We start from the raw sequence: 68123 nt of genomic DNA, 5'->3' as shown, positions 1-68123 counted from the left end.
GCCATAGCCACCCTACCTGTTCCATAGCCACCCTAATCATGCCATAACCACCTTAACCATGCCATAGCCACCCTACCTGTGCCATAGCCACCACACCTGTGTCATAGCCACCCTACCTGTGCCATAGCTGCCATCCCCACCCCCTGGAGCAGCAGCACGTAGGCACAGGCGCATTCCCACGGCGAGGAGTTGATCCCCGCTGCTCCGTTTATGAGGTGCCGTAATCCCACGGAATCGTCTCCGTAATATCCCAAACTAAATCATTTATTCTTGCCAAAAATCCAATAAAGAGCTCAGGCCTCCTCCATAGGCAGATAAAGCCCAGATTAACGGGGCTGCAGAGATCAAAAAAAGAGAAAAAAAAGAAAGAAACAAGGAGGAAACTCAGAGAAAATGAGCGCGGGATGGAGAGGAGACTCCTGCCACCTTCTTCTTTCCCAAGGCTGCTGCAGCTCAGGGTTTTATTACAAAAAGCCACCTAAGTATTACAGACTAATCCCTAAATCCCAGCCTAGTAAAATATGGAATGGATTTTGTAAATTGTGCCCTTTACAAAGCTGATTGAACTTTTTTTTCTTCCCTTTTCTTCTCCTTCCCCCTCCTCCCTCAGGGGATCTTTTTTTCTTCTTGGGGACCATGATGGCTTTTGGTGTCCATGCCCTGGCTCAGCCTGAGCCACCTGGTCCCAATTTGGGGCTGCTGGATGGTAGGAGCACTGTGGCAGTGAGCCTGGATTGTGGTGGGGGTGATCCATTGGAATGGGATGGAGATGGAGATGGGGATGGGATGGGATGGGATGGAGATGAGGATGGGATGGGATGGGATAGGATGGGGAAAGAGGTGTGATAAGGGATGGGGAAGGGAAAAGGGAAGATGATGGAGAATGGGCTTGAGGGAGAGAATAGGGTTGGGGAAGGAAAATGGGATGGGGAGTGGAGATAAGGATGGGAAAAGGAAAATGGATGGGGATTGTGAGCATGCCAATGCCCCTGTGGCTGGATCTGTTATCTCCTGTGTTGTGACTTGCTCCCTTCCCCACTCCATCCCCTCTGATCCAGCTGCACCGATGCAGGGATGTGGTTGGGAACACCAAGCCCTGTGGAAAAGCCTCTCCTCCTCCCCTTGGTCTGATTTTAGGGCTTTCTGCCTTCCCTGGAGTTCCCCAAGGTGATGTGGGGCTGGTGGGGGACACAGAGGTCCCCGGGGGGGAGTTTGGTGTCCCCTGGGGCTATCGGGACAAGGGCACCACATCCCTGGGCTGGAGCCAGGAGCTGGGGAAGCTGCTGGGGTGACGCAGGGCCCGGGCTGTCCTTGTCTCCTCCTCGGGGAGCTGCTGGGGTGACACAGGGCCCGGGCTGTCCTTGGGGAGCTGCTGGGGTGACACAGGGCCCGGGCTGTCCTTGGCTCCTCCTTGGGGAGATGCTGGGGTGACACAGGGCCCGGGCTGTCCTTGGCTCCTCCCCGCAGCCTTGGCTGCCTCTGCAGGCAATAAATCCGTGTGTCAGCCGTGGGGGTCAGTCTGTCACCTCTGCGTGGCTGTGACTGCAGTGTCACCAGCCCACACAGCGCCTGGCCCAGCGCCCTCAGGCTCCTCAGGGTGCTGGGATGGTCTCTGGGGCTGTGGGGACCTGGATTCCCTCTGGGATGATCCCAGCATCACACACCCTCTTTGTGCACAGGACAGGGATACATTTGGGCACTGCTTTCCTTCCTCCAACATTATTTCCTGTTGGGTTTTTGTTTCTTTTTTTTTCTAATATTAAAGCAAGATGTTGCTGGAAAAACTCTCTCCCTTCCCCGTTTTTCCATCAAATTATTTTGCAGAGGAACATCTGGCAGCAGCTCACAAATGGGCTGCTCCCTCCTGCCGTGGTGGCAGTGCCGGTTCCCCGCGGCGGCCGGGGCAGCTGGCAAATGCCACCTGCCACCGCGGTGCCCGTCACCCCGTGCCACCCCCTGCCACCGGCTGGCACAGGGGGCAGCGGGCACCGGGAGCCGTCAGCACCGCGGCCCTCGCAGCAGACGGGGAGCTGGGGAGAGCAGAAGCATCTGCCACGTCTCTCCTTGGACTCCGTTCCACCCCGAGCCGCTGTTTGCTCTGGTGTGAGGGGAACGGAGAGCTGGGACCGGATCCCAGCTCTGAGCCGGGCTCAGCCCGCGGCAGCCGGAGCCAAGGCCGGATCCCTGCGTGGGCTGGGAGCCTGAGCAGGGTTTGGGAGCGTTTGGAGGGTGATTGTGCATTGAATCCCCCGCCCTCAGCCGAGCCTGGGCTGAGCTCTCAGTGCTCCTCAGTTTTCCCCCGAACCGAACGGCACAGCCGGGAGCCATCCATCCCCTCCTTCCCCTCCACAGCCCATCCCGGCGATGCAACACCGGAATTGCTGCTCGGAGCCCGTGCTGGAGGATGTTAGGTGGTAACCATGGCAACGGCCAGGTTTCTCTTTCCTTGCCCTTGCCAATCACCTTGAGATGCCACCGCGTCCCGGCCACCAAGCGGGCCCCTCGTGTCCCCCCGTGCAGAGTCCCCGAGCTGTCCCGGTGCATGTGGCAGTGCTGGGGATCCCCACCGTGGCCCAAGGGCTGGATCGGGCATCCAGCAGCACCCAGGGGTGCCCTCGCTGTGGGGCTGGAAGGAGGAGGGTCCCCAGCCCGTCCTGTGGCCGTGTCCCCACGCTGGCAGCGTCCCCTCCCGCAGCCCCGGCGAGGCGCTCCAAGCAACATCTGCAAGTGCTTATCCCCGCAGCCGGCCTGGCCCTTCCCGAAATAGCTCTCTGGGATGGCTGCCCATGCCAGCACTGATGTAATTTGCTTTTATTTCCCTCCCGTCTGCTCCTTCCCCGCCGAGGCTCGGTTCCTGTCAGGCACGCTCCGCGCCGGGGGCTCTGCTGCCCTTGCCAGCCCCGGGCACTCCCGGCGATGCTCCCGGAGCCACGGAGGGGCTGCGGGGGTCCCGGTGTTCCGGTGGATGTGATGCCATGGGAGGCTCCTCATTTCCCTCCCTAGAGCCGGGACGGGCCTTATTTCTCCAGTGTGGGGTGAAATTAGGGAATTCTGGTGTCAGTGGGGATTGGTGCAAATGGGGTGGGACTGGGGGACAGCAGACCCCAAGGAGAATCCTGATGTTCCCACTGCTCCAGGAGCCCTGCAGAGGGGCGATTCCCTGGTTCTTCACTCTGGGACTGCAGGGTTTGCCCTCAGGGTGTCGCTGGGATGGGCACCCTGGCCGTGGGCAGCACCCCAGGGCTGGAGCTGCCTTTGCTCTGCAGCTCCCGGCCCCTCTCCATGCGCGGGGGGTTTAACTTGGCCACTTCCAAGCAGGCAGAGACAGCCGGGCGCTGCTCCAGAGTGAAGCCGGCCAGCTGGCGGCCTCTCCTCGCCTGGCTCCGGCACTCCCTGGCTCCGGCTCCGGCACAGACCTCGGGAGCAGCGTGTCCGTGCAGCTCCATCCCATCCCATCCCATCCCATCCCATCCCATCCCATCCCATCCCATCCCATCCCGTCCCGTCCCGTCCCGTCCCGTCCCGTCCCGTCCCGTCCCGTCCCGTCCCATCCCATCCCATCCCATCCCATCCCATCCCATCCCACCCCAGCTCATCCCATCCCATCCCATCCCATCCCATCCCATCCCATCCCATCCCATCCCATCCCATCCCAGCTCATCCCATCCCATCCCACCCCAGCTCATCCCATCCCATCCCATCCCATCCCATCCCATCCCATCCCATCCATCCCTCCCCGCCACCACCGCGGGGTCTCAGCCTGGGTCCGGCCTCTGCCTTTCACTGGAGTCACGGAGGAACGGAAATCCCGGGCAAACACCCGGAGAAAATGGAGAAAATTCCATGTCCCCATCGTGTCCCCACCGTGTCCCCACCGTGTCCCCACCGCGTCCCCACCGTGCCCTCGGGGGACGGGCGGTGTCCTTGTCCCCTCGGCTCGAACGGCCAGTGCCCGCTGAGACCGTGTCCCCCGTCCTCCCCCCTGCAGGAACACATGGAACCACGTCCTCAAATAATTGCTTCATTACGGGCTAATTACTGCAATTAGCTGAGCAGAGCTCGTGCAAGGCGAGGCACGTCCCTGGCACGGATGGACCTGCGGGTGCTCCCACCTGGACCAGGGGGTGCCAGCGTGGCACCCTCAGGGTGTTCAGTCCCTGGGGAATTTTGGCAGGAGCCCAAGGCTGGGGGTGTGGGTCTGTGCCCATCCAGAGCTGCTCAGCCATGCCCAACACGGGCAGTTTGCTGTGGGTCTGTGCCCATCCAGAGCTGCCCTGGCTGTGCCCAGCACGGGCAGTTTGCTGTGGGTCTGTGCCCATCCAGAGCTGCCCTGGCCATGCCCAGCACGGGCAGTTTGCCACAGGATGGGCACATCCTGATGTCCTGTGCCAATCCACGGTGCTGGTCCCTGGCTGCAGGTGAGGTTGGTGGCATCCAGCACCAAGGATTGCTGTTCCCTCATGGCCTGTGGTGGCTTTTCCATCTGCCTGGCTGCTGGTGCTGGTGCAGGAGCCCATGATGGCTCTGCTGAGCAGGAGCAAGGCCAGACTCACCTTTAATCCCTTCCCAGCAGAGGCAGCTCCAGCTCTGGGCACTCCTGAGGTCCTGGGGTGGTTCTTGCACCACTCAACACTGCCACCACCCAGAGCCACTGCAGGAGATGGGGTGCAGAGGGAACAGAGCTGACTGTCCCCATCTGTCCCCCAAAACAGAGAGGCTGTGACAGGCAGGATGCACAGAGCCCCCATCCTCATTGTGACCCTGGTGTTGTCACTGCTCTGGTGCCACTGTGAGACCTGGCCGTGCCAGGACAGCCGTGCCCCGTGCCAGCAGTTGTGCTCAGCTCTGCTGTCATTGTCACGGCTGCGCTTATGAATAAATGAAGTGCGAGCAAAGCGTCTGCCTAATGGCATGGTGACAAATGTGTACCAAAACCGGAGGGAAAAGGGAACAATTTGAGGAATTCAATTATTTAACAGAAGCTTGTTACTGCCATTGCACTGGGGACCCTCCTGCAGCACGGCCCTGGCTCTGGCAGGAGGTGGCTGGGGGTGTCCTGGGGTGCTGTGGGGGCCACAGCTCCCTGGGGTTGGGGACACACAGGGGCCTGGTGGCACTGAGGGATTCGTTGGCACCTTGGGAGATGCAGATGGACTCGAACTTTCCTGTGCTCAGCCTGATTCCTGAGGCTGGACATGGCCCAGGGTCTCATCCTGCTGGGTCAGGACCCCGTGGGTCCAGCCCTGGTGATGCCACACTCTAATGTCACATGAGATGGGGACTCACGGAGAGGGACTGGCACTTAAAATGGATTTAAATGAGTCCCACTGTCCCCAGTGCCCAGGGATGTGTGTCCCCACAGCCTGTCCACGTGAGTGTGGCACGGGGGACAAGAGGCACCAGCTGCCTGTCCCTGCTGCCTCCAGCTGGGGGCTCGAAGGGTCCGTTCCTCCCTTTTGAGGTCACGAAGACCTCGAGCTCCATCTCCATCCTGCACGGCAGCCAGCGCTCCCTCCCCGCGGCTGTGGGGCTGTGCCAGGAGCCGAGGCCAGCACGGATCAGTGCCCACGTCCCTCCCCAGGCAGCCGGCGGTGACGGATCCTGGCAGGGGACGGCAGCGTGTGGATGTGGGCAGGCTCTGGCAGGGGCCGCGGGCTCAGGGGCAGCTCCCCGTGCCCGCCCCGCCGCTGCCTGGGGACAGCTCGCTCCGAGCTCCATATGCTGGAGGAGATGAGCTTTATCCACCTCCAGCCTCCTCTGGCTGCAGCCCAGGCTCCGGCTGGAGCAGGGATCAGCAGGGATCCTGGGCTCTGGCACAGCTTCCCCCCATCTCTCCTTTCCCTCCCTGCAGCTCCGTGGGGCTGGAGCAGACCTGGTTGAGCCCCGTGGGACACCGGTGTCCCCTGCCTGATCACTCAGCCACAAAATCCCACCGGAGCGTGGCCCGTGCCGAGCACCACCCACCACCAAACCCCGCGGTGACAGCCACCGCCCTTCCCGGCCCCAGGGGACACCCAGGGGAGCGTTTGGGGCCCTTCTGCCAAAGGAGCTCCCCAGTGCTACCAGCAGCCGGGATGCTCTCTGGAATTCTCAGCCGGGATGCTCTCTGGAATTCCCAGCCAGGATCCTCTCTGGAATTCTCAGCTGGGATCCTCTCTGGAACTCTCGGCCCTGCCAGCAGCTGGGATGCTCTCTGAAGCTGTCAGCCCTGGTGGCAGCCAGGATCCTCTCTGGAACTCTCGGCCAGGATCCTCTCTGGAGCTCCCAGCCGGGATCCTCTCTGGAGCTCTTAGCCGGGATGTTCCCCGGAATTCTCAGCCAGGATCCTCTCTGGAGCTCTCAGCCCTGCCAGAAGCTGGGATGCTCTCTGGAATTCTCAGCGAGGATCCTCTCTGGAGCTCCCAGCCCTGCCGGCAGCTGGGATCTCTCTGGAATTCTCAGCCAGGATCCTCTCTGGATCTCCCAGCCCTGCCGGCAGCTGGGATCTCTCTGGAATTCTCAGCCAGGATCCTCTCTGGAGCTCGCAGCCCTGCCGGCAGCCAGAAGGACGCCGCTGTTTGCCAGGCAGGCAGAGCTGGCAGGGCCGCGGGGCTGCAGCCGCTGCCAAGCCGGGGAGCTGTGCCGGGTACAAGCCCCGGCTGGTCCGCGGCTCTGGGTGCCCTCCCTGCCGGGCAGGAACGCGGGGAGCAGCGTTGGTGCGGGGCTGTGCGTGCCCGGGCACCCCCTTTTCCAGCACCCAGTGCCCCATGGATTGGGGGCCAGCTCGGAGCCCTCTGTCCCAGCCCCCAGCCGCAGCCGGCGGGAGCCTCTTTGGAGAGGAGAAAAATCGCGGCATCAATCCCAGAGAGAGCAGGGACGGTGATTTAGGGGAGCGGACACCGCCGGAGCTGATGATGAGCTGCGAATGGAGGGGAGAGAAATCAGGCTGTGACACAAAGTGGCATCTGCTGCACAGAGCCACCCGCCCCGGGGAGGGGATAAATCCTGTCCGGCACGTTCCTGCTCTCCGGAGAGATGGATTTGGAAGGGAGGCAGAGGCAGGTGTGAGTTATTGGCTGAGGAGCACTAGTGCCAGCTGGCAGGGGACCCCAAGGATGGTGGCACTCCAGTCTGGGACATCAGGGATGGTGGCACTCCACTCTGGGACGTCAGGGATGGTGGCACTCCAGTCTGGGATGTCAGGGATGGTGGCACTCCAGTGTGGGACATCAGGGATGGTGGCACTCCAGTCTGGGACATCAGGGATGACAGGACTCTGGTGTGGGACCCTAGGGATGACAGGATTCCATCACAGGACCCAGGGGTGCTGCTCTCCAGTGTGGAACCCCAGAGGTTCCAGGTGTCCTGTGTGAGATCTTTGCACTACACCGTCCCTCCTCTTCCTCCCAGTCCTTCTTCAACGCTCATTTCCAAAGAGGCCAAGATGAGGCAGGAGGAGGAGGAAAAGCAGACTCTGGAGCCCGGGGTTTTGTTGCTGCACACCCCTTCCCTGCGTGCCAGATGGGCAGAAGGAAAGGATCCTTAATTCTTTATCTGGAAGTGCTACAGTGGGGCAGAGTCACCTTCTCCTGGTGATTCCAGCTCCAGGGTGGGGGGCTGGGGAAGGGGGGTACCCCCACTCTCAGGCTCCCCATGTCCACTGCTCTGCCTCAGAAATGGGATCCAAACCAGGGGGCCTCCTCCCTCCCCTCTCTCCCCGTCTCACCTCCCCGAGCCCAACAAACCATTCACAGGGAGATGATGTACGACTTGCTTGCTCATCTAAGTTTTCCTTTAAATGAGGTTTTTTTTTGGAGCAGCCTCACAGATCGATCCCCTGTCACCCATGCTCTGCTCCTGCCGTGGCTAACAGCAGGGAAATGGATCCCTGGGTCCTCAGGAGGGGTGGGGGCTCCTCCCTGTGTGTGTCCAGAGCCTCTCTGTGCACGTGTGCCGGGGCTTGTGGCACACGTGGCTGCACATCAGCATTTCCTGGTGTGCACCCCGGCTCGGGCTGTATATCTGGGTGTGCAGAGCTTTATGACAACTGAAATGGAAAAGACAATTGGATGTCAAAACCTATCCCAGGAACCCATTTATACCCACTGACTTTTATGGGATTCCCACTGATTGATTCAAGCACCATAAAACTTCCCCCAGCAGCTCCCAGCCCTCGTGGCCTCGGTTCTGTAGGGATGGGATCGACTCCTCTGCCTGTACCCGGCATTCCTGGGGGTGCAGCTTCTCCCCAGATCCTTGTGGGAGAAATTCCAGATCAGGGATGCAGCCAGCTTGCCATCCATCCCTCTGCTGGAGCATCAGGCAGCGTGGGGATGGAGGCCTTGGCTGAATCCTGCACGTTTTCCTTGGGAAAATCCCTCCCAAGCCTCAGTTTTCCATTCTCAGTCACTTCTCCTCCTCACAGAGGTGAACTTCACACTCTGCTGACAAGTGACAGCCCTCAGTGCCACCAAGGCAGGAGCTGGGATGCTCCACAGTGTCCCCAGAGGGACAATCCAGCACCCTGCACCCTGCACCATGGGCAGCTGGTGGCTCCAGGAAGCCAAAATTCCACGTGTGGACACAATTCATCACCCCCAAAGCCCAGCAAGGCTCTGGAGTCCTCCAGAGAATGGGACAGCGGGTTCTGCTCACCCAAATCCTAATCAGAATCTCCCAACCCCCCATTTTTTCCCCTTTATTTCCCCAAATCCAAAGCAGACTGCAGAAATGGAGCTCTTCTGGATAGAAAGGAACAGAATATTTCCAGTTGGAAGGGACCTACATGGATCACCTCCCCCAAACTGGCCTGAGCAGAGGATGTCCAGGGAACCTGTGCCAAGCAAGGCCTTCCCTGAGCTCCCAAAAATAAAATATTTCCATGCCAGAAAGCTTTAAAAAAAGGAAATGGGAACCATAACGGAAAAGATGAGGAGTAAGGAGAAGAAATTGGAAATGTTAAATAGAGGAGAAGCAGTGGAAGGAAGGTTCTGGTGGGGGAAGCAGCGGGGAGGATGAGGGGGTGTCCCCAGGAGGGCATGGCAGGGCTGGAGCAGGTCCCCAGTGCCACCAGGAGCCATCGGCGGGCACAGAGCCCGGCAGAGCCCGGGGCGCTGCGGAGGGAGGCGGCAGAGAGCCCTTCCCAGCGCCCTCGGAGCCCTTGGCACGGCTGGGAGCGGCTCCGCCGCCCTCCGGCGCTCGTGGTTGAGCGATCTGACCTTTGCCGGCCTGCCCGGCTCTCCCGCCGGCTGCTGGGGGCGCTGGGCCCGGGGGAGGCGGCAGCGCCGGCCCCGTCCCCCTCCCAGCACCTCCCGGCATGGAAACCGCGGGTGTGCGAGGAGAGCTGGGACACAATCAGGACACGGCCATGGCAGCGCGGGGACAGGCCCTGAGCGGCTGGCAGTGTCCCCTGCAGTGATGTGGCAGGAGAGGGTGACAGGCAGGGCCAGCCCTCTCAGTCCCTGGAGGGGAGGGGGCACGGCCAGCACTGCCGAGATTTGGGCTGGGAAGGTTTGGGGCAGGTTCCTGTCACAATTCCAGGAGGGTCAGGCAGTGCTGGGCGTGGAGAGCAGCTCTTGCATTGCCATGGCACTGCCATTGTCACACTGCTGTGTTTTGTGGCACTCTTGTGTCACCATTGCAGTGCCATTGTGTCACCATTGTGTCACCATTGTGTCACCACTGTAGTGCCATTATGTCACTGTTTTGTCACCATTGCAGTGCCATTGTGTCACCATTGTGTCACCACTGTAGTGCCATTGTGTCACTGTTTTGTCACCATTGCAGTGCCATTGTGTCACCGTCACTGTTGTGTTGCCATTGTTGTGTCACTGTTGTGTCACCACTGCATTCCCATTGTGTCACCACTGTGTCACCATGGCATTGCCACGACATTGTGGTTCTGTTGCCATTGTGTCATCATTGTGTCACTGTTGTATCACCGTTGCGCTGCTGTGTTGCCATTGTTGTGTCACTGTTGTGTCACCGTGTCACTGCCATTGTGTCACCACAGCACTGCCATTGTGATACGTTGTCACAATGGTGACACAATGGCAATCACACAGTGACACGATTGCGTCACCACTGCATTCCCATTGTGTCACCATTCTGTCACCATTGCATTGCCATGACATTGTGGTTGTGTTGCCATTGTGTCACCATGGTGCGACCGTTGCAGTGCCATTGTGTCACCATCCTGTCACTGTTGTGTCACCATTGCAGTCCCATTTTGTGACTGCTGCACTGCTGTGTCACCACTGTTGTGTCACTGCTGTGTCGCCACTGTTGTGTCACTGTTGTGTCACTGCTGGACTGCCATTGTGTCATCACAGCATTACTATGACACTGTTGCTGTGTCACCACTGCACTGCCATTGTGTCACTGTTGTGTCACCTTTGCAGTCCCATTTTGTCACTGTTGCACTGTTGTGTTGCCATTGTGGTGTCACTGTTGCGTCACCGTTGCACTGCCATTGTGCCACCATTCTGTCACCGTGTCATTGCCATGACATTGAGGTTGTGTCACCACTTCATTGCCTCTGTGTCACCATTTCGTTGCCATTGTGTCACCGCTGTGTCACCACTGCACTGCTACACCATCCCTGGAGCACCATCCCCACAGGACCCTCCCTCTCCTGTCCCTCTCCTGTTCCACATCCCCAGAGCCCCCTGGTTTGTCCTGGTGTCCCCACCCCAAGGTCACCTCCTTGTGGCTTTCCCCGCTCCCTGCTGGGCTGCTCCAGCCCGGTACAGCGTGTCCCTGTGTCCCAGAGCAGGGCTGAGCTCTGGTACAGTGTGTCCCAGTGTCCCAGTGTCCCAGAGCTCCTGTACAGCGTGTCCCAGTGTCCCAGGAAGGGCTGAGCTCCTGTACAGCGTGTCCCAGTGTCCCAGTGTCCCAGAGCAGGGCTGAGCTCCTGTACAGCGTGTCCCTGTGTCCCAGTGTCCCAGAGCTCATGTACAGCGTGTCCCAGTGTCCCAGAGCAGGGCTGAGCTCCTGTCCAGCATGTCCCGGTGTCCTGGGAAGGGCTGAGCTCCTGTACAGCATGTCCCGGTGTCCCAGTGTCCCAGAGCTCCTGTACAGTGTGTCCCGGTGTCCCAGGAAGGGCTGAGCTCCTGTACAGCGTGTCCCAGTGTCCCAGAGCAGGGCTGAGCTCCTGTACAGTGTGTCCTGGTGTCCCGGTGTCCCAGAGCTCCTGTACAGCGTGTCCCTGTGTCCTGGGAAGGACAGGCACACACCAGCCCTGCTCCCGCCCCTTCCCACCCCTCGGATAAAAGCTCTGCTCCCGGAATAAAGGATTTCAGAACCCGCTGTGCCTGTGTGGATAGAAACTCATTTGTTTAATAGGCAGCAGTTTGGCTTTGTCATGTTCATTTAGTTTTTAATGACGCACAGTTGTGCCAATATTGATTTTAGCTTATAGGGACTCAAAAAATTTACTATCTGGAATTATCTGAAATGTAGCTGTTTCATCCAGAGGGCAGCGAGATGGATCTTTCCCAGCCTCCCTCCCAGCGAGGTGGTGGCACCAACCGGTTGGGAAGGGCTCTGTGTCATCCCTGTCCCCATCTCACCAATGGTATGGCCAGGCTGGGCCTCATCCAGGGAAACTGAGGCACCAGCGTGGTTCCCCCAAGTCCTGCCTGTGGGGTTGTGCTGGGGATTTGCTCCAGCTGTTGGGTCTTTCCCCCTGGATCCCACAGGGATGTTTTTTGAGGGAAGGAATGTGCTGGGAGAGCAGGGCCAGGGCTCAGAGCTGCCCCTTCACCCCAGCCCAAACCTCATCCTCCGCCAATGCTTAATGAGCCAACAGCTCTCAGGGGTGACCAGAGACAGCAAATCCCACCCAGGGCCCCTTGGAAGCAGAATTCCTCGGTGGGAGCCAGCCAGAATCCATTTCCTGAGTGTCTCCACACTCCCTGGGGTAACACAGGGTGATGTTGGGGGTGTGGGGACCCCAGGACCACCCAGAGCCCTGGGGAGAGCAGAGCAGGGCAGGGCAGAGCTGGGTGGGACAGCAAATCCAGCAGGATGGGTGGGCTGGGTGTGGGGAGGGGCTGGGCAGGGACCCTCCCTTCCTGCCCGGGTGCCCCCACAGCCCCATCCCAACCCAATTATGGGATAATTCACTTTGAGGTTTGGCTGCTGCTGATGGGATTGATTGAGGAGCTGGTAATTACATCTCCCTAAAAGGCCCCTGGGGCTTTGTGGGAACACAAGTGGGGCAGGGAAAGGCTGATTTTTATGGGGGGACAGGCTTGGGGAGCCTGCCAGAGCCACGTGTCCCCCTCACAGTGTCCTCATTGTGCCCACCCCCCTGCCAGGCAGGGCTCTCTCACTGCAGCCTGAGCTCGGTGTCATCCATTATGCAGGTCTGTAAATATATAATTTACTATTTCCCCGATTTTCACTCATTATTTATCACCCACAGGCAGGATCCTGTCAGGGACAGGGCTCCCCCCTTCCCTTGGCAGCAGAGGAGGGAGTTGGGAAGCTGCAGGCTGGGGGCCCCAGGTACCCCCTGGGCACACCTGGAGGAGCCTCGGGTGCAGCTGGGTTAAATCTCCTCCCTGAACACACCTGGGGAAATTTCAGCTTTTTTGGGTTAAATCTCCTCCCTGAGCACACCTGGGGAAATTTCAGTTTTCTGGGTTAAATCTCCTCCCTGAGCACACCTGGAGGATTTCAGCTGCTCTGGGTTAAATCTCCTGCCCCAGTGCAGAGCAGAGTGGGGCTGTGGGCTCAGTGCAGCTGCCCTGGGATGCCCACCCTGTGCCAGGCAAGGCAATGCTGGGCCTTTCCAGGAGGGATGAGCCACAGGTGATGCCCACTGGTGATTGGCAAGGTGGGGTTTGGGTTCTGTTGCTTTTGCAGGGTTCTGCTGGCAGGAACCCCAATTTATGGGCTGTGAAAAGAGCCCAGGGCTGCTGTGGGCACCCACAGGTGTGTGGGTGCTGCAGGTGGGGATGGCAAGGTCAGGGATGCTGGGAGAGTGAGAGCACACATGACATCTCCTAAAAACTGATCTGGCGTTCCCCCCAAGTCTTTTTGGGTCTGCATTTCCAAAAAACCCCCACTTCTCTGAGCTTTGGGTGTGGGAACCAGGGATGGGGTCACTGCAGACACTCTGGCTGAGGAGAGTGGGTTTGGGGGGGCTCTGGCACCCCCAGCCTGGCCCTGGCTGCTGAGGGGGTCAGCAGTGAGCGCCTCAGAACCCCCAGCTTCTGGAGCATGTGATGAAGTGAGAGCCTTGGATGCAGCCCCCAGCAAACCTGGCTGGTGCCCAGCTGCTGTTCCCGAGGAACGCTCCGAAGGTGGCCTTTAAATGTTAAGAAATCACGTTAAAATGAGCCAGAGCCTTCGTTTAAATTTTTAATCTCCTGATTTAAAAACTCAGCCCCGAGCTCTGGGCTGTTGCTGGGGGCTGGTGCTGCTCACTGGGTGCCTCTGTGCTGGTGGTCCTGGGCTCTGGGGTCAGCTCTGCAGTGGGGGCTGCACCTTTGCCCTCCTGCTGCTGAGTGGAGCCAGCTGTCCCCATCCTGCCTCATCCTGGGGCTTCTCCCGACCCTTTCCAGCCCATGGGAAAAGGAAAACTCGGCTTTGCAGGGCAGTGGAGGAGCAGTTTGTGTGTCTGGCTCCATGGTTCCAGTGTTAGAAATGTTCCTTCTCCCCAATACCTGCAGCCTCAAAGGAGGAAACACCGATGTGAGCGAGGCAGGGAGGGTCTGGAGCAGCAGGAATGGTGTCAGGCCCACCCTCAGCCCCTCTCATTCTCCACCCTGAGAGTGAGGGGCTGTCCTGGGGTGCTCAGAGAGGTTCAGGGCAGAAGGAACCTCAATGCTGTCCTGGGGTGCTCAATTGAAGGGGTTCAGAGCAGCAGAATGAGCCTCAGTGCTGTCCTGGGGTGCTCAGAGGGGTTCAGAGCAGGAGGAGGAACCTCAATGCTGTCCTGGGGTGCTCAGTTAGAGGGGTTCAGAGCAGCAGAATGAGCCTCAGTGCTGTCCTGGGGTGCTCAGAGGGGTTCAGAGCAGCAGAATGAGCCTCAGTGCTGTCCTGGGGTGCTCAGAGGGGTTCAGGGCAGCAGAATGAGCCTCAGTGCTATCCTGGGGTGCTCAGAGGGGTTCAGAGCAGGAGGAGGAACCTCAGTGCCAGCCCCAGGGTGGGTTTGGGAGCCCTGGTGGTGCCAAACCCTCATTTCTGAAGGGGAACCAGGGCTGGTTGGGCTCAATAAGGGTCCCATGATCCCCACATCCCTCCTGGGAGGATGGGACCCTTAACCCCCCCATTCCAGTGGTTTTTGGGTTACTTGGGCCCATCTGATGGGTGCAGAGGGGTGGCAGCCACAGCCAGGTCACCCTGACCCTTCGTGGCTCGTCCCCAAACCTCTCCAAGGACGGAGCCTGCTCCTGCTCAGCCGTGGGAGTCCTGCCCCCAGGGCTGGAGATGCTGCTCTGCTCTCTGCCAGCTCAGAGCCCCCTCAGCACTGAGCACGGCCTTGCAGGAAGGTCTTAATTGGGCTGAGATGCCCCAAGCAGCTGCTGCTGGGGGACAGCCCCGGGGCTGGGATGAGGAGCAGCCCTGGCAGGAAGGAGAGGGGAGCTCCTGGTGCTGCTCCCACCCTCGGTGCTTGTTTAACTCATGAAAGATTGAAGATGTTTCTGTTCTGAGCCGGTTTGGAGGCTCCTTGCACAGCACCCGAGGGCAGCGTGGAGCCCTGTTTGATGCCCTTCAAGGAGAGGCAGCTTCAGCCCTGCCAGAAATGGGGCGTTTGCCTGCGTGTGGCCTCCCAGGGCTGGGCAGGGTCCTGAGGGCCCAGGGAGTGATGAGGTGGCTGTGACTCACCCGAGCTGCAGCTCTGGGGAGAAGGGACCTGCTAAGCCCAGGTTTGAAGAGAGCATTGAATGATTGCAGAGGCTGCTCTGGCCTGCAGCGCTACCCTGGGTTGACTCTTCCAGCAGAGCTGATGCTTCTGGAGAAAAAAAGCCCCTTTCAATCTTAATTACAAAGGCAAGAAGGTGTCAGGGAGCCTTGCTGCAGCTGGAGTTATCCTCCCTGTTAGAAACCTGCACGTTCTTGCTGGTCTGGATGGTTCTGGCTTCTCCTCCTGCCTGTGGGAGCTCGTTACCCTGCTGCCCGTGAGGCTGCCCAGCCTCCCGGATCCAATTTCTCTTCCCTGCGCCGGTGCTGACAGCCTGTGCTTCCATCCATCTCCTGTGCCCTTTGATAGCCGAGAAGGACTGAGCTCCCGGAGTCTCTCACTCACAGGCAGCGCTCCCGACCTCTCCTTGCGCTTCCCCGCCCTTCCCCGGCTGCCGCTCCGCTCCAGGAGCGGGGATGCTGCTGGGAGTCAGCGCCTCCTCTGAGGAACGCGAGGGATGCTGAGGACAGCCGAAGCTCTTGGCTGTTGTCCTGCAGCCTCTGGATAGTGCTGACGGTCCCCAAAGCTCCTGACAACCCAGCAAAGACTTTTTACATTTCAAACAAAGCCTTGATCTTTTTTTGGAACTTGCCTTGGTTTCAGACAAGAGTTTTTTTAATTCAAGCCCAGCGCCGTATTTTGGGTTTGACTTTGATGCGCCCTCTTCAAGCAGGAGGCAAAATAACAGCGTTCACATCCGCAAATAGCCCCGGGCGGGCTCCTGCTGCCCGCGGCCGGCAGCTCCGGGAGCGGCCCCGCCTTGGCCGGGCTCCGAGCGCTGCTCGGGGATGCAGAACTGCCCGTGAGGGCTGCAGACCCCCGGACAGGGGTCAGCGATGAGAGAGGAGCTCAAAAACCCCTTCTAGAGAAGCCTTGGAGGGGCAGGAGTCGTGCGATGTGGCTCGCGGTGGTCTGTGGGGATGCCCTGTCACGATTCCGGCTGTAATTATGAGCGGTGCTGCCCCAAATTGTAGGTTAACTTGGGATTCTCAGAAATGCTGGTGGAGGAGGGGGCCAAAACTCATGGGAGATGGAGAAACGCCCTGTGTGGGGCAGGGTGGCCCAGCAGCATGGGGAGGACACCCAGAGATCACCTGGGATGCCCTCAGGGACACGGGTGGGGGGCAGAGTGGGGCCACGCTGCCCTCTCTGATCCCTGGGATGTGCCAGCAGCTCCAGGCTCTTCCACACGCTCCTGGAGACAGGTACAGGTGTGGTGCTGCCTGCTGGAACTTGCTCCTGCTTGGAGGGCTTGGGGCAGAGGAGAGCTGGCACAGAGCAGGCAGGACGGGGAGGGGAGGACGTGCTCTGGTGGGGGCACTGATGTGAGATCCAGCCTCAATCAGTCTGGGTGACCGTGAGGAGCCAGGTACCTGTGCAAGTGGGTAATAAACCACTCACAGCTCAGCAAGATTAATGGTAATAACCATAAATCAGCGCTGGCACCAGGGTCAGACCCGGATTTATGGCCCTGGAGACAGGAATTCCTGTTCTTCATGGAACAAAGCCCCGATCCTGCAGGGGCCTGGGAGCGTGCTGAGCGTTACTGCGGCTGCAGCGTGTGTGGAGGTGCCTGGGGAACGGGGCTGAACCCCCGATGGGGGCTGAGCTCACCCCTGGCAGGGCAGCCTCTCCCTCTGCTCACTCCAGCATCGGGAAACACCTCCCTGAGGGGTGAGCCAGGATTGCTGCCTCCCACAGCACATTGATCCCGTCATCTCAGCTGAGAATGCCAGCCACGGAGCTGATTAATGCCGGGGTGGGCAAGAGCTGGGTTATTGTTCAGTCTCTCTTCAAGAGGTCGATGGGAAATTTGGCAGTAGCTCTCCAAATACGCAACGTGCTCACAGGCGTTGTCCCCCCCAAGGGCTGAGCAGGATTTCCACGTGAGGGTTCCATTGCAGTGGAAATGCACACCGGGGACGGCACAGGCAGTTCTGTCAGTGCCTGTGGGAGAGTGCTCCCTCTGTCCCTGCCCTGGTGTGACCCGGCACTGCCGGGCTGGCTCCAGGCTAATCTGCTCATGCTTTCGTTTCACCCTGATCCTCGCAGGTCCCTTGGCTCAGAGGTGCCGTGTGTGTGCTCAGGAGGCTGATCCAGAATTCCGGATGGATATTTCCTCCTGTGCAGATGGTGCAGGTCCTTGGGTGTTAATGCTCGGTAGCAGCCGTGACTGAGCTGCTTTCCCCCACCTAATGCAAGGCACTGTGCTAGCAGAAAGCACAGACATCTTTGGAGGATGTGTGATCCTGTTGGGAGCTCTGGGCTTGAGGAATTGCGGGATCAGGCCTGATGAGGTGGTGTGTTGTCAGGGAGGTGCTGCTGGGTCATCTCTGGGGTCAAAGGTTTTGTTGTTTTTTTTTGGGGTTTGTTTTTGAGAACCTTGAAACGTTTGCTCCGGTAATCCTGTGTCATTGAGTTCTGCCTTAGAGCTCCCTGAGGGATGAGCTGTGTCCCCTTCGCAGGGGTCGGGTGCAGATGCTCTGCGTGCTGTCGGAGGGACTGGGGCAGCGAGGGGCGGGTTAGGGTGGGAGCTGCAGACAGCAGCCGCTGTTTCCACAGCGGGGGCACCGGGAGCGGAGGGGGGGGACCCGCCCGCTCCGCACGAACCGGGGGCGGCCGGTGGGGACGCGCCCGCTCCCTCCGCGGCCGCTGGGTAGCGCTCGGGGCCGCGCCGTCTCCCCGCCTCCCCGGCTCGGGCTGCCCCCGGCTCCGCCGAGCCCCGCCGCCGCCGCTCACTCCGCCGCCGCACAGCGCAGGAGGAGCAGCAGCGGCCGGAGCGCCGAGAGGGATCGGCGCGGCGCCGCCAGCCCGCCCGCCGCGCACCGCCGGCGGCTCCGAGCGGGACCCCGCGCCGCCGCCCGCCGCCGCCGCACTTTCCCCCGTTCCCCGCCAGGGACGAATCCTCTCTCTGTCGCCCGGAGCCGCCTAGGAGGGGATGTCCCTCGGCAAGAGCTGAGCGCTGGGGAGGGGCCGCCCCCCGCCCCCAAACTTTTCGCTCGGCCCCGGAGCGGCGGGGACCCGGCCCCCATGGAGCCCGGGCGGGCAGGAGGGGCCGGGGGCGCGGCGCCCTGCGCTTCCCGTCCCCTTCCCTGACGCGGGGCGCAGCGCTCGGGGAGGGGCTCGGCTGCCGGCTCCGCTCCGGATTTGGTGGTCCCGGCTCCGCACGTCCCTGGGGAAGCCGCCGATGGTGGGGAGCTGCCCGCGGACCGCCCCCAGCCCCACGAGGAGCCCTTCGCCCCGGCGCCTTCGCCTCCCCCCCTGAGCAGCGCTGCTGCGGGGATCCCTGCGCCGGAGCCGCCCGGATTATAAAGTCGGGGAAGTTCTCCCCCCGCAACCCCCCCAGCTTGTCTCGGCAGAGCCATGGCCCGGCTCCGGAGCTGGGGGCTGCTCTGCTTCGCCGTGCTCGCCCTGCCCGGCCCCCCAGGAGCCGGCGCCCAAGGTAAGGGGATGCGGAGGGCGGCGGGAGACTGGGGGACCCCGCGCTGCACCCCTCAACCGAGCCTATTGCCAGCCCGCGCTGGGAGATCGGTGCGCCAGCCGGGGGATGGGAGCGAGGCGGCTCCGGAGCTCCTACCGGGGGAAGAGCGGCATCCGTGATATTCGCGAAGCCTCCCCGGAGCCAGCACTCGGGGCCCGCCGGTGCCGGGTGCAGCGCGGTGACCGTGGTGGCTCAGGGGGACGAGCAGCATGGCTCTGCTCTGCCTCCCCCTTGCCCATAACTGCCCTCAGGATGGGGATGGGGCGAACGTGTTGCTCTGAGCATGAGGCAGAGTCTGTGCTGGATCACCTTCGGGAGAGTGGGCAACCCCGAGGGGTGAGCATCGCCCATACCCCCCACCCTGCCCCAAGGGTACCCCCGTTGTAGCACAAACCCCGGGCTGCGAGGCTGGGGGATTCCCAGGGAGCAGCTCATACCCTGTTGTTGGTCCTGTCGACTTCCAGCCGCTGGTACAAACTGGCAGGGGCTGGGGGGGGTCTGCACCCCCGAGACCCCCCTGTGGGTGCCTGGGGCTCCCACTGCACCCCAACAACCCCTGGGGGCTGCAGGGCAGGGTGAGCCCCTCTCTGCTGCTCTCCCTTTGGGCTCGGGCACAGCACAGGCTGCTTCCAGCTGCTCCGCTAGCCCACAGGGATATAAAAATAGTTCGTGGCCCTTCGGGGCGCAGCTGGGGTTCAGAGGGGCCGGGGGGACGCTGTGGTCCCCTCCCCTGCAGGCCCAGAGAGGAGGCTCCCGGCTGGCAGGGCTGCGGCGTGGCTGCCTCTGTCCCTGCGCTTGGGCTGAGCAGATCCAGACGGGAAATGGGGGGGCACAGCAGAGCGCAGCGCCGGGGGTCCTCACCCACGACATTTCTTGCCCTTGCTTGTGGCAGCGAGTGGAGCCTGGAGTCCCTGAGCGCTCCCGTGCTCCCGCTTCCCCTGAGCCTCCCCCAGCACTGCTATAATTTCTCAGTAATTAAGTTCAGAACATAACATCTAAAGCGGCAGTATATTATCCGGGCAGGCCCTGTGTGGGGAGCTCTGAAGGTCTCTTTGATTGATTCACTCCCTTGCCGAGTTTCTCTTCTCCTGCCTGGCGTCTCCGGCTGCCGGCTCCCCTGCGATCCGTTTGTTCCGTGCCCGCGGGACGGGCTCCTGGGGTCACCCACCCTCCTTCCATTGATCCGTGGGGCTGTGGGCTGGGAGATGTGGGGCTGCCCGTGCCCCAGCGCTCTGGAGGGGTGGGCGAGGGGCTTCTTTCTGCTCTCCTGGTGCAGGAGCTGAGCTTGGCGGCTCTGGCTCTCTGCGGCGCGTGTCACATCCTCGCGGACGCTGTGACATTGCTCGGTGCCCGGCGTGGCAGCGGCCACCAGCGAGCTGGGCGTGCTGGAGGGATCATTCCCAACGCCTGGCACGTGCCCGCCTCCCCTGCCGCGGGTGGCACTGGGGACACGCCAGCAGGGTCACCTCCCGCCCGCCGTGCCCGTGGGGTGCTGGCGCTCTCCGCTGGCACGAACAGGGAGCAGGGCGGTGGAGCTGGGAGCAGCCCGGCACAGGGCTCCTCCAGGCTCTGCTCTGTCCCACTGCGGTGGGGCAGGCAGGGCTGGCAGTGAGGGCCAGCAGAGCTTTGTGCCAGGGCTATTGATTCTGGCAGCCGAGGAAAACGGGATCAATCGGGGAGGGAAGGAGGAGGCGATGGAGCGAGACCTCCCCGGCCGGGGCGCAGGGGCTGCCCGGGCACGGGGTGAGGCACTTCCATACCTGTGCTTGCTTAAAAAAGGCCCCTTGCTGCCCGTGAGAGACAGGATGGAAGTTTAATTACAGCCCGTCTGTGCTGTGTAATTATTAATTACCCGTGGCAAAAAATAACTTATTGATTAGGGGCCTGGCGCTAATTACCCGGAGCCCAGTGCGGAGCTGGGGGAAGGCTCAGCCGGCAGCGCTGCCCGGGCTGGAGCTGTCGCAGTGCGACCTGTGCTGGGCCTGGGGGCTGTGCCAGGCCTGGGGGCACCCCACCATCACCCCTTGGGCTGATGGACAAGGCAATAAAGGGATCCCCAAGAGCTGGGGGGAGCCTGGGGGTCCCCAGCCCGCTCCTGCTCACTCTCTGTGAGATGCAGTTTCCCCACAGCCAGTGCTGGGGGCACAGCCCGGGACCCCCCGTGTGGGCACAGCACCTCTAATGGGATTGAGGAGGCTGTGGCCAGTCCCTGGAGGGATTTGGGCAGCTTAAGGTTCCAGACGGGATTTGGGGCAGGGGCCTGCCATGGGCAGCTTCCACCAAAGAGGCTTATTAGAGGTGGCAGCAGGGGAGTTCCAGCATCTTCTGTCCCCGTGTGTGGAGCCTGGGCACGTCTGCATGCACGGTGCCCTGTGGGGCTGGGCAGGAGGGGGGCAAGGACGAGCCCCTGCTCTTGCTGGGGATGTGATGCTGGTGTTCACACCAGGACTTTGGTGATGGGAGCTGCTGGTTCCTCTGTGCCAGTGGCATCAGGGCAGGAGGGGATGGCCCTGGCTCTCCTGTCCCTGCCAGCACTGCCACATTCGCTGGTGGCCTCGTGCAAGGCACCAGCTCTCGGGAAGGAGAGTGGCTTTTAGGGGAGAGGAAGGGAAGATTAAAATTTGATGCTGCTTGGGAAGCCATTAGTGCCTGGGCACAGCAATGATGAAATTTTGATGACCTGATCACCGCGAGGGAGGGGGATACGGTCCTGTCCCAGGCAGGCGGTGTCACTGTGCCTGTCACTGCGCTGCTCCCCAAAGCTTTGGGGAGCCAGCTGAGGAGGAGAACAGGCAGGATGAGAGCTGGGATGGAAATGGGAGCTCGTTCCCACCTCCAGCTGCGGCACTGGTGGGCAGGGAGAGCCGGCAGTGGCTGAGCAGCTCCTGCCCCGGTGCCATCCGGGGACCAGGGTGAGTGACAGCGTCAAGTGCTGCTCGTCCCTCGGTGACGGGGACAGGGCTGAGGTGGCATTTCCGCTCAGCAGGAGCACAGGCAGGAGCTCGAGGAGAGCAGCAAGGAGGGAGCAGGCGGATCCTTGGCTGCTTGAGTACCTGGGAAAGCGCCGATAATTAAACCGCGAGGAGGGAGGCTGCAACGAGGGGTCACCCTGCCTCTGCCACTCCACGAGCCGTGTCCTTGTCCCCAGCCTCTGCCTGTGGCTGGTTCCTGCCTGGGGATGAGCCCCAGCCATGCTCACATCACTGTAGGCCCTACACCAACTGGTCTGGGGTGTGTTGGTTGCAGCAGCAGCACAGGCAGTGCCCGGGGTGAAATGGCCCCGTGGGGCAGCACCATGTGGGAGCAGAACCCGCTGGGTGGGTGGGTGGTGGAGGGTGCCCTCCCCTCTGAGCCCTCGTTACTGCCCCGAGCTCGTTAACGAGTGGCTGGCGTGTGGCGGGGTGAGAAACGGCCGGGGAGAAATCTGCTGCTGTCAGTGGTGATGTGATTGTGCTAACGAAGGGAGAGCTGAGCCCCCGCCGTGCCAGGGCTGGTGGCTCCACTGGTGCCTCCTGGCACTGGGCCTTGGACTTCCAAAGCAGCCGAGGGGATCCAGGAGCCCCGAGGGGCTGGGATGGCTCAGGGTGGGGGGCACTGGGGTGTCCTGGGAGCTTCTCTGCCAGTGCAGTGGAGGATGGCACGGAGCTGCTGGGAAGGCCGTGGTGCCAGCATCACTCAGGTGTGGTGGTGATGCCAGGGACCACCCTCACCCCCACGGCTGCTGCTTTGAGTTGGGGTTCCCCCATCCATGGGGGTGCATCCAGCCTCAGGATGTGTTCCTATCACTCTGCCCAGCCAGCAGGCAGGAATGTGCTGGCAGCAGCTCCCTGCTGTGCTGGCCATGCTTGGCATCCCTCCCACCCTCCCTGGCATCCCTGACACCCCCCTTGGCATCCCTCACACTCCCTTGGCATCCCTCCCACCCTCCTTGGCATCCCTCACACCCTGGGCATGCTGGTGATGCCACAGGCGTGGGCACTGCCCTCAGCACCCTCCGTGGGTTTGGGGACCAGCTCTTGGGGGTTCATTTCCCAGTTTTGGGCGTTCATTTCCCAGTTTTGGGCATTCATTTCCCAGCTTTGGGGGTGTGCCCTGCACCCCTCTCCCAGGGCTGCCTCGCCTCTCCCCAGCCCGAGTCCCAGCACCTGCCTGTGCCCCGGGCAGGCAGTGCCCCCTTGGCGGCCCCTGCCCCACCCTCCCCTCGCCCCCAGCCCCCCCAGCCCCGGGGGTGCAGGAATGCCTGCCTGGAAAGCCATGCCGGGCTCGGGTTGCCTGGGAACTGGGAAACCTGATCCCTGGGAACGGGGGCCGAGGGCAGGGGACATTCCCGGGCTGCAGCTGGTCCTCCCCGGCCCCCTTTGTCTCTCGGCTCTGATGGGGCCCCCAGGAATGGAGACTTGGGGTTGGGGGCTCTTGGCTCGAGCAGGGCCACGCCTGGGGACACTGGGGACGATCTGAGGTGTCACCTCCCCATGTGGATCAGTGTCACCACCACGGGCTGGGCAAGGGGACCAGGGCCAGGTTGGACGGGGCTTGGAGGAACCTCAAGGTGTCCCTGCCCATGGCAGGGGTGGGACAAGAAGAGCTTTAAGCCCCTTCCAAGCCATTCCATGACTCTCTGAAGGCCCCAGGAGCAGCTGCTGCCCGTGCCAGCAGCTGGGCATCCCGGCTGGCCACAGGGAGGGCACGGTGGCCATTCCAGGAATGCTGGGCTCCCCTGTGCTGCAGCCACTCTCCCTCCCTGCCAGCCCTCATTGTCCCCACCGCCCGCCCTGACATTCCAGGAGCTTCCCTCCAGCCTGGGCGGTGCAGGGAAACTGAGGCACAGGGCAGGGGTGGTGGTGGGGACAATGGGGCTGGCTGGTGTCCTGCAGCCTGGTGGCACTGGCTGCAGCAGGAAGGGGACTTGGGCACACGTGAGCTGCTCCTTTGGCTCCCATCCCTCCCTCCCTGTCCATGAGGAAGCCCCGGGTGCAGGGAAGCCTTGATGACTTTGACCATTAGCAGAAGAAGCCACTGAGCTAATTTTAGCCCTGGTAGCTAATTGCTTTCTGCACTGCTGGGTGAGCCCACAACCTGCCAGTCCTCAGCTGTAACCTTGAGCCCTCCCAGCTCCGTGGCCCTGCCAGGGCTGGGAGAGGGATGGGGATTCTTCTGTGGGCCCTGCAGGGGTTTCTCTGGGACATTGGGGTCTCCAAAGCTGGGAGGGGATGGGGATTCTTCTGTGGGCCCCGGAGGGGTTTCTCTGGGACATTGGGGTCTCCAAAGCTGGGAGGGGTTGGGGGTCTGGCAGGTCCTGCTGCCTGTAGCTTGGAGCAGTGTCCCTTGTGCCTTGTGTGGAACAGGGACATGGATGTGACAGGACTCTGGCTGTCAGGGGTGGCTGTGAGGTGTGGAGCCCCAGGGGTGGGACTCCTTCAGCTTGTTGAAGGGAAATGCTGGGTTTGGACCCCCTTAAGTGGGAATTGCTGGATCCAGAGGGCATTTCCCCAGGGACACACGTGCTCCCTGTTCCTGGCCTGGGGCACCTGTCCCTCTGTCCCCATCCTGCAGGGCCACCTCCAGCTCTTTGACTGCAACCTGGGGCACGGGCTGGGCTGGGCTGGGGGTTTGTGGGGACATTTGTGCTCCTTCCAGGAGCCCGTGTCCCCTGCAGGGAGAAACCGAGCACTGGGTGATCCCAGGGGTCTCTGCAGGGTGGGACGCTCGGTGCTTCCCCTCCTCCTCCTCTTCCTCCCTGCCTGGGCTTATCAGGGGTCAGGCTCAGAGCTCGGAGGGAGGTGATGGGTCCTGCATGGATCTGGCAGAGCGTGAAGGACTGGCTGGGCATGGAGCAGGACCTGGGCACGATGCCAGCTGGGCCCAGCGTGGGGCTGGGACGGATGGATGGATGGATGGATGGATGGATGGATGGATGGATGGATGGATGGAGGGATGGATGGATGGACGGACGGATGGAGGGATGGAGGGATGGATGGACGGACGGATGGAGGGATGGATGGAGGGGGCTGGGACCGGCGGGCACAATAGCTCTGGTTTCAGCACCCCGCCCCCTGCATGCCTGACAAACAGCTGATGGCCGTGCCGGGGATGAAATGGGATTAGCTGCTGCTTGCACAGGGAGCGAGCGCGTCCTGCCGAGCCGGACAATGCTCCCGCTGTGCCCCACCACAGCCCTGCCCCGGGCTCGGCGCTCTCCGTGCCCTGACTGTCCCGGGGGGGCCCTTCCGACCCTCCCGAGCTCCAGCACAGGTCCCGAGGGTGCTGGAGCCGCTTCCAGCAGCTCCCAGGGGAGCTGTTGGGGTGGCCGGAGCTCAGAGCTGTCCCGCTCCAGCGGGCACCCGGAGCCCCGCAGTGCGAGGGGGAAGCGAACCGCATGGCACGAAGGGCACGAAGGGCTTTGGCAGGGTGGGCACCCCTGCCCCGGCCCCCCCGGTCGGGGCCGGGACCCGCGGGCTGTCCCGGGGTGCGGCCGCAGCTGCGGCGCTGCCGTGCTCGCTGGAGTGAGCTGATGTTTATTCTGATAATGAGTTCTCAATGCATTCGCAAACTAATAAAATCAACTCATTAGGGTGGGAGGTTTCACTCCGAGCTCTGCCGCCGTCGGGAGAGCCCTCCCCGCCGGCTGCGCACCTGGAAGCGCTCGGCACCCGGCCCCGGCGGGGAGGGAGAGGATGGGTGCCTTCATCGCCTCCTTGTCTCGGTTTTCCTGGCGGTGGAAGCGAGCGGCGTGCGGGGAGCAGGGCACGGAGCTGCCGGAGCCCTTCCCCGGGGGACTCTCGCTCGCTTGGCTTCTCCCCATAAGCTTCACGTCAGGCTGGAATCGCTGGCTCCGGCTGGAAAAGCCCCTCTGGCTGGGAGAGCCACAAGTGTGTGAATAAATGCCATGAACCAGGGTTTGCTGCGCTGCCCTGGAAATTCAGGGCTGTCCGTGGGGGGATGCCAGGCTGTCTGTGCTTCCCCCACCCCGCCAACAGGGCTGGCTGGGAAGGAAAAGCTTTGGAATAAAAAAAAAAAAAAGCAGCTTTTCCAAGGAAAACTCATGTCCGCCGTCATGCTACAGCTATTTCTGTTTCAAGTGAGCAGCGCAACGACTAATTAATACTTAGGCAAAAGGATGTCTGGGCAACTCCCCAGTAAATGGGCGAGTGCCCGGGGCCCGCTGGCTCGGGGCCGTGCTGCAGGGAGGAGGACTCCGGCCTCCAGAGCCTTCATCCTGCCTGGCACGGGCAGGGGGGGCTGGCAGAGCCTCTTCCATCCCGCGGGGCTGGAAAAGGGATGGAGAGAAGCGACTCCATTGCGTCAGTGCCCTGGGAAGGGCTGAGCGGGGCTTTTCTTGTGGTTTCTCTCCTCTGTTTTTCTTCCCCTGCCGTTTTTTGGGTTGGGCCTCGTTGGGATTCTCGGGGCCAGGCTGGGAAGCAGCTGCTGTGTGTCTGTCTGTCTGTGTGTCTGTCTGCTGAGCATCCTGCGGGGCTGGGCTGGGGTGGGACATGGCTGTCCCTGGCAGGAGGGACATCTCAGGTGCTGCTGTGGCTCTGGCAGGGCAGGCCTGTGGTGGCTCTGCTTTCCCAGCCCTTCATGGCCGCAGGGCTGTGGTGTCTGCCCTTCCAGGAATTCCTCGAGGATGCGCTCAGCGTGTTCCATGGGGCCAAACCCAGCCCCGGGCTTGTGTGTCACTCCTTGGGGTGGGTGGCACTGGGGACAGTGTCCGGCTTCTTGGGACCTCTGCCTCATTTGGCAGCTGCGTGTGGAGCTGTTCCTGCCAAATCCATGTGGGGAAACTCCGGCTCGGCTGGGAATGGCTGGAAGGGCTGGGAATGGCTGGGAATGGCTGGGAAGGGCTGGGAAGGGCTGAAGTGCAGGACAGGGGATGCACTTTGATCCCTCTCGTGCCCCGGGCCCGTCCGGCCGCTGCCTGCTGGGGGGGTCTGGCGGTGATGTCCGTCCATCCTTCCCTTCCTCTGCGCTTTGGAGCCTCTCCCGGGAGGATCAGCCGCAGGATCCGGCCCCTCTAATAGCGTTGAGTCACTCTCCGGGTGTCCGTGACTCACAGCAGTGACCCAGATACGGCGGAGCTGCGGAATCGCGGGCTCCGGAGCGTTTCTGCCGTCCCAAGGAGTTGGCTGGGGAAGGAGTTTAGTCCGGAGCCTCGTTCAACATCCCCAGCTGGGGATCGGGCTCAGCAGAACAATGTCTGTCCGTGCCACCAGCAGCAGGGCAGCCCTGGGGGTGTCCCCAGGTCTGGGGGGCTCCTGTCCCTTGTCCCCTCTGGGCTGGATGTGGCTCCTGCCCCTTGTCCCTTCTTGGCTGGATGTGGCTCCTGTCCCTTGTCCCCTCTGGGCTGGATGTGGCTCCTGTCCCTTGTCCCCTCTGGGCTGGATGTGGCTCCTGTCCTTTGTCCCCCCTGGGCTGGATGTGGCTCCTGTCCCTTGTCCCCTCTGGGCTGGGTGTGGCTCCTGTCCCTTGTCCCTTCCAGCTCCTGGCAGCTCCCCGGGTTTGGTTTGGAGTTCGGTGCCCTGGGGCCAGGTTGGGATCGCACTCCGGCTCCGCGGGGGCTGCCCGGTGCCTCGGAGCACAAAGCTCCTCTTGTGCCCCCCCGGGCTCGGGGCTGGGCAGGCACAAGGCGGCCGTGTGTGTGTTTGTGTGTGTTTGTGTGTGTTTGTGTGCGTTTGTGTTTGTCTGTGACTGTTTGGGGTTTCCCGGGAGGGAAATGTTGGTTTTTCCAGCGGCAGGGATGGGCAGCACACAGCCCCGCTCTGTTCCCAGCCAAGGGGGTGAATAAATCCCTGTTTCCCGGCCAGGGCTGATGTTTCTCCGTTGGCTCGGGGAGCGTTTCAAGCCTTACCTTACCCACGTTGTCACCTGGCTGTGTCCCCAGTGCCACAGGGGGGCTGTCCCGGGCTGTGGTCCATGGGAAGCCTGAGGGGATGATGCTGGCACGGCCCTGGCTCTGCTGCAGCGGGCGGAGGAGGGTTTGTCACCAGCTTTGGGACCTCTGATGTCACCAGCTTTGGGACCCTGATGGCTGGGGATGCGGCCTGGGAGCTGCTGAGCTGTTGGGGAAAGGATTGCCGGGATGAGACTGCAGGGGAAGGGGATTCATCTCCAGCACCAGGAGATTCTGAGCCTTTTCCCAGCCCCCTGGTCCTTGGGGAGCTGGGCTGCCCCCTCCCCACGTCCCCCATCCCTGGAGAGGCTCACCTGGGCATGGTGAGGCTGCCCGTGGCCCCCTGAGCCCGCCAAGAGCCCCGGCTGTGGAAGAAGAGCTTGTTATGGAGCCATCCTGCTTTTAATTAACAAATTAAAATCCTAGTTAACAATCCAGCCCCAGGGCTGTTGGAGGCAGGGAGAAACCGGAGCGTTTGTTATGGAAACAGCAGTTAATTAACAAATAAATAAATAAGTATGGGCCTGGAGACAGATGTGGGAGGAGGAAGGGGAGATGGCAGCGTGGCTGGGGTGTCCCAGTGGCCTGGCCTGGTGGGATGCAGGGAGAGAGGAGGATATCCATCCGTTCATCTGTCCGTCCATCCGTCCATCCGTCCATCTGTCTGTCCATCCATCCATCCATCCATCCATCCATCCATCCATCCATCTGTCCGTCCATCCATCCATCTGTCCGTCCATCCATCCATCCATCCATCCATCCATCCATCCATCCATCCATCCATCATCCATCCATTCATCTGTCCGTCCATCCATCCATCCATGATCCATCTGTCCATCCATCCATCCATCATCCATCCATCCATGATCCATCCGTCCATCCATCCATCCATCCATCCATCCATCCATCATCCATCATCCATCCATCATCCATCCATCCCTCCATCCATCATCCATCATCCATCCATCATCCATCCATCCATCCATCCATCCATCCATCCATCCATCCATCCATCATCCATCCATCATCCATCCATCCATCCATCCATCCATCCATCCATCCATCCATTCATCTGTCTGTCCATCCATCCATCCATCCATCCATCCATGGGGCTGCCATGCTCTGGGTAGGCATTCAGAGCCACTGAGTGCAGGTGGCTCTTGATGGCAGTGCCAGCACAGATCTGGCCACATTCCACTTGCCAGGGCCACCTTGGCTGGGCTCCTGGTCTCTGCCTGGGCTTTTCCTGAGCACTGCCAGCTCCAGGAATCACCGCCACAGCCTCCACCCCCACCCTGAGCAGGAATGCCAGGACAGATCTCCAGCAGAGATGGATGAGGTGTGACACCTGCAGCCCGCAGGTGACACCAGTGCCACGCTGGGGACCGCAGGAGGAGGGGACAGCACTGAGGGGCATCGCTCAGGGGCCGCTCTGCATCACCAAGCAGGGATAGTGGTCACCATTGGTGCCACCTGTGCCCCAGGACAGGGCTGTGGGGAGGATCTGGGGGGTGCTGGCTGCTGCCAGGGAGGGGGTGCTGAGGCCGTGGCCTCCCTGGCTGTGCCCTGCAGTGGTCAGTTTGGATTAGCCACAGGGCTGTCACCCACAGGAATGTCACCCACAGGGCTGTCACCCACAGGGATGTCACCCAGAGCCTCGGGCGGTGGCTGCTGCCAGCAGGGATTGTCACCAGGGGTGGCTGCTGGGTGCTGAAGGGTTTGGGGTCACTGTGCTGCTCCCCCAGGCGCTGTGGGGTCACCTGGAGGTCTCAGTGCCAGTGCCACGGGATGTGGGATGTGACCCAGTGTCACAGACTGTGGGATGTGACCCAGTGCCACAGACAGGGCTGGCCGTGGGATGTGAACCCAGTGCCACGGGCAGGGCTGGCCGTGGTGACCAAAGTGGGGATGTGACCCCAGTGCCTGGGTGAGGACGTGGGTGGCTGTGGGATGTCACCATGGGGACATGACCCCTCTGCCAGCCCACAGTGGGGCCCTGAGGGGTTTTTGTGGGGTGAGGAGGGGGCAGAGCCCACGTCCCTCTGGCAGCTTCACCTTCCCAGAGGCTTAGGGGACAGAAATCAGTTTAAGCTGCAGCTCTGCAAATCCTGCGGTGTCACACGGGCGGGAGCCGTGCTCTGCTGAGCAGCTCCTCCAGGTTTGCCTTTGCTCAGCCTCCCCCTTAATCCAGTTACCACACCTCTGCAATCGGCTTAGGGCATGTAGGGAACCCCAAATCCCCTCTGAGGGAGCGCAGGGAGCAGCCCAGCAGTGCTGGAGCTCTGGGCTCAGCCCAGCTCCTCTCTGGGGTGGTGAGCCCAGCTCCAGCTCCCTCCTCTGCCAGCCCTCCTGGGGTCACGGGCACACATCCCTGCACCCTTTATGGGAGGTGTTCCCACATCCCCAGAGCTCCCCATCACCCAAAAATCCTTTTTCCCGTGTCAGGAGGTGCCAAAGCAGCTGCACAAGTACACAGGGGGGGCTGGATGGAGAGGAGCTGCCCATCTCCAGCTGGGCAGGAGCTGTGACCTGAGCCAGGGGACAGCGTGCCCAGGGCCAGCAGCCCCTGGTGCTGCCCGTGCCCCTTCCCCAGGGCAGAGCAGCAGCTCCCAGAGCTGTGAGCAGCTCAGAGAGGCACCAGAGCAAGGGCAGATGTGTTCCAGCAGCAGGGTCACCACAGGGCACTGGGTGCCAGCCTTGGAGCCTCTCAGCTCTTCCCCGAGCCCCCCGTGCCCCTCTCAGCCCACTGAGAGGCAGGGATCAGAAGGAAAATCACCTCCAGAGCTGTTTTCCACACTGCAAAGGACAGGGCTGGAGCAGCAGCCCCAGGAGCTGCAGGACACCACATCCAGGTCCCCCTCTGTCCCTGCTCTCTGGGAATTCTGTGGGGTCGGGGATTCGGAACCTGGGGATGGGTGGGGAGGAGGAAAACCTGGTGGGACAGGGATGGGGGAATGGCAGCATGATGCTCTCCAATGTTCTGTGGGGAGCAGAGCACCGTGAGCTCACCAGCCCAGGAGCTGACCCCCCTCCAAAAGCTGCGCCCTGTCCCCACCACCTCCCAGCCCCGTCCCCGGCAGCAGAACTCCCCGGCACGGCTCTCCCGCCGCCTCGGAAGCGCCGAACCCCCTCCTAAATAATTCAGGCAGCCGAGTGCCGTCCGCAGGGGCTGCGGATAAACGCGGTAAATGGCTGAGAAATGGAGCGTGTCCTCCGGGAGCCACCTCCGCGCAGGGTGGCCGGGCCCCCTCTCCTCCCTCCCGGCCCAGGTGGAGGCTCCGAGCCCGCCCAGGTGCCCGAGCCAGGGAGGAGGGGATGGAGCCGGGCTGCCGAGGCCACTGGAGCATCGGGAATTGCATTTCATGGCTGGGCAGGCTGGGATACCCACCCGGCCCCGCGCTCCGAGAGGAGATAAGATTTGATTAAGAAGGCTGCTATTAATTTATGGCAAGTACACTCACGGCAGTGGAGAGGTTGCTTTTAATTAATAGCCAGAAGGAGAGTTTTAAAGCTCTTGGTCTCAGTGGGGGGAGAAAGGAGGGAGGGGAAAGCAGGGAAGGAAGGGAACAAAGTAAGTTGGGAGGATTTAATGGTCACATCTGCAATTATAAGTCTTTTTCTTAGTAAAAAGGGCAAAAAAAGCCACATCAAAAGCCACGCCGTGGGTGGGAGCGTGTGGGACAGGCGGGCTGGTCCCTGGGGATGGGATGGGATGGGTGGGACTGTGGCAGGTGCCTTTGGCACCGCTGCATCCCAGCCTGGGGGGACAGCAGGGGACAGCTGGGTGTCCCTGTGGCTCTGCTGGGCTCAGCACCGAGGGTCAGCGCTGGGAGGGATCTCTTGGAAGAAATTATTTATTGTGAGAGTGCCCAGAGCAGCTGTGGCTGCCCCTGGATCCCTGGCAGTGCCCAAGGCCAGGCTGGACAGGGCTTGGAGCAGCCTGGGATGGTGGAAGGTGTCCCTGCCATGGCAGGGGTGGCACTGGATGGATTCTAAGCACTTCCCCAACCCAAATCCCTCTGGCAATGGGTGACTCTGTGATTTGGGCTGTGGTGGTGCTGGGATGAGGAGGATGGAGCCGTGTGCCCTGCTGGGATCCCCTCGGAGGCTGCAGCTCAGGCTGCCCTGCCCCTGCCCGGGTGTTGGGAGGAGGGCGAGCAGGGCTCAGCTAAGGTTCCCAAACCTCGCTGACTCATTCTTGGCTTCATCCTTGGCTCCCCCAGCCTCAGCCCTGTCCCCTCAGTCCCTCCTGGCAGCACCGTCGCGCTCCGTGGCTCCCCAGGTGCCGGCGGCGCTCGGCATTTCAATTCCGTGTTTGCTTTTTATGAAGGGGCTGGAGCCGTGTCTCAGGAATACTAATGGCTCTGGCAGCGCTGGAGAGAGCCTCCAACCCCCCCTGCACTGCCACCACCACCAGGGACCCCGGGAGGTGTCACCAGGGGCACCGCGGGGGCCGTGCCCGGCCGTGGCGGTGGCTCCGTGCCCTCGGGGACACGAGGGCCATGGGATCCTCCTGGTGGCTTTACCAGCACCCCCTGACAAATTGATGCTTCCCGAGCTCATCTGGCACCTGACAAGCCAGGAATGGGCTGTAGCCAAGGGGTGGCTGCGTGGGCAGGGATTCACCTGTCCCCAGGGCCACCACATCCCTGTCACCCCTGGGATGGCCGTGAAGGATCCCTTGGGGCCACCTCTCCTTGTGCCACCTGAGGCTGTGACCCCCCCGGGGTGCTGGGGGTCACTCTGGCCCCCATGGGTGCTGTTTTTGGGGGGCTGTGGGTGATGCTCCCCCCTCCCCAGCCCCCCCAGCTGCGGCGGCGCCGAGGACCCGCGCGGCGAATATGTTCCACAAATGAATAATAAAAACAAAGGAAAATTACCCTCTTATTGAAACCCGTTTTATGAATAAAACAATTATTCTGGTAATTGAAAAAATGTGTCGTTAAATTAAATGCAGTGGTTCCTATTAAAATTTTAGTGGATTTCTTCTTCTCCTCTGTTTCTTTTTCCCCCCTTTTTTCCTTGCCTCCCTCCCTCCTGCCTCCGCTGGCGGCTAAAGGCTGGTAATTATAGCGGAGGGTTTCGCTTTCTCTTTATTGTTTTTTAATCTCTTCGTGCTGCGGAGCCAGCGAGAGCCTGATGCCGAGGAGATTTAGCTCCATCTCCCCGTGCTGGGGGGGCTGTGGTGGGAGCTGCTTGGTGCCAGTACCAGGTGGCTGTGCCACCACTCCTGGAGGGGTTGGCACCTTCTTTACTGGGCTGGCACCTTCCTTACTCGGCTGGCATCCTTCTTTATGGGTGGTGGTGCCCCGGGAAGGTTGGGGGGCCCTGGGAAGCTCCGTCTCCCCGTGCTGGGGGGCCATGGTGGGAGCTGCTTGGTGGCAGTGCCACCACTCATGGCACCTTCTTTACTGGGCTGGCATCCTCCTTTCCAGGCTGGCATCCTCATTTTTGGGTAGTGGTGCACTGGGAAGGATGGCGGGCTCTGGGAAGCTCCATCTCCCTGTGCTGGGGGGGTTCTGTGGTGGGGGATGCTTGGTGGCAGTGCCAGGTGGCTGTGCCACCACTCCTGGAGGGGTTGGCACCTTCTTTACTGGGCTGGCATCCTCCCTTCCAGGCTGGCATCCTCCTTTTTGGGTGATGATGCCCCAGGAAGAATGGGGGGCCCTGGGAAGCTGTGGGGGCAGCAGGGACATGGCTCTGTCCCCTCTCTGTGCCCCAGGCAGGGTGTGGGCAGTGCAGGGGACACTTCCAGGGCTGCATCCTGGTGGGACCAAAGAAGGGTTGTTGGGAAGGAGGAGGAGGATGGAGCTGTTTTCCCTGAGGCAGGTGCTGGTGCCTGGTGTTGGCTGGGCTCTGCTGGGTACCTGGAGCCTGCAGGTGAAGCTGGGCTGGCTCCAGGACATCCCCCAGGTCCTGCTGGGCATCAGCTCCGTTGGGATTCCTGGGTCGTGGTGATCAGCAGGAGCGGGCCGGTCACCTCGCTGTGGGTGGGACTGGATGTCACCCCAAGGGGGGCTGGCACAGACATGGGGACTGTGCTGTCCCCTGCGTGGTGGCACCAGGCAGGAGGGGACCCGGCTGTCCCACAGGCTTGGGGGGTGGCCAGGGGCGCCTGAGGGATTGGATCTCCTGCCCCCATCTCCTGGCCCTGAGAGGGACAGGAACAGGAGGGGGCTGCACCCCCCGTCCCCACCACCCCCTGCAGCAGCTGCCGGGCAGAGCCGAGCCCTTGGCAGCCCCTCCGGGACCCCTCCCGGCTGAAAGCTCCCGGTCCCTTCCCATCAGGAGGGATTTGGAGGCGGAGAGAGGGGAGCTTAGTGCCCGGCTTGCCCATTAGGGCCGGGAATTAGGATCCATTACGGCTCTTAGGGAGCCCTGCCCTACATCCCGGCTCCAAACCCCCCAGCCCTGATGTAACTAAAGCGCGAGGGCCAAGGCTGCGATCCCATTAGGCGGGATTAGTGCCGTGCCAGGGCCTGGCATTAAAGGCCTGGCATTAAATTGTCATCGGCAGGGGAGGGAGAGAGCCGGGCCTGTCCCTGTCCCTGTCCCTGTCCCTGCCCCTGTCCCTCTCCCCCTTCCCTTTGCCAGCCCAACCCCGAGGGCAGGATGGGGACAGAGGGGTTTGGTGGCGCCTGTCTTTGCGGAGGGGACACTGCTGGCGTGGCAGGGGCTGGCAGGGGGTGGCACAGGAGCAGCGCAGTGTCCCGTGCCGCCGGCAGATGTGCAGATGTTGCCGGAGACGCCCCTCGCTGCCGCCTGTGTTTGGAAAGTGATGAATTTCTGCACCAACTAATTAGCCTCTAATTAGCAAGCGGAGTGTAAACAGTCACAACAGATGGGGGAGAGGCGGAATGAGCAGTAATGACCCTTCCGTGTTGGGGGGGACGTGGCTGTCATCCACCGCCAACCCTCCCCCAGGGCCAGGGCAATGGCAGCCCCGGTCCGTGCCAGCTCCGTGGGGACACGGTGAGAGCTCCATGAGCCTGGATTTGGTGGTGCCAGGGCCTGCCAGGGGTGGTGGGAGAGTGCAGCTGTCCCCAGGGAGCAGAGCTGGGATGGCTGGTGCAGCTGGAGAGGGAAACTGAGGCTGGGGGGCTGCGGAAGGGGCTGGTGATGAGGGGAACGGCCCTGCTCAGCACTGGGGCTCCCCACTCTTGTCCCCTCCAAGAGCTGGTGTGGCACCCCCTGGGGACACCAGGAACACCTGGTCTTGTCCCTGGAGACCTGGAATTAAGGAGCCACCTTCCCCTCCCTGGATCCCTCCTCTCCTCCAGCCACCCCTGGCACTGGGTTGGGCTCCCAGGAGGATGAGGAGGATGAGGAGGATGAGGAAGATTCTACCCGAGCTCCGTGCCACCTTCACCCCTCACAGGGGACCCTCAGGACCCCCTCCCCACTGTTCCCTGCCGTGGCTGGGCTGGGTTTGCCTTTCTGGGGGCACGGCCGGGCCGGGGCCGGGGCGGCCGCTCCGCTGTGCCCTTGGCGGGCGGATCAGCACGGAACGATCCCATCCGTGCGGAATTAGGAGCCGCCTCTCCTCCTCTGCGCCGTTTTTCACCCCTTAATGCAGAACAGATGGCTCGGGCGCTTCAAAGCGTGATGAGCCTTAGCTGCTTAAAATCAAATTAGGATGGATGCAAGCGGCGGGCGGGCCCAGGGGAAGGTGCACCAGCAGCACCCTGATCCCAAACGCTTCCCAAATGCCTTCAGGACACCTCCCAGGGGCCTCCCAGGCGCTGGGTGCAGGGGGTGCACTGAGCACACCAAGTCTCAGTCCCACTGTGCCCTTGGAACGCTCAGCTGGGCACTGGCAGCACAGCCTGGTGGTCCTGAGGGATCAGAATTCCAGCACAGCCTGGTGGTCCTGAGGGGACCAGCATTCCCTGGGGACCAGAATTCCCTGGGGATCAGCATTCCCTGGGGACCAGCCCGTGGTGCCGTGCTTGGATGCTCCCTACAGCTGCATCGTGCCCAGTGGATGCCAGTCTGGTGCATGGCTCATTTACTGGTTTCATGCAGGAGGTGTTTGGATCCAGAGCTGCCATCTGGCTGTGCCACGTCCCCATCTGGGCACTGCCATAATCCCAAAGTCTCTGGGGTGGCGTGGGCGATGCCCCGGCCTTGCAGGTCAAGCTCTGCCGTGGTGTGGGGACATGTGGCCTGCACAGGTGGCACAGATCCTGCTCTGGGGGTTTCCTGTGAGCCCTGTGGCACCTCTGTCCCCACTCCTGGGCACCCTGAGGGTGGCAGGGCTGCCCTGAGCTCCCCGGGCCAGGGAACAGCATGGCCACGGGTCAGGCTCACAGCAGTGGTGCCAAACCCCACAGCCAGGGCACCAAGCTGCCCGTGGGCATCGCTCTGCCCCTGTGCCACCCAGGACATGCTGGGCTGCCATGCCCTGATGCCACAGTGCCTGGATCCATCCTGGATCCAAGGCAGGGACACCAGGAGGAGCGAGGGCTGCCCCTTCCAGCTGGTGCTGCTGAAGGTCAGAGAGGAAGATTAAATGAACGAGCCACAAGCTGCTCCTTCCCTTCCTAATGACCCGCCTGGCATCCAGCACCGCCGTGCCTGCCCTTTGCCAGGCAGGATGGTGTAAATCCCCATGGCATTTCCATGTGGGTGTGCAGGAGCTGGGAGCGAGGAAAGGGACCCCCAGTGCAGCTCTGGGGGTGTCTCTGGCTCCCACAAACTCCTGTCACACCCCCAGGGTGGTGGGCACTGCCTTGGTGCCGCTCACAGGGATCCGCGGCAGGAATTCAGCTCGAGCAGACAAGAAAGCAGAGCCCTACCCCAAAGAAAAAACCCAGAGCTGTGATTGAACGTGCACTTGAAAGCTGCTGGGGAATATGAATGTGCCTTTGAAGTAAAAGGGCTTCCATTTGTTAAGCAGAAAATGGAGCTGTGTGGTTCGATTTATAGTTTTACTTAGCAAATAAAACAGGAGAGGAGTAAGTGGTTGTGCCTCGCTCGGCTCGCAGCCCCTCCGCCCCTTCACCCCCCGAGTTAAAAGCTCCGAGATGCTACAAAGGGAGCTGGGAATAAAGCAAAGCAGCAGCTTAGATAAACCTGCAGCGGGCTGAGCCCTTGTGGATGGGCTGCTGGAATGGTTCAGGGGGGGACAAGGGACAGGAAAGGGGCTGGGGTGGGGAGGTGACAGCAGGGTGATGCCAAAGGAATCATGGAATGCTTTGGGCTGGGAAGGATTAAATAATTAAATTTAATAATTAAATTAAATAATTTTGCTCCATGCCCTGCCGGGGGCAGCAGTGCTGGGTGCTCCACGGGTCTGTGGGATGTGGGGCCCTGATCCCTCTCCCTCCTCTCCCCACAGACGATGTCTCCCCGTACTTCAAGACGGAGCCGGTGCGGAGCCAGGTGCACCTGGAGGGGAACCGGCTGGTGCTCACCTGCATGGCCGAGGGCAGCTGGCCCCTGGAGTTCAAGTGGCTGCACAACAGCCAGGAGCTCACCAAGTTCTCCCTGGAGTACAGGTGAGTCTGGAAAGGCCTCGGCAGGGGCTGCCCAGGGAGGTTTGGAGCGCCCATCCCTGGAGGAGAACTGGAGCTGGCACTCGGCTCTGGGCTGGGGACGAGGTGGGGATGGGGCACAGCTGGGACACGATGACCTTGGAGGTGTTTTCCAGCCTTGGTGACTCTGGATTCTGAGCGTTCCCGAGCATCCGTGGCAAATCCTGCCTGTCATGCTGGTCCCTGGCAGGTGCCAGTGCCAGGGCTGCCATCCTGGGAGGTGGCACAGAGGCAGCTCCTGGCAGCCCCGGAGCTGTGGCTCTGTTTGCAGAGCAAATGGGACTTTAAGCAGGTCAGCAGCGGGGAGGAGGTGTTTGCACAAGCAGATTAACACCTCAGCACTGGGCTGTGCATCACAGCCCCCAGGCCTCCCTGTGGGAGAGTGCCCAGCTCCAGCCCCCTGTGCCAACTGCTCCTGGCACGGAGAGACTCCGGCCCCTTGGAGACGGCCTTTAAATCAAGGCGGGCACCTCTGGCCGTCTCCTGTGAGTGTGTGTGTCATCCTCTCTGTTTTAATCAATAATTCAGGTTGAGACAAGCCGTTCCCCCTTCCCAGCATCGAATCCAAAGGCTTCGTGTTGCTGTAGCAACGCTGGGGCTGCTCTGGGATGCTGGGAAGGCACAGAGCGTGGCTGGGTGATGGCTGTGCCCTGCTGGGATCCTGCAGCCAGGGCCCTCCTTGGGGACTGTCCCCTCCTGAGCGTGGTGGCTGCAGCTCTGCAGTGCCCTGAGTCCCTGGCTGGGGGCCCTGTGGGACACCCTTGTCCCTTGTCATGGTGTGGAGGTTCAGGGACCTGTTGAGTCCCTCAGTTCCCTGTTGGGGATGCAGCTCTTTCCCAGGCAGGGGAAAGGAGTCAGGACCTGGATCCCGGGCCCTGCTCTGCCCTGGGAGTGAGCTGGGATGCCTGAGGGTCACCTCCAAACCCAGAACAGGCATTCTTGTGGTGTCACATTTTATTTAAATGGTACGTGGTGTCAAAATGTAACACCACACGTTCTGCCTCCTTTTCATGAGTTTCTCCTGGGTTTGATCTGTGCCTCAGTTGACCCTTCAGAAGGAAAGGACCCAGCAGTGGTGTCTGTGCTCCGAGATGCCAGGCAGCTCCACATCCCTGCATCCCTGCATTCCTGAAACCCTGCATCCCTGCATTCATGCATCCCTCCATTCCTTGCACCTTGCATCCCTGCATCCCTGCATCTCTGCATTTCTGAATCCCTGCATCCCTGCGTTCCTGCATCCCTGCATACCTTGCATCCCTGCGTTCCTGCATCCCTGCATACCTTGCATCCCTGCATCCCTGAGTTCCTGAATCCCTGCATCCCTGAGTTCCTGCACCCCTGCATCCCTCTACCCCTGCATCCCTCCATGCCTGCATTTCTGAATCCCTGTATCCCTGCATCCCTGCATTCCCACATCCCCTCATTCCTGCATCCCTCCATCTCTGGATCTCTGGAGCTCACTGCATCCCTGCATCCCTGAATCCATGCATTCCTGCATCTTCTGCATTTCTGAATCCCCTCATCCCCACATCCCCACATCCCCTCATCCCCACATCCCTGCATCCCTGCCTTCCTGCATTCCTGGATCCCCACATCCCTGAATCCCTGCATCTCTGCATCCCTGAATCCCCACATTCCTGCTCCAAGGTGCCTCCCCTCCCCTGGAGCCCCGAGCTCCAGCACTCAGGCAGAAAGGATTAAGGAAGGAAGCGAGAACCCAAGCAAACAAACACGTGGGGAAAACCCAAAACCCAAACAAACCCAGCTCAGCCAACGGAGCAGAGAAGGCACCGTGCAAATCCCAAATCCCTGCTGGGCTCCCCTGGACCCTGCCAGCATCCCTTGGCTCTGCCCGCGGCTCCGTGGGGATTTGGAGAGTGGAGACGAGGGCTTGGCTGTCGTGCCTGGCACTGGAGGCTGCTGGTGAGAAGGAGAAGGACCAAAATTAGTTATGATGGGCAGAAATTGAATTTTAATAGAGCTGTCGGTGGCGCGGAGCCAGCCCGCTCAGGCAGTGGGAAGGTTGTAATTAAAAGTTAACGAGTTTAGAAACAGAGTAATCCTTGGAGAGGGGAGGACTGGTGCTGATGGCCAGGGAGGCTCAGGGATGGTCTTGGCCATGTGGGGCTGAGGATGGCTCTGGGTTTGGGGTGCACCAGTCCCTCCCAGCTCGGTGCTGCTGTGTGTCCGTCAGTCCAGGGACAGGAGGACATTCCCAGAGTCTGGCTGTGCCCATGAGGAAGGGTTTGGAGAGGACACTGTGCTGTGGGGGCTGGCTGGGCTTGGTGGCATCACTCGTGGTCCCCAGCCAGCCTTGGTGGCATCAGCTCCCAGCTCCCAGCCAGGCTTAGTGGCTTCACCTCGTGTTTCCCAGCCAGGGCCATGTCTCCAAGCATTCCACCCTCATCATCCTCACTGCTGCTCCCCAGCCCCTCTCCTGAGCAGGGCATCCCTCCGGCCCCAGTGGCCTTTGTGCATTTCCAATTTGGGGGGCTGTGGGCAGGGGCTGGCTGTCCCCTCGTCCCCTTGGAGCCACCCTGCTCAGTGCTCAGGGTGGTTTGGAGGAGCTCAGGGTGGTCAGGGGAGCTCAGGGTGGTTTGGAGGAGCTCAGGGTGATTGGGGGAGCTCAGGGTGATTGGGGGAGCTCAGGGTGGTCAGGGGAGCTCAGGGTGGTCAGAGCAGCTCGGGGTGGTCGGGGGAGCTCAGCCACGTTTCCAGGGAAGGAGCCGCTCTCCCAGTTTGGCAGCGTTTCCATGGCGACCGCCCTTTCCTTCCCGCAGCGGTTCCGGAGCGGCTCCCGGCGTTCACCGAGGGCCAGGTGGGCACCGGGCCGGGTCTGCCCCGGCCCCGAGCCGGGCAGGGCAGCAGCGGTGCCTGTGCCTGGAGCTGATCCCTCGGGAGCATCCCCGGGAGCACTCGGCTCTCTGAGCATCCCGAGCCAACCTCGCTGAGGAGCCTCCTGAGGGATTCGGAGACGTGAGGGATTCCAAAAGGCCTGAGGAGCAGCCCGGGGCTGTGTGCTTGTGGAGCCATCCCCCCTGGGGGATTGGGCACCAGCCTGGCTCTGTGTGTGACCATGGGTTCACCCCCCGGAGCATCCCTGGGGATGGAACATCCCAGCTTGGATCCAGGAGCATGCAGAGCTGCTTCCCTCAGGAGGATGCTGGGGGATGGAGCAGGATGAGGGAGCCCCGAGGGACTGAGCAGCAGCCTGGGTCTGTGTCTGTGTGTGTGTGGAGCCATCCTCCCCTGGGAGCACCCCTGGGGCTTTGGGGGGCTCAGGGATCAGCCTGGCTCTGTGTGTGTGTCTGTGTGTCTGTCTGTGTGTGTGTGTGGAGCCGTCCTCCCCTGGGAGCATCCTGGGGGCTCAGGGATCAGCCTGGCTCTGTGTGTGTGTCTGTGTGTCTGTCTGTGCATGGAGCCATCCTCCCCTGGGAGCATCCTGGGGGCTCAGGGATCAGCCTGGCTCTGTGTGTGTGTCTGTGTGTCTGTCTGTGCATGGAGCCATCCTCCCCTGGGAGCATTCTCTGAGCTCAGGGATCAGCCTGGCTCTGTGTGTGTCTGTGTGTGGAGCTGTCCTCCCCTGGGAGCACCCCTGGGGCTGTGGGGGCTCAGGAATCACCTGGCTCAGTGTGTGCTCATGGATCTGTGTGTGATCCCAGGAATGTTTCTGCTGGGTGGGATGGGCTCAGGGACCACCTGCCCTCGCCTCCCTCCATTCCCTGCTGCTGGCACGGGGTACACGAGGCTGTTTTGCCATGAGATCCCTGCTCCCTCCCAAGGGAATCCCCTCTGGTGCCCATGAGGTGACAGCAGCCTGGGTGCCCACGCTCTCAGCTGGGTGCCCTGGCCCAGCTCTGCTTGTGCCTCCAGGATCTCTCCTGTGCTGGGCTCTCTGGAGCTGCTGGGATGAGGAATCACAACATGCAAATCAGGCAGCTTGATGTCTTTAATGAAATCCTCGGAAGGAAAGCGCTTCTCTGGTGAATTGAGGATATTTATTTCTCATACAAGAAATTTAACATGCAGATTAGTTGGGGCTGGTAATTTATCACATGAGATTGTCCTATTAAGGGCTGCATCGAGTCCTGCTGCCTTTGGAAATTACCTTACACATAGATTACCTCTGGACAGACTCCCATCCGTGGAGATGCATCCTCTGGCTCCTAAATCAGCCCTCGTGCCTCCCCTCATGGCCTCCACAGCTGGTGCAGGAGTCCAGCAGCGACTGAAGGATTCCCTGCCTCCTCTCAAGAGCCCAGCTCCCCTTTGCTGGAGCTTGGAGCAGTGGTATTCCATCTCTGACTCGGGCTGGCTTTGCCCCAGCTCTGCTCTGCCAAGCAGGGCTGGCACAGCTGAGCCTCCCCGTGCCATCCCATGCCAGCCCTGGGTGGGTTTTCCAGCACGTGGTGCCTCTGATCCAGCTCCTTCTCCTTTCTGTGTGGGCTCACCCAGATTTGGGGCTCTTCCAAGCCCTGCTCCTCCCTTGGGCTGTTTTGGGGTGTCCCCTGGGGGTACAGGGACACAACTGGCTGCACACACAGCACTCTGAGGTGCCTTTATGGCCTGGTGAGGATCCCAAATGTTTGGTGCCCAGAGTTTGTCCCTAAATTATGTAAAATACAGAGGCAGGAGCCTCTGAAAATACCAGGCCTGGGGCAAACAGGATGGATCGCCCCTGGATTGCTGCTGGGAGCTCATCCCTGCTCTGGTGGGCCCAACCCTTTGCCAGCCCAGGTGTGAAGCCCATCCCTCTGCCTTGGGGAGCTAATTACCATGCAATGTGTTAATTAACGGCAGCTGAAGAGCATTGGAAAAACATTGGAAGGGTTGCAGCCAGGCTGGGTGGGAGCCCAGCAGGGCTTTCCTGGTTATTGTGGCTCCAGCCTGGCCTGTGTCACTTCTGGTGTCAGCTCTGGTGCCACCACAGGCGGCAAAGCCCCAGGAGTGCTGGTGAGGAGCATGGGCAGCGCGGGGGATGATTTTCCTGGGAATGTTTGCGCTCCAGGGGAGGCTCCTGCCCGTCTCTGTGCCTTGCTTGGAACTTTGGGGACACTTGAACGTTGGCATGTTGGCACGGGGCAGTGGTGCCAGTGAACGGCAGCAGTGTCAGGGCTGGCAGGGGTGGCAGAGGAGGGAATCTCCGTGCTGGGATCCTAGAGGGGAGAGGACAGGCACTGCCGGAGCGGGAGGTGGCCAAGCTCGTGCTCAGCAATGCACCAGAGCCCTCCGGATGCCGCAACACGGCTCGAGGCTCGCTCCGTCCCTGCTCTGCAGGAAGGAGGCTGATTAATACACGGGCATTAATTATTAAATGGCTCATTGTTCTGGCAGGGCCAATTGAGGCAGCGATTTACGGCGCTGCCAATTCCCACGGCCGAGGGAGGGAAAACACTCCCGGGCAGGAGGAGAGGCAGCGGCCACGTGGATCCAAAGAGAATCCGTTCCAATCGGGAGCTAATTGAGATCCAATAGCCCCGTTCAGCCGGGCTGATGGAGCTCCAGGGGGGCCTCGCAGCCTCATCGAGCGCTGGCCCCGAGCAGGGGCCGGGACACTGCTCGGATGCTTCGAGTCGTTAAACCTCTGCTAAGTGTGTTTTAATGCTCACTTGACATTTCATTATCCCACAGTAACTATTCAAACACGCGTCCCCTCCAGAATTAATTAGTCGTTATGCAGGATATTAATCAAAGGGGACTGTGCCAGTGCTGCTTCCACCCCAAATCCGATCCAGCTGTTGCTGTTCCTGGGCGGCATTGGAAGAACCTCACAGATTTCTGCGCTCTTCTGGCTTTCAATTTGATGGATCAAATCCTTTGGCTGCCGCTTTTCCCGGCCCTTCTCCACCCCCTCAATCTAAGAATAATTCGGCAGCGTCAGCCCCACGCTCCTCAGCAACCCTACAACAACAGAGCCACGGCAGCAGCCGGGGCTGGGGCACGGCTGGCATGGGGGCAATCCTGAAGGATGGCACGGTGAGGAGCTGGGCACAGTGAGGAGCCGGGCACGGTGAGGAGCTGGGCACGCTGCTGTGCCCTGCCCGGCTGAGGGATCAGGGATGGATGGATGGACAGAAGGATGGACAACCCTTCAATAACAGAGCCACAGCAGCAGCCGGGACTGGGGCACGACTGTGCCAGAGGGACGGGGGCAGTCCTGAGGGATGGCACGGTGAGGAGCTGGGCACGGTGAGGAGCCGGGCACGCTGCTGTGCCCTGCCTGGCTGAGGGATCAGGGATGGATGGATGGATGGATGGATGGATGGATGGATGGATGGATGGATGGACGGACAAAAGGATGGACAACCCTTCAATAACAGAACCACAGCAGCAGCCAGGACTGGGGCACGGCTGTGCCAGAGGGATGGGAGCAGTCCTGAGGGATGGCACAGTGAGGAGCTGGGCACGCTGCTGTGCCCTGCCCGGCTGAGGGACCGGGGATGGACGGATGGATGGATGGACAGAAGGATGGACAACCCTTCAATAACAGAACCACAGCACAGCCGAGGCTGGGGCACGACTGTGCCAGAGGGACGGGGGCAGTCCTGAGGGATGGCACGGTGAGGAGCTGGGCATGGCCAGGAGCTGGGCACGGTGAGGAGCTGGGCACGCTGCTGTGCCCTGCCCGGCTGAGGGACCGGGATGGACGGGTGGACGGACAGACGGACAGGTTGTCATTCCCAGCGTGCAGCCATCCATCTGTCAGACAGATCCCGTGCCAAAGCTGCCGTCGCAGACCCGCGGCTCCCCGGGCACGGGGCTCCTGCCCCCGGAGCCCCCTCCTGACCCCGGGGCTGAGCGGGGCGCAGCCGCTTCCTGCCGGGGCAGGGGGGGTCAGCGCTCGCTGCTCCCCACGGACCGTGCCCTGTCAAGCTCCATCTTCACAGAGAAGCCAAACAAACCCCTGGAACAGCGGAGTCAGCAGCGAGGGCTGGCCGGGAGCCGGGCCAGCTTCACCTCGGTCCCGGCTGGAGCGGGGGCGGGGGGACAAAGCCACCCGGCCGGGGGGACAAAGCCACCGGGAGCGGTCCCAGCTGGAGCAGCGCCTTCCTCGCGTGGAACAAAGGCCCTGGAACCCCGGCCACGAAGCCGTGGCACGAACTGGGGGGTGGGCTGGCATCCTCCCCTCCTGCCTGCAGCGCATCCCCTGTGAGGGGTGACAGGAGAGTGACATTGGGGGTGAAATCAATCCCCGGCCCCTCCCAGCCAGGAGCGATGGGGGAGGAAATCGAAGCCGAGCGCTCCTGGATGAAAGCCTCGGTGGAAGGCGAGCGGGGAGAACAAAGTCTGTGCTGGTTTGGTTGATGACTGCGGGCTGGGCTGCGCCGGGAATTGATTTCCTTTCTCCGGGCTATTTTCAGCTGCTGAGGTGTGTGTGCGAGTGCTGCTGCTTCAATAACTCCTGCAGCTCCCGTGTGTGGGCACCAGGCCCCCTAAATTGGATCTGCTGGGGTGTCCTGGGCTGGGGACACAGCTCCCTGTGCCCATGGAGTGTCCTGGGCTGGGGACACAGCTCCCTGTGCCCATGGAGTGTCCTGGCCTGTGGGGACACGGCTCCCTGTGCCCATGGAGTGTCCTGCCTGTGGGGACACAGCTCCCTGTGCCCATGGAGTGTCCTGCCTGTGGGGACACGGCTCCCTGTGCCCATGGAGTGTCCTGGGCTGGGGACACGGCTCCCTGTGCCCATGGAGTGTCCTGCCTGTGGGGACACAGCTCCCTGTGCCCATGGAGTGTCCTGGGCTGGGGACACGGCTCCCTGTGCCCATGGAGTGTCCTGCCTGTGGGGACACAGCTCCCTGTGCCCATGGAGTGTCCTGGGCTGGGGACACAGCTCCCTGTGCCCATGGAGTGTCCTGCCCATGGGGACACGGCTCCCTGTGCCCATGGAGTGTCCTGCCTGTGGGGACATGGCTCCCTGTGCCCATGGAGTGTCCTGCCCATGGGGACACGGCTCCCTGTGCCCATGGAGTGTCCTGCCTGTGGGGACTCGGCTCCCTGTGCCCATGGAGTGTCCTGGGCTGGGGACACGGCTCCCTGTGCCCATGGAGTGTCCTGCCTGTGGGGACTCGGCTCCCTGTGCCCATGGAGTGTCCTGCCCATAGGGACACGGCTCCCTGTGCCCATGGAGTGTCCTGCCCATGGGGACACGGCTCCCTGTGCCCATGGAGTGTCCTGGGTTGGGGACACGGCTCCCTGTGCCCATGGAGTGTCCTGCCCATGGGGACACCGCGCTGCCAGGCCTGTGCTAAAGGTGCTCCCTATGACCCCGTTTGTGTCCCTCGGGCTGTGCCAGCGCTGGTGGCTTTGCATTGTCCCCATCTGGAGGGGACACGGCAGCGAGGACATGAGTCTGTTTGGGGCCACACGTGTCCCTGTGCCGCTGTGTGTCCGTCCATCCATCTGTCCGTGGGCGTGCGTGTGCTCGGGAGTCACGGTGTGATTTATTAACGAGGACACGGCAAGGAGAGCGGGCCCATTACTCCTGGCGTCTGCAGCCCTCCCTGACAGCTCCGTGGAATTGAAATATCTTATTTAAAGCCTCTGGGGAGCGTTTTTAAATATCAGCCGTGACACTCAAGGTCTCGTTCCCAAAGGGCACCTCCCTCCTCCTCCTCCTCCTCTTCCTCCTCCCGCGGGGACGGGTGACCCCGGCACGCTGCGTGGGTGGGTGGGCGGCTGGCTGGTGCCACCGCGGCTTTGGTGACAGTCCCGCCGGGCCAGGGGACAGCCCCGTGTCCCCCGTCACCCTCTGCCATGCGCAGGGAACGCGCTCCTCAGGTCTTATGAAAGTTTAATTTACGCTCGGTTCTCAGAAGAGCAAACAAAGCTCTGCCGAAAGAGCCCGCGGCGGGTTTTAACGCAAGATTAGATTTTTGGGCAAGGAGGGCTGAGCTTGCTTTATTTATTCCCTCTCTGCTTTATCTCGCAGCGCTCCCCGTCGGGGGCAGCGAGGCTGCAGCGCCTGCCCGGCTCCCGGGGCTGGGGACAGCGCTGGTGGCAGCAGGGTCCGGCTTGGGGACCGCGGCGATGCTCGGGGGGCAGTCGAGTGGAGATGTGGTGATTTCCTTTATCTGCTCGCCGGCTGCTGGCGCTGGCCGCTGATAAGAGCAGGCGGGAGGGTGATAAGGGGGGGCTCAGCCGGGATTCACCGGAGCAGTGCTGGACTTGGCCGCTCTCAGGTCCAGGCTGGGTGACACCAGCAGAACGCAGCGTCACGGCAGGGGCAGGGCAGGGCTCAGGACAGCCCCTGCACCGGGAGGGTGACGGTCACCAGCTTGTGCACAGTGGAAGCACGGCCAGCGTGGGCGGCCGCGAGTCCCTGTGTGGCAGTGAGGGACACTGGGGTGTCCCCCAGCCTGCACGCACATCCATGTCCTACATGCACCTCCTCGGGGAAAGGAGCTCCTGGCACACGTGCAGTAAATCGGGAGGGTGTGCAGGACCTGCAGCCTCTCCGGGGGCTGTGACAGTGACACGGATGTCCCCTCACGGCCGGTTCCCCTCCCGCAGGTACATGATCACCTCGCTGGACCGCACCCACGCCGGCTTCTACCGCTGCATCGTCCGCAACCGCATGGGAGCGCTGCTGCAGCGCCAGACCGAGGTGCAGGTGGCCTGTAAGTGACCGTCCTGCCCCGCGGGGACCGCGCGGGGACACCCAGCTCCCGGCGCTGGGGGACAGCTCCGCTGTGGGTGCCAATCGTGGCCAGCGCATGCAAACCTGCAGCATCCCCGGGATGATGCTGGGAGGGACATCGGAGCATCCCTGGGGTGACGCTGGCGGGGACATCAGAGCATCCCTGCAGTGACACTGGCAGGGACATTGGAGCATCCCTGGGGTGACATCCAGAGTGTCCCCGGGGTGGTGCTGGTGAGATTTAAGGAGCAGATGGCAGTGCTGAGGCCTGGGATGGTGGCTCTGTCCCCCGAAGGGACCTGCCCCTCTCTGTCACCCCTTGCCTCTGGGATATCCCCAGTCCCATCCCCTCAAACACCTCCTGAGGAGCAGTGACAAATCAGGAGGATAATGAGAAATTAATAAGGCAGCTGTGCTAACAACTAATGATAATGGCAGAGTCGTTAAAAAAGGATTCTTTACATGTTTTTAATTACAGCAATTAAGGAAGTCAATAAAAATCATCCCCTGTCCCACCCCCCCCTCCTCCATGCCCCCTGCTTCCCCCAGTCTCCCACAGCTGCTGTGTGCTTCCAGCTGGGAATGGTGGGGGGATGGAGGCAGCTGTGCCACACCTTGTCCCTGGAGGCAGGGCCATGCTGGGATGCTCCTGGCATTGGGACATGTGACGGTGTTCACAGGGGTCTCAGGATGAGGGAACAGACGAGGATCTGACTCCATGTTTCAGAAGGCTGACTTATTATTTTATGATATATATTACATTAAAACTATACTAAAAGAATAGAAGAAAGGATTTCATCAGGAGGCTGGCTAAGAATAGAAAAAGAAAGAATGATAACGAAGGTTTGTGGCTCAGACTCTCTGTCTGAGCCAGCTGGGCTGTGATTGGCCATTAATTAGAAACAACCAACAGGGACACGCCATGGGGAGCAGAGAGAGGCTGGGGAGCCCCGGGACTGAGCCCTCCCTGCTGTGGCTGCAGCCTGGCTGTGGTGGGGACACTCGGGCAGGGGTCCCTGACCCAGCACAGGGGGGATGGATGAGGGACGGATGGATAATGGATGGATGGATGGATGGATGAGGGATGGATGGATAATGGCTGGATGGATGAGGGGTGGATGGATGAGGGATGGATGGATGGATGGATGGATCACCACGAGCAGCTGGTGGCATCCGAGCCATCTCCCACCCTGAACCCCCGAGGAGGGGACCGGGACCACCCCTCTGCACCATCCCATGGGAGCCCATCCCACAACCCCCATCCTGCTGCTCAGCCAGACCTGGCTCTGCACTCCTGGGCTCAGCCCCAGGCCTGGCACGGTTCCCTGCCCTGTTTGCAGACATGGGGAGCTTTGAGGACGGCGAGGCGCAGCAGAGCGTGTCCCACGGCGAGGCGGCCGTCATCCCCGCGCCCCGCATCGCCAGCTTCCCACAGCCCCAGGTCACCTGGTTCCGCGATGGACGGAAGATCTCCCCCAGCAGCCGCGTGTGAGCACCCCTGGAACCCCCCTGGATCCCTCCCCAGCATCCCAGGGGCCGTATTTCCCCTTGTCCCCACGCTGAGGGTGTTTAATCAACATTGTGCTCAAGCCCAGTGACTAATGGCTCTGTTTGTCACCAGAGAAGGGGATTTCTTAACAGAAAATGAAAACAGGAGGGAGGAAGGCGGGGGAGAGGGTGGGAGAGAGCCGAACATGGCACACAGGTGTCCCCACGGAGCTATGGCAGATCCCGGTGCTGCCAGAGCCCTGGGCAGCCGCAGGCGGCAGGAATTGAATTTGTAACCCCCATTATGCAGGAATTGAACTGGTCTCCTTTCGATTTGCAAAGCAGGATTGAGGAGATAAAACTCCTTTATCTCATATTTAATGGTAAAAAAAAAAAAAACATATTCCCCAGAGCATTTTATGTTTCCAGCAGATTAGATTGTTCCAATAAGTAAAAAATGAAAAAAAAAAAGAGAAATCCTCAGAATCTTCACTGTCCCGTGGGCTGTGCTTGGACAGAGGGGTGCAGGGCTTGGTCCCCCCATTTTGGGGGGAGGCTGGGGGTCCCACGGGGGTGCTGGGTGGGCTGTGAGGGTCCCAGCTCGCTGGGTTCAGCCCCACCACGCTGCTCTCCCAGGGCCATCACGCTGGAGAACACGCTGGTGATCCTGTCCACGGTGGCGCCGGACGCGGGGCGTTACTACGTGCAGGCGGTCAATGACAAGAACGGGGACAACAAGACAAGCCAGCCCATCACCCTGACGGTGGCCAGTGAGTGTGGGGGGCGCTGGCCCCCTCTCCCCAGCCCCTGCCTCGACCCCAGGTTTAATTTGCAGTAAATCTCTTCGGAGGCTCCGGCTTCTGCTGACTTAACACTTCAGCTGCCTCAGAATTTATTTAGGTGCTCGTGGCCGTGCCGCAGGCGCTGCTGTGTCACAGGCAGAGCATCACCCTGCCATGGCCCGGGATGGGCTGTGGAATGGGGGCTGCAGTGTCACCCCATGGACATCCCCCACCCCTGTCTGTGTCCCCCTGTCAGCTCCTGGTGCTCTGGAGCAGCCCCTGCCTGGGGGCCACCCCTGTGGCTTTGTTCCTCCAGTTCCTTTGGGTCCCCCAGGACTTCCAAGGGTCCCTCAGCCCATTTGGGTGGTGACAGCCCCTCCCATGGGACATGCCCTGAGGTGACATCAGTCCTGTCACACTCTCCCCCTCTCCCCTCCTGCTGCTCCACAGGGTTAGGATGGGTTATCCCTGTCTGTCTGTCTGCCTGTCTCCCATCCCCATCAATCTGTTCTCCCGTCCCTCGGCATCCTGGAGCTCCATAAACATCCCAGGCCCTGTTTATGGATTCAGCTCTATCAGCAGCTTTCGAGCCCATCGCGTTTTTACAGCGCCTACATGAGGGTTTTTTATTGTTGCCATCATTTTGCTTTATGGACTCCCTGCTCCCTCCTCCCTGCTGCCACCAGCCTGGTGGCCCTGGTGGCGTGACAGGGCTCCCACGGGGGGACACAACTTAGGGACACCCTGGTGCCACCAGGTCCCTGTCACCCTTGTCTCCTCCAACCTGGGGATTTGGGTGCCCTCTCTGGGGACACCCTGGGGTGGCAGGGGGTGCTCATGGCTGTCCCCCTGGCCTCCCTCTCCCCAGATGTGGGTGGCCCAGCTGATCCCATCGCACCCACCATCATTGTCCCTCCCAAGAACACCAGCGTGGTGGCCGGCACCTCGGAGGTGACCATGGAGTGTGTGGCCAACGCCAGGTGAGCCCTGGGGTGGGGATGAGGATGGGGAATCTCCCTGTTGGCATTGCCCACGGGAGATTTAGGGGCTGGGTGCTCCTAAACCCCTTCCCACCACACTCCTGGGACCTGTGGGATGGAGGGAGACCTCTTCCCATGGAGTCCTGCGGGATGGAGGGGGTGGGATCCAGAGAAGGCTCTTGACATGCCCTGGCCCCCCAGGCCACTGATCAAGCTGCACATCATCTGGAAGAAGGATGGGGTGCCCGTGTCCAGCGGGATCAGCGACTACAGCCGGCGGCTGACCATCCTGCACCCCACCCTGAGCGACAGCGGCTTCTACGAGTGCCAGGCTGTGCTGCGCAGCAGCAGCGTCCCCGCCGTGACTGCCGGCGCCTTCCTGTCCGTGCTGGGTGAGCTCCTGCCCCTGCTGGGTCAGCTCCTGCCCGTGAGCACCTCCCTGTGTCCGTGTTGGGTCAGCTCCTGCCCGTGGGCACCTCCCTGTGTCTGTGCTGGGTCAGCTCCTGCCCGTGGGCACTTCCCTGTGTCTGTGCTGGGTCAGCTCCTGCCCGTGGGCACTTCCCTGTGTCTGTGCTGGGTGAACTCCTGCCCGTTGGCACTCCCTGCCCATGCTGGGTGAGCTCCTGCCCGTGGGCACCTCCCTGTATCCATCCTGGGTGAGCTCCTGCCCGTGCTGGGTGAGCTCCTGTCCATTGGCACCTCTCTGTCCATGCTGGGTGAGCTCCTGTCTGTGGGCACCTCCCTGTGTCCATGCTGGGTGAGCTCCTGCCCCTGCTGGGTGAGCTCCTGCCCCTGCTGGGTCAGCTCCTGCCCACCAGCAGCCCAGACCACGCGTGCCATGAGCTGGGGCAGGGCTGGGAGGTGACAGGAGGGGCACTGGTCATCCCAAGGACCCTGGGGAGAGGCTCTGCCCCCGTTGCCATTTCCCGGTTCCCTCGGCAGAGCCCCCTCAGTTCATCAGGGAGCCGGAGAGGCACATCACGGCCGAGATGGAGAAGGTGGTGGCCATCCCCTGCCAAGCCAAGGGTGAGCTGCTCCCCGGCACCCTCTGTGCGCCACCACCAGCCCCTGCCTGACGTGCCCGTGCCCCTGCAGGTGTCCCCCCTCCCGAGATGGCCTGGTACAAGGACGCTGCCCTCCTGCAGCTGGAGAAGCTGTCCCGTTTCCAGCTGCTGCAGGACGGCAGCCTGCAGATCAGCGGGCTGCTCCCTGATGACACCGGGATGTTCCAGTGCTTCGCCCGCAACGCAGCCGGCGAGGTGCAGACCACCACGTACCTGGCCGTGACCAGTAGGTGCCACCTCCCCTTGCCCTGGGGGTGCCATGTCTGGGCGGTGGGCCACAGACAGCTCAGGGAGCCCAGGAAACTCTTCTGGGTCAGGTCTGGGCTGGGCACAGCACAGGGAGGGGATTCAGGGGGGCTGTGCACCTCTGTGCCCCGCAGGCATCGCCCCCAACATCACGCGGGGTCCCCAGGACAGCACGGTGATCGACGGCATGGCCGTCATCCTCAACTGCGAGACCTCGGGGGCGCCGCGCCCGGCCATCACCTGGCAGAAAGGTACAGGGCTGGGGAGGAGCCTGGAGCCTGGAGTCCTCACTGCCCGGCGGTGGCCGTGGTGCTGACGGGCCCTGTGTGTCCCCAGGGGAGCGGGTCCTGGCCAGCGGCTCGGTGCAGCTGCCCCGTTTCACCCTGCTGGAGTCGGGCAGCCTCCTGGTGAGCCCAGCACACCTGCCCGACGCTGGCACCTACACCTGCCTGGCCACCAACTCCCGCGGCGTGGACGAGGCCTCTGCCGACCTGGTGGTCTGGGGTAAGGGCTTCACAGTGGGCCAGGGAAAGGAGGGACCCTGCCCCAACGGCTGTGGGGCCAGCCCGGTGCTGTGGGATGGAGCTCTCCGGGGATGGGCGCTGGGTTTTGGGGGTGCAAACGGGGGCTGTCCCTGCTGGTGCCACCCCCGCAGTGCTGGTGGGTCATTGTGTCCCCCCCACAGCAAGGACACGGATCACAGACCCGCCACAGGACCAGAGTGTCATCAAGGGCACCAAGGCTGTCATGAGCTGCGGGGTCACCCATGACCCCAGTGTGGACGTCAGGTGAGGGAGAGGTTTGGGGAGTCCAGGTACCCCGGGTTGCCCACCTGGCTGCTGTCCTGGGGAGGGAGATGGGGGTCTCCTTCCTCAGCCCCGCGCTGGTGGTGCTGCAGTGCCACCTGGTGCCCTGTGACAGCGAGACCCTGTCCCCTGTGCTCTCTGGGGGGCTGTGGGGCACCAGCACACCTGGCTCCTCCTGGCACAGGTACGTCTGGGAGAAGGATGGGGCTCCACTGGGCCCTGAGAGCGGCCCCCGGGTGCGCCTGGACGAGGTGGGCACCCTGCACATCTCCCAGACCTGGTCGGGTGACATCGGCACCTACACCTGCAAGGTGATCTCGGCCGGGGGCAACGACTCTCGCAGCGCCCACCTCCGTGTCCGGTGAGACCCCCCTCATCCTGCCAGCACCCTGGGGCTGTGCCCCCTCCCTCCCTCCTTCCCTGCCTAACCCCCCTGTCCAGGCAGCTCCCCCACGCCCCCGAGAGCCCCGTGGCCGCCCTGAGCCCACAGGAGAAACGGGCCATCAACCTCACCTGGGCCAAGCCCTTCGACGGCAACAGCCCCCTGCTCCGCTACGTCGTGGAGGTCTCTGAGAACAGTAAGGGGCTGCTGCCACCCCCTGGCACCGCTGGCACTGGGACAAGTCCCCAGTGTCAGCCCTGCTGCAGGGGACGCTGCTTGGGGACCCAGGGATGGGTCAGCCAGGCTGGGGACCCCGGTGTCCTGCAGGCCAGGTCCCCACCCTGCTGTCCCCTCTTCCCCCAGACGCGCCCTGGACTGTGCTGCTGGCCAGCGTGGACCCCGAGGTGACATCGGTGACAGTGCGGGGCTTGGTGCCCGCTCGCTCCTACCAGTTCCGCCTGTGTGCTGTGAACGACGTGGGCAGGGGACAGTTCAGCAAGGATACGGAGAGGTGAGTCCCGGCCTGGGGGGGTCCTGGGGGGGCTGTGACCCCGGTGCTCACCCTGCCCTGTCCCTGCAGGGTGTCCCTGCCCGAGGAGCCGCCCTCTGCGCCCCCCCAGAACGTCATCGCCAGCGGCCGCACCAACCAGTCCATCATGATCCAGTGGCAGCCGCCCCCTGAGAGCCACCAGAACGGGGTCCTCAAGGGCTACATCATCCGGTAGGTGCCAGCAGGGGTGCCCAGGGGCCCACACCTGGTGCTGGTGGGGACAGTGGCAGCTCTGATGGCTCCTGGTGCCCAGGTACTGCCTGGCCGGGCTGCCTGTGGGGTACCAGTTCAAGAACATCACCAACGCCGAGGTCAACAACCTCCTCCTGGAGGACCTCATCATCTGGACCAACTACGAGATCGAGGTGGCCGCCTACAACAGCGCTGGCCTGGGGGTCTACAGCATGAAGGTGACAGAGTGGACGCTGCAGGGAGGTAGGCAGGGGCAATCAGGGGCGAGCAGGGGCTTGGTGGGCACCCTGATAGCATCAGGGGCCATTGGTGGGGTGGGATGGGAGGCAGGAGGATGGGTGTGGAGCCCCAGGGGGACTGGGGTGTGCTGGGCAGGGACGACCTGGGGGTGGGCACCCAGCTGATGGAGGGGACCTTGCGGAGCTGTCCCTGTGAACTGTCCCTTCATCCTGGCAGTGCCCACGGTGCCTCCCGGGAATGTGCAGGCTGAGGCCACCAACTCCACCACCATCCGCTTCACCTGGAACCCCCCAAGTCCCCAGTTCATCAACGGCATCAACCAGGGCTACAAGGTGAGGGTGATTCCCAAAACCAGAACAGCTTGTGGGGAAAACTTGGTCAACCTTCACAAACTGTCTTGGCTCCTCCTCGCTGAAATCCCCAATTTTAATTGGCTCTCTCCTGACTGTTAAAATAATATTTACTGTTATTTAACACTTGCATGGGCTCGGAGTCTCCCATGCTCTGTAATTAATTCAAATTTACATTAATGAAATTGAATTAAAACATTAAACTTGTGTTTTAATCCACTCGAAAGAAGTTCGGGAATTTAATTGCCGCTGAATGAGATAACCAGCGTGAGTAGGATATTTAACATTCCTATTAAACGCCACTTAGTATTTTTGATTAGTATTTTTAGGGCCTAATTAGTGTTTAATTAAGTTGCTAGAGGCTATCTTGCACAATACCAATTAAATGCCCAGCCATCCCTCCTGGATGCGGGCAAGGGGGGGATCCCGTTATCGATGGAGTTAATCACAGCTCCGTAAACAGCGCCGGCATCCAGCGCTCCCCGCACCCTTAATTGATCGTTAATCAACGCCTAATTAATAAGAGGAGGCCGGAGGCGATGGTTTTGGCACAGGGAACCTTCATGGCAGCTCCTTCCTCCTTTCTCGCCCAGCTCATCGCCTGGGAGCCGGAGCACGAGGACGAGGCCACGGTGGTGACAGTGCGGCCCAACTTCCAGGACAGCGTGCACGTGGGCTACGTGCCGGGGCTGCGCAAGTTCGCCGAGTACCTGACCTCGGTGCTGTGCTTCACCACGCCCGGGGACGGCCCGCGCAGCCCCCCTCAGCTGGTGCGCACCCACGAGGACGGTACGGGGAGGCTCCCGGCCCCCGGCATGGACCCTGCCCGCCCCCGGCTCCGTCCAAGGGGGTCCCGTGGGTGCCGAGGGTGCTCTGCGCTTGGGTGTTGAGTGTTTGGGTGGTTTTGGGCAGTGCCTGGCCCCGTGGGACACCTGAGCTTCAGTGACATCCTGGATACGTCCCTGAAGGTCAGCTGGCAGGAGCCGCTGGAGAAGAATGGGATCCTGACGGGTAAGGGAGGCACCAGCAGGTGCTGGCTCTGCCATCGGTGCCTTTCCCACCCTGCAACACCTCCCCCTTTTCCTGTCCCATTCCCACTCTGCAGCACTGTCCCCTGTGTCCCACTGCCACCCTGCAGTCACACTCACATGTCCTTTTCCTCCCCCACAGCATCTCCCCTTTGTCCTGTCCTCTTCCCACCTGCCCTGTCCCACCTGCCCTGTCCCCACACAGCCCGTGGGGTGCGCGGTGCAGGGGTGACGCCGCACGGGTGGCACTGCAGGGGTGACACTGCAAGGGTGACACTGCAGGGGTGCATTCCAGGGTACCGGATCTCCTGGGAGGAGTACAACCGCACCAACACGCGGGTGACGCACTACCTGCCCAACGTCACCCTGGAGTACCGCGTCACCGGCCTCACCGCCCTCACCACCTACACCATCGAGGTGGCCGCCATGACCTCCAAGGGACAGGGACAGCTCTCCTCCTCCACCATCTCCTCAGGGGTCCCCCCAGGTGAGCACTGTGGTGTTGGGGTGCTGGAGGGCTGTGCGTGGTGCTGGGGGCGAGTGGCTGGTGCCACCCACCCTGTCCTGTCCCCACAGAGCTCCCCGGTGCCCCCACCAACCTGGGCATCTCCAACATCGGCCCCCGCTCCGTCACCATCCAGTTTCGCCCGGGTTACGATGGTAAAACCTCCATCTCCCGCTGGCAGGTGGAGGCACAGGTACAGGGGGGCTCAGGAAGGGGCTCAGGGGGTGTTTGGGGGTGTGGTGGTGCTCGCTTGGGTCCCAGGGTGAGGGAAGAGATGAGAATGTTGACTCCATGTTTCAGAAGGCTGATTTATTATTTTATGGTATATATTATATTAAAACTATACTAAAAGAATAAAAGAAAGGATTTCATCAGAAGGCCAGCTAAGAATAGAAAAAGAATGATAACAAAGGATTGTGACTGAGACAGTCTGAGCCAGCTGACTGTGATTGGCCATTAATTAGAAACAACCACATGAGCCCAATCCCAGATGCACCTGTTGCATCCCACAGCAGCAGATAACCATTGTTTACATTTTGTTCTTGAGGCCTCTCAGATTCTCATGAGAAAAAATCCTAAGGAAAGGATTTTTGTGCCATGGGGGCAGCTCACCCCGCTCACCCCACTGCCACCCCACAGGTGGGCCAGAACGGCGAGGCCGGCGAGTGGGGGCTCGTGCACCAGCTGGCCAACGAGCCCGACACCCGCTCCATGGAGGTGCCCAACCTGAAGCCCTACACCTACTACAGGTGAGTGCCAGGCTGGTGCCACGGTGCCATCCCTGGGTCCCTCACTGTGACCTCAGTGTCCTCCCCAGGGGACTGGAGCCCTCTTGGCCCACACCGTGACCCCCCTCTCATCTCCTCCCTCAGCTTCCGCATGCGGCAGGTGAACATCGTGGGCACCAGCCCCCCCAGCCTGCCCTCCAGGAGGATCCAGACCCTCCAGGCCCCCCCGGACATGGCCCCTGCCAACGTCACCCTGAGGACGGCCAGTGAGACCAGCCTGTGGCTGCGCTGGATGGTGAGGGGGGGCCGGGGTCTGTGCCTGCATGGCTGAAGGGGGGGATGGAGCCGGAGGGGCTGTGGGACATCAGGAGTGACAGTGGCTGTCCCTGGCAGCCCCTCCTGGAGCAGGAGTACAACGGGAGCCCCGACTCGGTGGGCTACAGGATCCGGTACGCGCGGGCGGACGGGCGGGGGCAGCCGGCGCTGCAGCTGATCCGTGACCGCGTGGAGAGGGAATTCACCATCGAGGACCTGCAGGAGTGGACCGAGTACCGGGTGCAGGTCCAGGCCTTCAACGCCATCGGCCCCGGGCCCTGGAGCCCCCCTGTGCTGGGGCGCACCCGGGAGTCAGGTACTGCTGCCCACCTGGGCACTGAGCACCCACCTCGGCCAATGTGGCCAGGTACCGCTGCCCACCTGGGCACTGGGCACCCACCTCGGCCAATGTGGCCACTGACCCTCTCTGTTGCCCCCCTCCAGTGCCCTCCTCTGGCCCCAGCAATGTGTCAGCAGTGGCCACCTCCTCCAGCAGCCTGCTGGTCCGATGGAGTGACATTTCTGAGGCTGACTGCAACGGGCTCATCCTGGGCTACAAGGTGAGCTCCTGCCCATGGGCAGCACAACTCTCCCTGGGAGAATCACCCTGCAGGCTGTGGGGCTCCTAACTGTGCCACCCCCAAGGAGCTGGTGGCCCTGCTGTGTCACACGGGCTGTGTTTCAGGTGCTGTACAAGGAGAAGGGTTCGGAGGCACGTGCCCGCTTCTGGCTGGCAGAGGGCAATGCCTCCCACAGTGCCCAGCTCACCGGGCTGGCCAAGTACACCCTGTACGAGATCCGGGTGCTGGCCTTCACCAGGATGGGCGATGGTGTCCCCAGCCGGCCTCCTGTCCTTGAGAGGACGCTGGATGATGGTGGGTGACAGCACCTGGGTGGGCTGGGTGATTGATCCCGTCCCATCCCTGGGTGACTGATCCCATCCCATCCCTGGGTGACTGATCCCATCCCATCCCTGGGTGATTGATCCCATCCCATCCGTGGGTGATTGATCCCATCCCATCCGTGGGTGATTGATCCCATCCCATCTTACCCCTGTCTGATTAATCTCATCCCATCCCTGGGTGATTGATCCCGTCCCATCCCTGGGTGATTGATCCCACCCTATCTGGGTGATTGATCCCATCCTATCCCTGTTCTCTGGGGTGATCCCTCTCCCACTGCCCAGGACACCCAGGGCTCCCAGGGCATGGGATCTTTTCCCCACTCCCCAGTGACTCCAATCTGTCCCCCTGCAGTGCCTGGGCCCCCCGTGGGGCTCCTCTTTCCTGAAGTGAGGACCACCTTGGTGAGGCTCATCTGGCAGCCCCCGGCAGCCCCCAACGGCGTCATCCTGGGTAGGTGGGGAGCACCCGGGGTGAGCCACTCTGGGATGCTCTGCAGAGGGATGCAGAGGTCCTGGAGGGGCAGGGATTGTCAGAGAGCAGCTCCCTGGGCATCTCGGAGCCCTCAGGGGTGAAATTCCTCGCTCGCTCGGATGTTGGTCCCGGGCTGGGTGTGAGCAGGTTGGGATGGAGGGGGCGGCACGGGGAGGGGTCCAGGCTGGTGTCCCCTCCCCAGCGCCACCCCTCCGCTCCCTCCCCGCAGCCTACCAGGTCAGCCACCGCCTGAACACCTCGGCGGTGACCGCGGCCGCCGTGGAGGTGCTGGATGCCAGCGCCCGGCAGTTCACGGCCACCGGCCTGCAGCCCGAGGCCACCTACCTGTTCCGTGTCACTGCGCAGAGCCGCAAGGGCTGGGGCGAGCCGGCCGAAGCGCTGGTGGTCACCACCGAGAAGAGAGGTAAGGACGGGGGTCCCGGCTGGCGGCGGGGGGCTGGCGGTGCCCTCGCAGTGCTGCCAGCCCCTCGCCTCCCCCAGCCCGGCCGCAGCCCCCCGGGAAGCCGCTGGCGCAGCAGGAGGAGGTGCGGGCACGGAGCGTGCTGCTGTCCTGGGAGCCGGGCAGCGATGGGCTCTCCCCCGTGCGCTACTACACCGTGCAGAGCCGCGAGCTGCCCGACGGAGAATGGGCCCTGCACTCCTCCCCCGTCAGCCACAATGCCACCGCCTTCGTCGTGGACAGGTGAGGGGCTGGGGATGCGGTGGGGGGGTGATGCTCCGGGTGGTTTCCCCGTGCCTCAGTTTCCCCATGGTGTGAGAGGTGCTGTACGAGGCTGGGGAGCGATGGCGCGGTGGGAGGGAGTGGCTCGGGGGTGACGCCCTGGCTGCCCCGTCCCCATCCCGCTCTGCTCCCTGCAGGCTGAAACCCTTCACCTCCTACAAGTTCCGTGTGAAGGCCACGAATGACATCGGGGACAGCGAGTACAGCGAGGAGTCAGAGTCCCTGACCACCCTGCAGGCAGGTCAGCACCTCCTGGGGCAGGGACAGCGGTTCTGTGCCCAAGGGAACAAATCCTCCTTTGTCCTGGGCGTCTCCAGAGCCTCACCACCCTTTTCTCCCCCCCAGCCCCTGAGGAGGCTCCCACCATCCTCTCCATCACTCCCCACACCACCACGTCGGTGCTCATCCGCTGGCAGGTACCGTCCCCTCTGCCCTGCCCTGCCCGGGGAGGTGGCACCAGGTGGCACCTCAGGGTGCCAGGGAGCCCTGGGCCAGAGCAGCCCCTGACTGCCTTCCCTCCCTGCCCTGCAGCCCCCGGCTGAGGACAAGATCAACGGGATCCTGCTGGGCTTCCGGCTGCGCTACCGGGAGCTGCTGCACGACAGCCTGAGGGGCTTCGCCCTGCGCGGCCTCGGCCACCCCAGCGCCACCCGTGAGTGCCCCCAGGACAGGGGCTGGGGTGGCCTGGGGGTGGCAGGTGGGATCTGAACAGTGCAGCATCCACAGCATCTCCCCAGTACCAGGGTCAGGCTGTGCCCCCTGGAGCTGTCACCAGTTCCCCCTGTGCCACCAGGTCTGTGGTCCCTAACGTCCTTTTGTGTCACTGGCTCTGTCCCATTGTGTCCACCAATCTGAACCTCACAGGGGTGTCTGCACCAAACACAGGCTGTGTGACATCCTGCTGGGTGTCATCCTGCTGTATGTCCTCAGCCCCTGCAGGCAGCAGGGTCACATCCACTCTGGTGGCAGCAGGGACACGAGTGACAAGGGCAGAGCCAAGGCAGGACCTGGCCCTGTCCTCTGTGGGGACCCCAATGCACAAACCTGGCTGGTGGCACTCAGGGCATGGGGCTGGAGGATGGAAATGCTCCTCAGTGCTGTCACAGCCCCGTTGGCACCTGGGGGTGCCAGGGCCCTTTCTGGGGACCCCTGGCCCGTGGTGGGGTGGGGGCTGTGTGGGGATGGGGGCTCAGAGGCAGGAGCCCCCCCTGCCCTGCACTAAGCCCCCCCGTTCTCCTGCCCAGCTGTCTATGCCGTGCACAACCTCAGCGAGGTGTCCCTCACCCAGTACGAGCTGGACAGTAAGTCACCACCCCTGTGTGTCCCCCAGTGCCACCCCTGTGTGTCCCCCAGTGCCACCCCTGTGTGTCCCTGCACTGCAGGGCCAGCTGGAACCCCTCTGCCCCATCCAGCTGCTCCTTCGGGACACCCCCTTCTTCCCAACAAGGGGGGCTCTGCCAGGTCCCCCGGGGGTAGCGGGGCTGCCCCAGCCTGGGGAGGGTCCCACTCGCCCTTTGTCCCCCAGACCTGAGCAAGCACCGGCGCTATGAGATCCGGATGAGCGTCTACAATGCCGTGGGCGAGGGACCCCCCAGCCCCCCCCAGGAGGTGTTTGTGGGGGAAGCAGGTGAGTCCTGGCAGGCTCTGCCTCTCTTGGGGCTGCGGGAAGGGGGCTCAGCTGTCCTGGGAACCAGCGCAGTGACCCCGTCCCCTCCCCTGGGCACAGTGCCCACCGCAGCGCCCCGGAACGTGGCCGTGCAGGCGGTGACGGCCACGCAGCTGGATGTCACCTGGGAGCCGCCCCCCGTGGAGAGCCAGAACGGCGACATCCAGGGCTACAAGGTACCTCCTGTCGCCTGGGGGCTGGCACCCGCCCGGGGGGCTCTGGGGAGGGGCTGAACCCCTGGGCGGCACAGGGTGGGGGGCACTGGGGGTGCTGTGCCTGATTTCGGGGAAGGGGCTCTGGGAGGATGTCCCGGGGAGATGCCGGGTGTCCCATCCCGGTGCCGAGCGGCGGCGGGGCAGCAGATGGCGCCGTCGGCCCTGGAATGTACCGGGATGTGTCGGGAAAGAGCCGGGATGTGTCGGGCTATAACTAGAAATTGTCGGGATGCAGCTGGGATTTGTCGGGATACGGCTCGAATGTGTCGGGATGCACCGGGATAGAGCCGGGATGTGTCGGGACAGAACCGGAATGCATCTGGGATGTGTCGGGATGCACAGGGATGTGTCGGGATAGAGCCGGGATGTATTGGGGTGTGTCAGGATGCACAGGGATAGAGCCGGGATGTGTCGGGATGCAGCCCAGGTGCTGTTGGGATGCATTAGGATGCAGCCGTGGTACCCAGCCCCGTGCTCCAGACACCTCCTGGTCCCCATCCATTGTGGTTCCTCCTGCTTGTCCCCATCCCGCGGGAATCAGGCACGGCTCAAAGGCGATCTCAGCACACCCTGGCGATGCCAGCCCTGCCTGATGCCCAGCACAGCCTGGAGCCCTCCTGCAGGAGAGGCTGTTCTGTTCCCTCTGACCACTTGGAGCCCGGGCAGGGACATTGGAGGGCTCGGGGAAGGCGAGCTGGGTGGGACCCGCGCCCCATCCAGGTCCCCATGCCCCATCCTGCAGATCCACTTCTGGGAGGAGCAGCGGCAGAACCAGAGCACGAGGGTCAAGACCCTTTTCCTGCCTGAGACTGGCGTGAAGCTGAAGAACCTGACGGGCTACACCTACTACTGGGTCAGCGTGGCCGCCTTCAACGCGGCAGGGGACGGGCCCCGCAGCGTCCCCGTGAAGGCACGGACACAGCAGGCAGGTGGGGCCCGTGGCACGGCTCCCCCTGCACCCTCCTGGCCCTGGGCTCCCTGGGGAGGTGTCTCCGTGGCTCCAGCTGCAGGGATTCATGCTGCAGTCCTGAGCAGAGCATCGCTGGGCTCACCCCAGCGGGTTGGTGGCGTGGGGTCACACGGAGGTGAATTTTTAATCTTGAGGATGGCGAAGGTTTTGGGAGGACACAAGGAAAGTCGTTCCCCTGTGGAATCTTTGCTGCAGCAGGGATGGGGCCCTGGGGGTGTGAGCTGGTGATCAATCAGCATTAGGTTGTAGAGGCAGGGACAGGGGCTGGCTGGCACTGGGGGTGTCCCCTGGAGCACTGAGCTGCCCCTGTCCCCCGGCAGCCCCCAGCGCTCCCGGCTCCATCCGCTTCAGCGAGCTGACCACCACCTCAGTGAACGTGTCCTGGGAGCCACCTCCGCTGCCCAACGGCGTCCTCGAGGGCTACAGGCTGGTCTACGAGCCCTGCACGCCCGTGGATGGTGAGGGCACGGCCAGGGGCAGCGGGCAGGGCTGGGGGGGACCCGGCTCAGCCTCTGTCCCTGCAGGTGTCAGCAAGATCGTGACGGTGGATGTGAAGGGGAGCAGCCCGCTGTGGATGAAGGTCAAGGACCTGGCTGAGGGTGTCACCTACCGCTTCCGAATCCGGGCCAGAACCTTCGCCTACGGGCCGGACGTCGAGGCCAACATCACCACGGGGCCCGGGGAAGGTACGGGGGACAGCTGGGGACACACAGGCTGAGGAGATGGGCTGGGGGCTGGCCCAGCTCTGGGCCAGTTTGTGCCCCTGCCTCCAGCTGTGCTCTGGTGCCCAGGTGCCCCTGGCCCCCCTGGAGAGCCCTTCATCTCCCGCTATGGCTCGGCCATCACCATCCACTGGTCCAGTGGGGACCCTGGCCAAGGTCCCATCACCAGATACGTCATCGAGGCCCGGCCCTCAGGTACCACTGCTGCCTCTGCTCCATGCCCAGCTCACATGGGGATGGGTGGTATTTGCTCAGGTGGGGTCGGGTGTGGTGTGTGCTGGGTCCCCAGGATGAAGGAGGAAATGATGAATGTGACTCTATGTTCTTAGAAGGCTGATTTATTGTTTTATGATCTATGTTATATTGAAGAATGCTACATTAAAACTATACTAAAGAATAGAGAAAGGATACAGACAAAAGGCTACAAAGAATGAAAACTTGTGGCTCTGGAAGGAGTCCTGACACAGCCTGACCATGACTGGCCAATAAGTCAAAACAATTCACATGAAACCCATCAAACAACCACCTGTTGGATAAACAATCTCCAAATACATTCCAAAGCAAAGAAACACAGGAGAAGCAAATGGGATAATATTGTTTGCCTTTTTCTCTGAGGCTTCTCAGCTTCCCAAGAGAGAAATCCTGGTGAAGGGATTTTTCCAGAAAATATGATGGTGACAGTCAGGAGAGGGGAAACTGAGGCAGGGAGTGCTGACCTGGCTTGGGCGTTGGGACGCAGTGTCTGGGGGTGCCTGTGAGGAAAATGCTGCTGAGTGGGGCTGATGGCAAGGGCAGCACCTGCAGGGCTGGTGGATGGAGGGACAGCACCCCTGGCCTGGGCTGTCCTGCAGAGCCAGCCCCAAAATCCCAGCCCCAAAATCCCAGCCCCGTTGTCTCTTCCAGATGAGGGGCTCTGGGACATCCTCATCAAAGACATCCCCAAGGAGGTGACCTCCTACACCTTCAGCATGGACATCCTCAAGCAGGGGGTCAGCTACGACTTCCGGGTCATTGCTGTGAATGACTACGGCTACGGCACCCCCAGCACCCCTTCCCCCTCCGTGTCAGGTGGGTTCCAGGGCCCCTCTGTGCCAGAGGGAGGCTCCTGCTGTTGCTCTGCTCTCATGGCCATCACTGAACCCACCCCTGGCTCCTACAGAGCCCCAGTCCTACTGCCAGCACCCCCTTTCCAAACCCCCCCTCCCTTTCCGGGGATCTGGGCCTCCCCATGTGACCCTGTGCTCTGCAGAGGGCTGTCCCCATGTCCCTGTCCCCCTCTGACCCTCCCTGCTCTGCCCCAGCCCAGAAAACCAACCCCTTCTATGAGGAGTGGTGGTTCCTGGTGGTCATTGCCCTGGTGGGGCTCATCTTCATCCTCCTCCTCGTCTTTGTGCTCATCATCCGCGGGCAGAGCAAGAAATACTCCAAGAAGTCGGACTCAGGTGAGCGAGGGCGTGTGGTGGGTGTGACAGGACCCTCCTGCTCCTGGGGGAGCCTTTTGGGGTCTCTCCCTGCCTTTGGGGGTCTGTGTGGAGTGGTGGGAGCCTCCCCTCCTGCCTGCCTTGGAGCAGCTCCTGCAGAGCCCCGGAGCCACCCCATAACCGTGCTGTGGTGTCCCAGAGAGCACAGAGAGCTCGAGATGAAATGAAGGGCTTGTCCCACAGGCAGCTGTGGAGGCAGAACAGCCCGGGGGCTCGCAGAGGTCACTGGGATTAGCCAAACACTGCTCTGTTTTCTTAGCTCTGTCAAGGGCTCAAATTGTGGGGAAAATCCAGAGCTCCTCGTTAAACAAACAGCTCAGAGTGAGGAGCTGGGGGCACCGGGGCAGGGCAGGGGGCTGAGCCAGGGCAAGGCTGGCACCTCCTGCCTGTCCCCAGGCCCTGGTGACTCTGGAACCACCACAACCCCCAGCTCCCTGGAGCCATTCCCAGCTCCCTGGGGCCATTCCCAGCTCCCTGGAGCCATTCCCAGCCTCTGGAGCCATCCCCAGCCCTCCCGGGCCATCCCCAGCCCTCCGGGCCGTGCTGTGCTGCCTGCAGAGGGGCTGGGGGAGGCTGAGCATCCCATCCCCCAGGGAACAGCTCCAAGGCGGCCGCCCTGAGCCACGGCGAGATGGTGAGCCTGGATGAGGGCAGCTTCCCCGCCCTGGAGCTCAACAACCGCCGCCTGTCGGTCAAGAATTCCTTCTGCAGGAAGAACGGCATCTACACCCGGTAGGGACCCCCCCACAGCCCCCTCCCCGGGCAGGGGGAGCGTCTTTGCTCATCCCTGCTCTGTCATGGGGTGAGGAGGGCTTGGATCCCCAGGGGTGACCCCGATCTGCTCGATGTCCCCCCTGAAAATCCCTGACAGTGGGATTGGGGTTCTTGGGAGGGGTTGGCAGGGCTGAGGGTGCCCCCTGACGCAGCCCTATGGATCCTCGGGGTTGTCCCCAAGTGGCCCAACCCCGCGTGGCGGTGACCCGCGCTGACCACCCCTCTGTGTGTCCCCAAGGTCCCCGCCCCGGCCCAGCCCCGGCAGCCTGCACTACTCGGACGAGGACGTGACCAAGTACAACGACCTGATCCCCGCCGAGAGCAGCAGCCTGACCGAGAAACCCTCCGAGGTCTCCGACTCCCAGGTGAGCCCCGGGGCCGCACACGGGGACAGGGACCAGGCTGGGGGGATGTGGAGGGTGCTGGGAGCCCTCCCTGAGCACCACCAGCCCGTGTGGGGCTGTTCCTCTGCCCACCCCGAGCAGTCCGGGGCGCGTTCGGTGCTGCTGCTCCCGCCCCATCCCGCTCTGCACGCAGCGGCATCCCCGCAGCTCGGTGGAAGCTGGCACAGCCCCCGGCCCCTCTGCTGGGGATGTGACGCTGCTGGGGACAGGGCACAGGGCACAACGGGTCACCGGGGGCTGTCGCGCTGCCCGGTCGCTGGTGGCAACGCCCGCGGCTCTGCCAACTCCACAAAATGCCACCTTTGTCTCGCCCCGGGGCCACGGGCAGCTGTGGAGCCCCGGGGAGGCCACGGGGCTGTCACCCCCAGGATGGATCCCGAGGGGCTGACACCCGGGGGAAGGTCCTTTGGGTCCCTAGGGCTGTCCCCGAGCACGAGGGGACCGTGCCCAGGCTGTCCCCGAGCGGGAGGGGACCGTGCCCAGGCTGCCCCCCCGCCCCTGCCCGCACCGGCTGTTCCTTGGCAGATGCCGGCTCCTCTCGCTGCGGCCCGAGCAGGGCTCGAGTGGCTTTTGAGGAGCTGTGAAGAGCTGCGGGAGCTGGCGCTGGCGCGGGGCAGTTCCCACCGCTCTCAATGGGCCCTTTGTGCGCCGCCGGAGAAGCTGAATCCAATTACCGGCAGAGCCCAAAAACACCCTCCCCGCCAGCCCCGGGGGCATCGCGGCCTCGCCAGCGCTCAGGAACCTTTTGTAGGAGGTTTTGTTTTGTTTTAGCAAGAGGCAGAAACCCCCCAGCGATGCTGCAGCCGTCCCAGCCTTTAAACACTTTAGGGATGCAAATACTTTCGGGATGTGCTCGCCAGCGTTCCTAAAAGAGCCCTGGGAAAGCACCGGGAAAGTGCTGGAAATCACAGAATTGTTCAGGCTGGAAAAGACCCTCTGAGATCACCGAGCCCCAGCTGTGCCCCATGCCCACCTTGTCCCCAGCCCAGAGCCATGAGTGCCACATCCAGCCCCTCCTCGGGCACCCCAAACCTCCCTGGGCAGCCCCTGCCAATGCCAGGCCACCCTTTCCATGTGGAAATTCCTCCCGAATTCCCCTGGCACAGCTTGGTTCACTCCGTTTGGATGACAAGTAAAGCCATCTTTCCAAGGGGATCTTGGAGATCGGGATTCCCCGAGATTTAAGGTTTAAGAAATTGGGATTTCTTGTCTTTAAGGTTTAAGAAATTAGGATTTAAGGAATTAGAGCCCTTGGGCTGAGCTGAGGTGCTGTGTGCCCCTGCAGCCCCTGTGACACTCAGAGTGCTGGCAGAGGGGCAGGGTTGGGACAGAGAGGGCTCAGAGCTTGGCAGTGCCAGCACTTTGTGCCCCCACGACAGGGCACAGGCTGATCCTGCTCTTCTTCCTGCAGCCTGAATGCCTTTTATTTACACTGGGGTCGTTCCCTCTCATTGCAGGGAGCAGAGCCCGACCCCATTGAATTTTGGGGCTGTTGGGAGCTGTCCCCTGTCACTGTAGGACATGAAAGAACACAAGCTCACACTGCTGTTCTCAAAGCGAAAAAAAGGAGAAGTTTATTTCCTGACTCTAACATTTATAGATTTCCAAAAGCGACAGTGGATTGGAGGGTGACAGTGCCACCTCTCCAGTGACACTGGACAAACCAACAGCCCATCAACTTTCTCTTCCTCCATAAAAGAATGCAAAACAATGAGTTATTTACAGAAAGGGTGTGAAAAAGTTCCCTACAAAAATATCAACATCAAAAAGCTTAGAAAAATCTTAAAAATCCAAAGTGTCCCCACCTGAGCACCTTGCCCTGTCCTGTTTTTCAGGGCAGCGACAGCGAGTACGAGGTGGACCCTGGGCACCAGAAGGCGCATTCCTTTGTCAACCACTACATCAGCGACCCCACCTACTACAACTCCTGGCGGCGGCAGCAGAAGGGCATCTCCCGTGCTCAGGCTTACAGCTACACCGAGAGCGACTCGGGCGAGCCCGAGCACACCCCGCTGTCCAACAGCGCCTCCACGCAGCAGGGCAGCCTGTTCCGCCCCAAAGCCAGCAGGACTCCCACCCCCCAGACCCCCGGCAACGCCCCCAGCAGCCAGCCCGGGACCCTGTACCGCCCGCCCAGCAGCCTGGCCCCCGGCTCCAGAGCCCCCATCGCTGGCTTCTCCTCTTTCGTTTGATGTCGCGGCAGAAGAAAAAGAAGGAAAAAAAAAACCAACACAACAACAAAGAAACGAAACAGGAGGGGGAGGGGAAAATTAGGAAAAAAAGAAAAAAAAAAAAAGAAATTGAAGAAAAGCCCCAAGAATTAAGAGAAAAGGACAAAGAAGAGGAGGAGGAGGAAGGGGAGCAGCCCCAGGCTCCAGGGGTTTGTGCTGGATGCCGAGTGCCGTCCCTGCGGCTGGGAGCAAACCCAGGGCCCCTCCTTGGCCAAAGCTTCTGGGTCACAGACTCCTTGGAGGTGGGGCATGGGGCTTGGGGTACACCCACAGCACCCCTGGCACCCCTGGGGGCTGCCCCGGAGCTGCTGCTGGACCCCAGTGGGTGCTGGGGGCTGGGGAAGGGGCTCCTGCCGTGCCAAACCCCGGCCCCTCCACCCGTGACTCCCCCAGGACATGGGGACAGAGGCAGGGCCAGAGGAGCTCTGCTGATCTTAAACCTCTGGACTCGAACCCCTTGCTCTGGACGCCCCCAGAAGGATCCCAGGGGATGATTCATTGCTGCCCTCCTTGGTGCCTGGCCCAGCACAGCCCCCAGAACAGGAGAAGCCGGGACTGGAAGCCCAGGACAGCCCCAGTGGGGTGCACGTGGTGCTCAACCCCCAATTCTGCACCTCGGGGCTCTGGGGAGGACTCAGATGAGGCAGCTGGAGCCTCCCCTTGGCATTTCTGCTGCTTTGGGGCTTTTTCACGGGGTTTTGTGCAGGGCCCTGAGGGTGTTGGGGGGTGTTGATGCCCGGGGGGGGCTGTGGCTGTTTTGGGGGTGTCTGCCCAGCCCAGCCCCTGCAGTGCCTATGGGTGAGCCAGCACCAGCCTGGCAGGGCCAGGGCACCCTGAGCCGAGGGAGATGCCAATAAACAACCTGAAGACAAGTGTGTCCCCTCTCTGTCACCTTGCTCTGCCATGAAAGGCCCAATGCCATCTGTCTGTGTGTCCTGCTGTCCCTCTGGGCCTGTGGCAGCCCTGTGGCACCAGGGAGGAGCTGGGCAAGGGGTGCCAGAGGTGCTGGGTACAGCCCAGAAGGGTGCAGGGGGCTGTGGTGGCCGTTCCTGCATGTTCCCATCACAGAGGGGTCTGGAAATGGGGTGGTGGCACAGGAGACCCCCCTGCACCGTGCTCTGGGCACTGCCAGCAGCAGCCCTGGCACTGGGGATGGCTCCTGGGCTCCTCACAGCCACCCTCGCTCGCTCTGCCCTTCAGGCCTGGCAGGAGAATCCAGGCCCAGGTGCCATGTTCAGGTTTCATCAGGTGCCAGCAGCAGGGCTGGCGGTGGGGAGGGCTCTCAAAGGGCCAGGTCAATGCTGTGGGGGCTGCACAGTCCCTGTCACAGCACTGGGAGCCCCTGGGACCCTGGCCCTGGCGTGGGCAGGGGGTGCCAGGGGAGCCTTGTGTGCATTGGGCACCCAGTGCTGCAGCTCCTCCTTGGACTGGGAGAACTGGGCTGCAGTGCTG

The 68123-nt window shown here is 62.0% G+C and overlaps 1 protein-coding gene across 6 annotated transcripts; it reads left to right on the top strand.

Annotated features, from left to right (window-relative positions):
* Positions 1-17597: 17597 nt before the first annotated feature.
* SDK2 (sidekick cell adhesion molecule 2) lies at positions 17598-67546 on the top strand. Of its 6 annotated transcripts, XM_054645121.2 has the most exons (45): positions 17598-18335; positions 36602-36761; positions 46308-46414; positions 47775-47922; positions 48559-48692; positions 49573-49684; positions 49886-50076; positions 50627-50710; positions 50780-50974; positions 51129-51245; positions 51331-51498; positions 51680-51782; positions 51985-52161; positions 52242-52378; positions 52546-52693; positions 52763-52903; positions 52986-53167; positions 53381-53496; positions 54108-54303; positions 54427-54525; positions 54838-55029; positions 55119-55240; positions 55687-55796; positions 55920-56070; positions 56169-56406; positions 56535-56650; positions 56776-56965; positions 57347-57445; positions 57696-57890; positions 57968-58169; positions 58346-58449; positions 58554-58624; positions 58740-58860; positions 59453-59509; positions 59734-59835; positions 59935-60050; positions 60832-61018; positions 61380-61517; positions 61584-61745; positions 61851-61976; positions 62685-62849; positions 63083-63223; positions 63856-63994; positions 64275-64401; positions 66276-67546. In XM_054645121.2, the coding sequence occupies exons 1-45, from the start codon at positions 18257-18259 to the stop codon at positions 66630-66632; spliced, it is 6522 nt and encodes a 2173-aa protein (XP_054501096.2). In that variant the 5' UTR covers positions 17598-18256; the 3' UTR covers positions 66633-67546. The 6 variants fall into 6 exon arrangements, with proteins under 6 accessions (XP_054501096.2, XP_077044384.1, XP_077044382.1 ...); XM_077188269.1 differs by lacking the exons at positions 17598-18335; positions 36602-36761 and adding an exon at positions 39584-39615; XM_077188267.1 differs by lacking the exons at positions 17598-18335; positions 36602-36761 and adding an exon at positions 42669-42773.
* Positions 67547-68123: the final 577 nt, after the last annotated feature.

The sequence above is a fragment of the Agelaius phoeniceus genome, chromosome 19 (assembly GCF_051311805.1).
Source record: "Agelaius phoeniceus isolate bAgePho1 chromosome 19, bAgePho1.hap1, whole genome shotgun sequence".
NCBI classification, from domain to species: Eukaryota; Metazoa; Chordata; class Aves; order Passeriformes; family Icteridae; genus Agelaius; species Agelaius phoeniceus.
This window is presented reverse-complemented; position numbering and strand designations above follow the sequence as displayed.

What these genes read in the sequence shown, in the direction of transcription:
- SDK2 (XM_054645121.2), top strand. Translation starts at nt 18,257, where the DNA reads ATGGCCCGGCTCCGGAGCTGGGGGCTGCTCTGCTTCGCCGTGCTCGCC. An exon ending in GCTGGCAGGTGGAGGCACAG is followed by an intron (nt 55,241 to 55,686) that starts GTACAGGGGGGC and finishes GCCACCCCACAG; the next exon opens with GTGGGCCAGAACGGCGAGGC. An exon ending in GGTCACCACCGAGAAGAGAG is followed by an intron (nt 57,891 to 57,967) that starts GTAAGGACGGGG and finishes CGCCTCCCCCAG; the next exon opens with CCCGGCCGCAGCCCCCCGGG.